The following is a 71,340-nucleotide window of genomic DNA, read 5'->3' as shown; positions in this document are numbered from 1 at the left end:
ACAATATTGAACAGGTCACATTCGTCCATAACACATCACAGCAAATCAGTACATGTGTTCAAAAAGGCTACATCTTGTATTGTTAACCGTAAACAAACGTTATGACAACATACGACTTGGTTTTAGGAATTTAATGTCCACATGGGTTTTTTGACTCGGAAATTATGCTCCCTAAGTCACACTCCCTTAGTGGATCAGTGTAGAGTGGAAACCTAGGGCAAAAAACATGTGTAATTCGGATTTGGGGTCCTAAACCAACAATTTAGTCGATTAACCTGTACTGGTTTAATCGACTAGGTTAGTCGACTAAACCAGTACAGGTTAATCGACTAAATTGTTGGTTTAGGACCCACAATCTGAATTACACATGTTTTTTGCCCTAGGTTTCCACTCTACACTGATCCACTAAGGGAGTGTGACTTAGGGAGCATAATTTCCGAGTCAAAAAACTAAGATGAGTCAAATACAAATATCATGAGATCAAATACAAACATAGCACCGTCATTACATTCAAATACAAACATCAAGACATCGAATACAAGCATATAAAACCATAAATGCCTATAATGTTAAACCATCAAAACATTAAGCCCTTCCCCTGCTTCCTCCGCAATTCATCTTGTATTGGGAATCCTCATAGGACATGTACGTTTGTTGTGACCAATTTGCTTACACAGGCTACATCTACTCTGACTGCTTGTCGGTTGAGACTCAACCCAATCCATCTCATTCTGTATCCTTGACGATTTGGGTCTTCCTTGTGCACGTACCAAAGATGCATTTGGGATAATGGTTGGGCCATCAATTTGTGGAATCAACAACTCATTGCCCATTGGATACCAATGAGCAACATATACCTTATCAATTTGTGCAATTGAGAACACAGGATCAACATAATCATAGTGGTTCAACTTTTCTACCTTGCACACCGCTAAGACATGACTGCAAGGGAATCTTCTAGATGTGAACCGTCCACATTGACATTTGCGATTGAGCAAGTCCACCCTCATTATGTCACCTGCATCATGAGTTGATTGATTGTAGGCATCCTCAACTTCAAATAGCTGCAGGTCCCTATCAAAAACCCGCACACGGAGGCTCACTGTTAATTGATCATTTTTTTGGATGATATCCTCAACTTTTTTTGCAATTCTCCAACCCTTTGCCTTTGCCTTTTGGATCTTTTCACGTCTCTTGACGAAATACTCAACAAGTCTACTTTGAGTCATCTTCACCAATGCTGTTATAGGCAAATTACGTGCACCCCTCAGGACCTTATTCACACACTCAGATAAGTTAGTCGTCATGTGACCAAACCTCCGACCGTCCTCATCGTAAGACCTGCACCATTTTTCTTTGGGAATCTGATCTATCCATGAAGCTACTTGAGGGTTACTGTCGATAAAATCCTGGAATCTGATATCAAAATGAATCTTTGAACTCAAGTACCCTGAAATACAAAATGATGCGTTAGATACAAAAGGATGAATTATATACAATTTGTACATATTAAAAAGAAGATTGTACCTAGCTTCATCAGGGTTTTCTTTAATTCCACATCTCTGAACTTAGTGTTAAAGTTGCTTCTGATGTGGCGTAGACAAAACACATGATACGCAAATGGTGGCTGCCAACCGGCATGATCTCTTACAGCCCTGATGATGCTGGGATGACGATCGGATATTAGACAAATGCAATGCTTATGCGTGACGTGAAAACGAATGAGGCTAAGAAACCACGACCAATCATCCAATCTCTCACCAGGAGGAACAATAGCAAATGCAATAGGGAGAATGTAACCATCTCCATCTTGTGAAGTTGCAATCAAAAGAGTTCCTTTGTATTTACCGTACAAATGCGTGCCATCAATTTGGATTATGGGTTTACAATATTTGAAGGCCTCAATGCACTGATGAAAGGTCCAAAATACTCGGTGAAAGACAGCCTTATCCGTATACACTCGACGTTCATCAACACATTGGTCTGTATCAATCTTGAACACAGAACCCACATTAACCTGCGTCATGTATGTCAGCCAACCAGGCAAGAATGCATACGATTTATCCCAGTCGCCAAATAACTTGACAATGGCTTTCATTTTAGCCTTCCAAGCTTTCCTGTAAGATATGTTGTATCCATACAAACGTTGTACCCTCTCTTGAATAAGAACTGGCTTCAATGATGGATCTTCTTTTAACATACCTATATAAAAAAAAACACCGGCCAACAGTCAGAATACAAACTGATTAACGTTAACATACCTTAGGAAGTTAGATATATCGAATAATACATACTGATAATGGTTGCACATATCACATCAGAATCCAACTGTCTATGATCCCGGGTAAGACCTTGGTTTAGGCAGGTGTGTTCTTTAACCCATTTACTAACCACCCAAGTATTTCCATTCTTCGGCAACAATGCCCTCACATACCAGGGACATCCATCATTATGGTGTCGACACTTCATCACAAATCTATGGTCATCACTTTTTGCCACAACGGCAGTACGGTGAGCCTTCATACAATATAATTTGACTGCATGTTGCATTTCAGATTTGCTACGAAACTCCTGATACAAATATAAAGGATCCCCTAATTGCCAGCCACCGTGATCATCATCGTCACCATACAATATCTCTGTCTCATCATTAGGGTGGGCCCAATTAATGAAGGTATAATGTGAGCTTTCATTCCAAAATGGCTCGACCTCAGAACCTACGGATGCATTATAATGCCACCGTCAATACCATTCATAACAAAAAAAATAATTGCTAAATTAAATCTTTAAAAAACAAATCTTACCACTGCTAACAGGGTCAACACGAAGTGGTCTCGTAACCTGCGAACCCGGGGATGGTGAGCTTGTGTCAGCGTCGAAATCACCCTCTACGTCAGTATCTGACGTGTCACCTAGTGGAATAACACTCTCAGGTTCACCGTCCTCATCGCTGTCCATATCGGCATCCTGTTCATCCTCATCTATTTCCCGCAGTGTTATCTGACTTATGACATGTGCAGGTGCAAATAAATCGACTACTCTTTCTTCATGACCAAAATACGGTTCACTTCTTGTATGCATGGGTGCAGATGAAGATTGACCACAATCTAATTCAACATATATCTCAATAAAATTTTGAAATTTTCGGTCAACAATTGCATCTATGACACATTCGACATCTTCATCATCACATATATCGTTACCAATGTAGTAAATAGCATCCTTACCAACTGTTGTCTCTACCCTGGCAATCATCCGTTGAACGCATTGGCTGCCTTGCAAACCCAATTTTTGCTGAATTCTCTCCTTTAACTCATTGTATGTAGTGCCCCGTTTGATTTTCAACATTTTCGTTTTTCCTTCAAATTGAACACCATTGGGGCCTTCATAATGATTTCCATCATAGTAGATCATTGTCACATACATGTTTGGACTTGTGCTCATCTTCCTCACGAAATTGGGACTTGGGTTCTGAAATTGGGGGTTTGGGTTCGGATTTTGGGGTTTGGAATTGGGCAATGACAATGATTTCACAATATTAGGTCTGTAAAGATGGTGGGATGAAATACAATCGGATTGAGAGGATTACACATGAACAAATGGAGCTATTTAGGTTTACACAACAACAACAATCGAAATGAGACCGAAAACATGGAAAATATAGGGTTTCAGTCGACATTTAGTCGACTAAATATCGATACTTAGTCGACTAAATATCCCAAAAATGTAGTCGATTAAGATGATTTTTTAGTCGACTAAATTTGCGGTAGTCCACTTTCTGAAGATTGACCATTTGCTCGACTAAAACAGCAAGGTAGTCGACTAAACGGGGGCAGGTTGGTGGATAGTTCTTGATCAGGGGCAAATTGGTTATTAATTAATTAATGAGGGGCAAAAGGGTCAAAAAGCCGTAGTAGTTGACTCCGGTCTCTTTCGATTTTTCTCCCTCATCTCTTATTCTTCTGCTTCACTTTTCTAGTTCTCAGAGAATGCCTCTAGTCAATCACAAATGAAGAACTACAGCAGACTACAGAGTTCAAGATTGCAGTTTGTGAGGGATTTCTGATGCCCCTGCCCTTTTCATTTAATGGTTAAAATCTTTAAAAAATTGCACACACATACATCTTTTGATGAAAAAAAAATACTAAAATTAGTAACTTATACCTTTTAACTAGGAAATAAAATTTGCGAGTCTAAAAAAATGTAGTGAATAAAAATTCATGCTAAAAAATTGTTATATTTAGGATTGTTTGTTTGTGCTTTTTTAAACAACAAAAATACTTTTTGAAAGAAAAACCTGTTTAAAAAATATAATAATTAGATAATTTCTCTCAAAAAGGCAAAAAAAAATTCAAAATAAACTAACGCTTTTTCTAATAAAAATAAAATAAAATTCCCACTTCCTTAAAATATAAATTGTAAAAATTATTAGTTTTTGAAAGTTCAAATTGTTGGATTTAGTTTGGATGATAATAAATAAATGAGGTCATGTTATTTAATAGTGTATTTAAGTTTTGAAAGTGTGTTATAAAATTCAGTAAGTAATGTTTTGTAAAGTGGTAAATACAAAAAGAAATAAATTATTGAAGTTAAAAGTATCAATATTCTCATGTAGTTGTGGAAAACTAAAAACCAATACATCTAGTTTGGTGGAGATGATACAGTAGAAATGGATAGGATATGAGGCCTCGATAAAAGTAGAAATAAATTATATTCTATTATGTGTTTGACATGTACAAGATAAACAGTCTGATACGATAATACTATTATATCCGTTATTTGAGGCAAATCATATAGTGTATGATATGATATAAATAGACAAAAATATCTCTTTAATAGAATTTGATATGATTTTTTAAAATTTGTTTTTTAAATACTTTTTTTACTTATTTACACATTATTTCTTATTTTAAATTATTAAAACAATCAAAAGTCATATTTTAAATAAACTATATTAAAATAGATAAACAACTTTCAATTTTTTAAAAAATATTAAAAATTATATCCTCACCAATTAAATTTTTAAAAATTATGTTTTAAATTGATTGTTAATATTGGTGACCAGCTAGTGATAATGGTGGGTGGCAGCGATGACAACTGGTGCATGGGTGACGGATTGAATTGGCGGTGGTATTAGTTGTGGGGCAAGTGGCAATGGGTGGTGGTGATAGTGATGGTAATAACCAGTGACAATTATGGTGATTAATTTATGGCGGTGACGGTTAGTGCCTGGTGGTTAGGGGTACCAGTGGCGAATGACAATAACAGCAATGAAGGTAGTTGTTGGTGCGATTGTGGCATATACGAGTTGTTGGTGGTGGCGACATTTACACTGCCAAGTGTCATTTGTGGTGGCTAATTGATGGCAGTGGACGGAGTGGGGACAATTATGGGGGTTGATCGGTGGTGGTTAGTGGTAGCGGGTGGTTAGTGCTTTCTGGTTGGGGGTGGTTGTAGCCTATGACAATAGTGGTGGCTAGTAGCTCATTGTGATGGCCTATGGCGATGGTGGTTGCAGTAATGGGTGGTAATCAGCCGACAATGTTAGTGGTGGCGGCTGGTCGGTGGCAAGAGATGACTCTCACATGCCCAGTAATGTTCGTAGTGGAAGAGTATAGGGCTATATTTGGAATGAGGGGATATTGCTATCATATCATATCCATTCCTAACCCGAGTACTTCCTTAGGATAGTTTTTCCTATTGCGGACATAATAAAATGAGTCAGGATAAGTGTTGGTTCGCCAAATAATAGATAAGGGTAAGATATGATAACATCCTATCATATCCTCCTTATCATGTTTGTCGAACAGGCTCATAGATATATTTCTGGAAAAAAAAATAGATAAATCTTATATTTCATATTCAGGGTTGACCGGATAAAATTTGTTATATTATAATTATTATGAATTTCTTTGAAACTAACAAAATGGAGATAAGAGATAATAAAAATTATAATGGGGATAAGAGATAAAGAGAACATTGAGACAAAACAAAATTACAAAATTACAAAATTAAATTGAAAAGAGATATAAGATAAAGATAAAAAAAGAGAATCGAGATAAGGAAAAAACGATTAAAGAGGAGATAAAAAATAAGAAAGAAGAAGATTTGAAGGGGAAAAAAGGTGATTATATTTACCACCAATTTAGGATTATAACTCTTACAACATGTTTAGTTATCGTTGGATTAATATGAAATCAACGATAATTATTTTTAATCATTAATTTTAAATTAATCCAACAATAATCAATAGATTGTAAAAGTGATAAACCTGAATTGGTGGTAAATATAACCTTAAAAAAGAAAGAGTAAGAGATTAGTAAGTTTAAAAAATGAAGAGAAGATAAATTAAAGAGATCAAATAATTAAAAAAGGTATAAAAGATAAGGATAAATAACAGATTAGAAAAAATAAGAGAGAGAGATATATAAAATAGAGATAAAGATTAAATTGAATAAAAAATAATAATAATAATATCTATTATAAATTCAATTTCAAGAGAAAAAAGAGGGTCTATGCTCTTTTACGTGAGATGCGAGATTAAATGAAATAAACAAAAAAATTAATATTAATAACAATTATAAATTCAATTTCAAGAAAGAAAAGGTTTTTTTTATCTTTCTACTTGAGTTTCAAGAGATTCGGCATTCTGATCAGGGTTTGACAAGGTTTTTTTTCCTAACTTTCCTCCCATGTTTTCCCTGTATTCAGTGGTAGAGGCTAAGAGGGGGCATCTTCCCATTAAATTTATGTAAACATTTGTCTTCGATCCATGCAAAAGGTAATGTGATATAAATTTGCTTCCTTTTTAGTTTTTGAGTTTTCTTCTTTATTATTTCTTATGTGCTATGAAAACTTATATAGCTTTTTAAATCTAATTATATATTATCCGGGTATTGTATTACCCTGTTTAAATTAGTCTGAATTTTATTTCTTTCATCCCTTCTCACAAAATTGTATAGCTCCATCATTGCCTGTACTAATTTACTTGGTATTAGAAGCTTGTGAGGTAATTTTTTTTATAGGGTTCAGTGTGTTTTATTTAAAAGGATATACGTTTGTGTCTTTTTAGTGACTTACAAAGAGTATGATCAGTCATATTCTGTGTAATTTTGAAAAGTTATTTTTTTTTCACTTTACACGTCAGCGATATGACTCAGGAGAGAAAAAAAAAACTTTTAGATTTACACAAAGTATGACTGATCATACTTTCTGTAAATCATCTAAAAGTACACAACTTATATATTTTAAATAATACTTCTTTTTCTCTTTTTTTTATAATGTTTTTTGATTTTCGAGGTTTAGAATTATGTTGGGTTTCGAAGTAAACCATTCATCCTACCACGTTCTTGATTGGTTTTGACACTTGCTTTCCTTTGAAGTATGCAAGGGGCGTTTGGTAGAAGAATTTTTTTTTTTTATCCGGAAATCATAATTTTTAGAAATATGATGAGAAGATAAGTTTTCTAGGAATATTACCAAAAAATTATTTGGTAGGTCAAAATATTCCCAGAAATATTGAGTTAATTTTCTTGATACTATGTTTAGTTATATTAAATTTTTTCTTGTCATAGAAAATCCCAAAAAAATCAGATTATCGGAAAAATTTTAAAAATCTTTTACCAAACGTGGATAAATACAATTATCACTTTCAATTTTCCTAAAATCTAAAAAAAAATCTTGTAACATTCTACCGCGCCATTGTTTTAACTTTTGCTATTATTTTGTTTAGTTTCTTACCCTTTTTTTTCTTCCTTTGTAGCTAAAATTTAAAATATATCGCAAATGTTTAATTATGATAATATATATAGAGAAGTTACATGTTTTCCTTTTTCTGGCATGTGTTCCTTGAGTCTGTAAAGCTCTGACAAATGGCACCTCTTGCTTTTAATATTTATCGATTTTTATATATTAAATTGGAATTTATTTTTGTATAGTTATACTTTCTCAGTTTAATCTTCTTTAAAAAATTAACATGTGATATGTCTAAATTTTCTTATTTACAATTTTTATTTAAATTAATATATATTTTCAAAAATTAATATACTTTTTAATTTTATAAATTTTAATTTTACTTGAGTTATTTATATACATTTACTTAGAATTTTTAATATTTTGTTTCTCTTATTTTATATTTTTATCCCAATTTATGAATACTCACACATAAAATACTTACTAATAATTTAATAAAATCATGACAATGGACATATATGCACGAGACATGTAACATGTTCAATTAATTGTCAAAATAAATTTAAAAAGTTTTTTTTTGGATACAATAAATTTAAAAGTTGAGCTTTCATTGTTATATACTTGATGGAAAACTATTTATTACTCTAATACTCTTCGGTCCAAATTTAATTTTGGATATATTAATAGAAGGGATAGAGTGTTCTATTTACTTTTTATTTTTACCTTATCTACTTATATTTAATATTATTATTGGATCAGAATCTGAAAAGGAGAGAAAAAGAATGATATTCTGATCTATTGACATTAAAAATGAATAGATAAGGAACACAAAAAGAAGAAGAAGATAGAATATCATATCTCTTAATAAAATAAAATTTGAGGAAGATGAGGTAAAACATAATGTAAATTAGCAATTTTTGAAGTGTTCCCTTTTTCTGCGGTTACTGCAGATAAGTTATCTGCAGTAAGTTCAATACGACGTCGTTTTGTGACGGAAATCATGATATTTTTATAATTTTAATTTATTTCAGGGTTATAATAGTCTTTATATTTATAATTTTTTAAGATTTCAATACCAAAACGACGTCGTTTTAGAAATAAATGCAGATAATTTATCTGCACTAACTGCAGAAACATTTTTCCCATTTTTTGAAACGTTGGTATCATTATTACTGTACTGGATATATATTCTGATTCATACTCTCTTCCTTATAGTTAATGTGATAGTAGTTCCCAATCCCATCTTCTACTTTTATAGTCTACGTTCTTCCACCTTCTTTGGTATATTAACATTATTCTAAATACTCTGATCATTCATTTTCTAGTTATCAATGGTCATCTTCTAATATACCCATATCAAAGCCAACATTGATGTTATGGTGTATTGGTCGCCATTGGTATTACTATTTTTAACGCAAGAATTGTTGATCCAGTAACGTTTTAGATAGATCTCATGATTTAACCTATTCAAAAGGATAATTTATATTCACAAAGATACTGGATTCTGGAGTCATAGAGTTATGTCATTTCACCTTGCTCAGTTATTTGATCACAATCTTCAGGAAATCTCCTCTTGTAGGGATATAGACCCTGGATAGTTATTTTTTGTTTATGGTTGTTAGTTTATTTTTGTTTGGGGCTTCGCCCCTTAATGTTATCAAAAAATAAAATAAAATAATAAATTTAGTTCTTCGGAGTTGCAATTTCTGAAGAAAACAAAAAAACTCAAACTCAAAATTGAATTATTGAGACCCATTAAAATTTCGAATAATTGTTGGTAATAAAAAAACAATATCTTTCTATCTTTGATATTTTAAAAAAAAGGAGGGAGGGAGTGGATGTCGTGTGGATCGATATCTTTCCCATAAGTGGTCACATGTATGATAGTTAAAATTTAAAATTTTAATTTATCACTATGATTTTATATTTTTATAATTTTTTTTATCAAAATGATTTTATTAATATTTCAAAATGTTTTTATACTTTTTTTTACATTATAATTTTATATTTTATAATTTATTATTATTCTTCCAATTTTACGTAAAATCTGAATTTTAACTAAGTGACATGACAATAGCTTCTTTTTTATTTGTTTGGCCGAGCTATAATTTCACTTGTTGTCTTGAATCTCTTGATGTTTTTGTATGCCTGGCATATCCAAGTGCACAAAATCACTCTATTTAAGTAATTTGCATTTTTATATTTTTTGATAAATAATTTATATATATATATATATATTCTGCAACTTTTACGTTACATTGAACGAATATTCAGAAAATCATAAATTCGCATAATTTAATTTTTCTTGATGTTATTATTATGAGTTTAATTAGCAACATTTAAAAAAGAGAAACTTCATTGAAACATTAAACAACATACCATAAAAGAAGGTGGCAAGCTTCGTAGTTTTACACATTTTGCAGCCTTTTTTCTCATACGTGATTTCGCAGTATTGTTCAGCTTTGAAACAGTAGCAGAGAGGAGGGTACACTATTATTGCATAATAGCTAATCTCACTGTTCATCGAAACCAAGCTTCCCTATTTTCCTTACAATCAATATAACCTCATTTTTCCCACTTCCCACCGACGCCATTGTGTTTCGTTGATCTCAATGTCTGTGTCGGACTCAGAAAAAAAATGCTACAAGCTTTAACAAAGGTGAGGACAAAGATTATGCTCAAGCTCATTGTATCCCTCTCTTATAGCTAAATGCCTTACTGGGTTTTTGTTATTTCCCAACTCTGCATGTGATTATTGCTCTTCTCTGAAACTTCAAACTTTTTTTTTTGTGCTAAAGATCCCTGCTTTGCATAACTGTGCTTTCTTGGAGACCTGGGCTTCATCCATTTTGTACCTTGTTTTGTAAATGCCTACAGAAAATATCAAAAATCAAAAATACTTGCCATTTGCATAATGTGGCTTTGTTTTGTACACAAGATCTTCAAGAGCTTCCTGATCAATGTTTTGTTTTGCTGTGATCATACTTGGAATCATATTGCTAGGATCCTGGATGCTAAGCTTTTTTAATCTGTTTTGGGCATGTTTATGATTTTACTCTCTAGCTGATGTTATACTTGCCTGAGATTGAAGGAGCTCGTGATGTGTGTTTTTTTTTTTTTTTTAATTGATTTACATATGGACTTTCAAGATGCCTGGTGGTAAGGATAATCAGAAAAATATAAGAAAGATGCCTTCTGGTCATATATTTGGATATATGTTTTTAACTTTGTTGGCTGTGAAATTCGTTCTTTAGGATATAATGTTATTCTCATGTTCCTATTCAATCAATGATGTTCTTATTATGATAGCAAAGTTGTTTGATTCTCACTACAGCAAATCCCTTTTGCATCATAAGGAAACTATTCCTTTGCTACTCTTAACACATGCTGGATACTCTGATTTCCTGTCCCAGTGTCAAACAATAGAATAATTTTAACCTAACAGAAAGAGAAGGATTACTCTGGCATCCTTTCCCTTCATTGCAATAGCCTTCCCTCATACATAATATCATGGAAAGGGTTGATTTTTCTTAACAACCACAATTTATTTACTCTTTGCCCTTTTGGAGTTATTCATGGGGGTGTAGCCTTTATAAGCAAAAATACCTTTTAATTTGTTATGTGCTAATAAATTCGACAAATATTTGTCTCTCCTTCTCCTATTAGATATGCTCAAGCTTTCTTTAACAAAAACTTTCTTTTGTTCTCCACTTTTATGTTTCATGATACTTCATTTCATTTTGTTTTTCCTGACTTTCTTCAGGGTAAAGATATGGTATCCTCAACTTTCTCCTAGGTGCATTCATTTTGTGGCCAAAATTGTCAAAAATCATTCTCTTATTGGGTCATCTAAAAGGATAAAGCAGCTGGCAGAGTCCCCCAATTTTTGGTTTGCGTCAGTTCAAGAAACCTGAAGTTTCCAAAGCTATTTTTCTTTAAACATATCCTGTTTTGCCAATCCAGGCTTGTCAATATCTTATTTGTCAATTCATTGAGGCGGTAAATCTTGTACAGGCAGTGCAGGTATTTTACTTTTGTAGTCTGTGATTGTTTTTGATAGCATATGGCGGTTCTTACATCTGTCAGTTCAAATTTGGAATCAAAGTATCATGCTCTAGCTCCATTAAGAGTTTTAAGGGGTCTGGTCTGTCTACTGGTGCTGCTTTCAACAGCATTTATAATGTTAGTGTGCTTCGGCTTTATTAGTGCTGTTATAGTGCGACTTTTTAGCATCAGTTACAGCAGGAAAGCAACATCCTTTTTCTTTGGTGCTTGGCTAGCTTTGTGGCCTTTTCTATTTGAAAAGATCAACAAGACTAAAGTTGTGTTTTCTGGAGCTATTGTTCCTTCAAGAGAACGGATCTTACTGATCGCAAATCACAGAACTGAGGTCGACTGGATGTATTTATGGGACCTTGCCTTGCGGAAGGGAAGCCTTGGATACATAAAATATATACTTAAGAGCAGCTTGATGAGACTTCCAATTTTTGGTTGGGCATTTCACATACTGGAGTTCATCCCAGTGGAAAGGAAGTGGGAGGCTGATGAGTCATCCATGCGCCATATGCTTTCTACATTCAAGGATCCCCAAGATCCTCTATGGCTTGCTCTTTTCCCAGAAGGCACTGATTTTACGTAAGCCACGTGTTAATGGTTTTTCTTTTTATTTCAGTTATGGTAATCAGCTAAAACTTTGATACATTGTTAAGTATCTTTTGCCTATGTTCATCATGATGCTGGAGAAAAAGTCAGGTTTCTTGTATTTGAGAATTATAGGCTTTTTGACCCTTATAATGCAAATTTTGAAACTACATACCGATTTAAGTTTTTTGGCAAACTATTTATCAATATAATGCGAAGAGACGCACCTTGGTGGTGCGCATTAAGAAGCACATGGATAAGAGCCATGTCCTACGTGACGACAGCTAGAGACGCACATGTCACTGCACCGCGTCTAAAACTCGCATAGAAGGGAGGCACATCTCTAGCAAAGATGCACACCAATGTCTGTTGCGTCTAGACACTTATGAATTTTTGAATTTTCAATCTAAAACACAAACACGCAGAAATAACTACCGCGCCACAACCTCATCAAGTAAGTTAGAGAAGTGTGATAGGAAAAAAGAAAGAAAGATTGATAGGGACATGCACTGAGTGGTGTTACACTGTGGGCACTCGCACTCACCCACACCCGCGCAACGAGGGCAATGCAGGGCCTGGAACCAGAATGGTTTGATGTGCTCCCCCACAAATGTAGGAACCTATGTAGGGTTACTGTAGTGACGTGATAGTATTACCTCACTATAATGAAGAGCTATGGTATTGTCCATTTTATTACCTCACTTCAATCGACAGAAGAGTAAGAGTTTTACAAGAAATTCCTAGCCCATAAAGCTGGTGTTTATTCTCTTTCCTTCTCCCCAAACACTCTAGACGCGATGGTTTTTGTGCGCGTCTTTGCTAGAGACGCGGCCCCCTTCTGTGCGTGTTTTAGACGCAGTCATGCGCGTCTCTGTTTGTCGCCACGTAGGACGTGGTTCTCACCCATGCGCGTCTTAACGTGCACTATAAGGGTGCTCGTCTTTTCACATTATATTGGTAAGTAGTTTCCCAAAAAATTTAAACCGGTATGTAATTTCAAAATTTGCATTATATAGGTCAAAATGCCCAGAATTATATGATTCTCTCTTTAAACATCATTAAGAAGAAAATTAGCAAAAATGTGCTGTCACAACTTTCTTCATCCTCAGTTTGAGTTGATGTAGTATCTGTAACTTTTGTTTGTATGTGTATTCTGTTAAAAATTTCTCTAACCTATCCTTTTCTTCTTGCAGTGAGCAGAAGTGCATTCGGAGTCAAAAATATGCTGCTGAACATGGGTTACCGATTCTGAATCATGTCTTACTTCCAAGGACAAAGGGCTTCTGCACCTGCTTGCAAGAGTTGAGGGGCTCTCTCACTGCAGGTTCTCCTGTCTGTCTTTATTTTATTTGTTTATATAATTATTCGTAAAGTATGTGACATCATTTTTATTTCTAGTTAGTCCTTGTACTCATCCAACAATTGTGCATCATCCAGTTTCTCTTTTTCTTTGATATGATTGATGGGGAAGTCTGCATCATGGTCATCTGTCTAATCCTTTTAGTATGTGCCAAGGAAATATACTTGTGATGTTACTTTGACTCCATAAACAGCCACCTTAGGACTGCATATCTTGATTTAACTTGTATGGAGTCTATTTTTAGATAAAATAACGTATACACTATACAATTTGTTGATTGCAATGAAATCAAGTTAATGGAAGGCTGAAAGTGTAACAATCATTAAATTCACATTATCATGCAACTAAGATTCTTTTAACTTTTCATTGTCAGTTTATGATTTGACCATTGGCTACAAATACCGCTGCCCATCCTTCTTGGACAATGTCTTTGGAGTTGATCCTTCTGAAGTTCATATTCATATCTGCCGCTTTCCCCTTGATTGTATCCCAAAATCTGAAGATGAAATTTCCATGTGGTTGATAGATAGATTCCGGTTTAAGGACCAGTTACTTTCCAATTTTCAATTTCAAGGTCAGTTTCCTGATCAAGCAACAGAAAGGGACCTCTGTGCTGTGAAGAGCATTTTAAATTGTGCGACAGTTATTATGTTGACAGGCACATGCATGTACTACATTTTTTCCTCTGTTTGGTTTAAACTTTATGTGTCTCTAGTCTGTGCTTATTTGGTTCCGGCCACATATTTCAATATTCGGCCCCAGCCTATTCTTGGCATTTTGAAGATGAGATCTAATTGCCACCTCTAAAATACTTGAATAGGAAGAAGGTTTTGTAAGTTTGGGATCCATGTTTGATTGTTGTTGTACTATTAGTAATGGACTTGCAATTTACATGAATCTCTCTCTTGGTTAAAAAAATTGGCCTGATTAATTTGATAGAATGATGGACAATCAAGTTTTGGCTTATAGTGATTGTGTTTCTCATTGCTTTTCTTTAGGGGCATGTTAAACAAAATTATTTTGCCACTTTGGCTCTGCCTCAGACACGATTTTTCCTTCTCTTGTAGGTTTGACATTGACATTTGTGTATATATGTTGATGGAAATCTCAGTTACCACGGTTGGTTGATTATTTTGCCCCTATTTTAATTTTTTTTTACCACTTTGCTCATCTTCCCAAATTATATACCAATCTATCTTGTTTGATTAAAGTTTGACCGACACTTGACTTGAGTAAATAAACAATTTACTCGAGTAAATGACTTACCAAGGACAAGGATTTGGTCAAACTTTGGTCAAATAAGGACAGTTTGAATGTTTGATATATAATTTAAAAAGAGGGATATATTGGTATGCAGAATGAGAATCGGAAGCAAAGTGATAAAAAAAAAAAATTAAAGCAAGGTCAAAATGATCAATCAGCCCAGTTACCAATGGTTTCATAATATGTTTTTAAACTGTTCTTGCAATTCCGTTGCAATTTCATTTCCATATAGATCCACTTTTTGGCCTGATTATGTCAAAAAGCCCTTTGATTATAAAAGCTGCAAACATAGCTAGTTGCGTGGTTGACGTATGCATTGCAAAGTATAAATGAATATAGCTAGTAACTAGTTAAAAACGGTATATCATGTAACTAGAAAGTTAGGACTATCAACTTTTGATTAAACTGATTTGAACACAATTAGTCTAAAGTCTAAACACACAAGGCCTTTTGGTGGAGTTGCATGTCTCTCCCTTCCACGTCCAAGTTTCTTGAGCAACATCTTCAAACAAACATGCTAAATTTTGGTAAATGGTACCATCGAGTTTCTGTTCCTTCTGTGTGTACCAATGGTGCATGTGCTCCTTGCGAAGGAACGGAAAAGAAAATGGCAAGAGTGAAAGGCCCATGCTCAGAGGGGTCATAACTACATATTTGTGAGATTCAGAGCCTACTTGTAATTCTACTTGAAAACTGCTTCCCTGAGCCCTGGTGTTGGAGGTTCGTTCCTCAAATGTTGTGAATTGTGAATCATACCAAACCTTCTTGAGTTTGATGTTAGACCACAAATGCTTCTTTTCTTCTTCTTCTTTTTTTCTCTTGCAAAGTAAAAGAAGTCTGCACTGAAAAAGGTTGTTATCATATTCTAAATGCAATTAAGCAGCACTCCCTCTACTCTGCTACAATACTCTCAATCTACCGAACGTGAATTAAAATAAAAAGAAAAAACTCCGTTTGTTTGAAAACGTAATAGATCAATCTGTAACACCCCGTTCTAGAACCGGTTTGTTAACATCGCATTATGATATTAAGCGCAGTTACAATCACATTGGCTCAATTAAAAATCCGGATAAATTTTTCTTTTTAAAACAACGCCGAATTTAAAATATCCAATTGTGTGATCATAACCATATTACTTTGCGGAATCAGATAAACCAAGCTTAACATCATGTTCTTATTCCATTTTTAAACCATTAATTTACTTCTTATTTATTTCCCAACTTCTACTATGTTGTAGATCTCTTCGTTAGCTACTCGTGGTTTCAAACCGCTCCTCATTTGGAGCCCTGTAGCTCAAGTTATGACAATTTTACTAACTTAGGTGTATGCTGAAAAACTACGCGGGCAGGGCGCTTAAGCGCGCTCCAGGGAGCTTAAGCGCCCACAGACAGAGGGAATTTACATTTTTAGCCACCAAGGGCGCTTAAGCTCGCTCCAGGGCGCTTAAGCGCGCTACCTGGGCGCTTAAGCCCCCATTTTGGGCGCTAAAGCCCCAGGCGGCAGAAAGCTTTTGGTCTTCACAGGTGCATCAGGGCGCTTAAGCCCCCTCCTGGGCGCTTAAGCCCCCTGAGCAGGCTTAAGCCTCCATTTGCAGGCTTAAGCCCCCTCTTCTGGGCAATTTCCTATACTCATATTTTTCATGTATCTTTCTTGGGGAATCAATCCTACACATTTTACAACCTATTTAACAAGCTTGTGATATCCCTATATCATTGCTTAACTCTCATCCTCTCATCATTGATTTAACGGAAATTGGGCAGCATAACCTTTGTTTTCTCAACGTTTCCCAACTTAGCACAAGGTACCTAATTGACTTTCCAGCTCAACATATCCAATACATAAAAATACATTCATGCATTTAACTTACAGTAAGCATCATACACCAATATCTTCATTACTTACAATATTACATCATGTCTTAATTACAAATCTCATATACATGCCAAAGGACTTAGCTACAACATGAACATGATCAAAGCAAGTAACCCTGTATCAGATACCCATTACTACTACAATGATCATGCACTAAGTCCTCCAAAATACATCATGTGGCATCAAAATATACATATAGCAATGCTAAATGGCATGCAACTCAACATGTCCAGCTATCAGGTACAGTCTACTCACGCTTCTTGCCTCGATCAACCTCACCTCTATCAGTACCTGAAATGATGCCCCACAACACGGGGTGAGGTATACGAATATATCACAGTAAACCAGAGGTCCTTGGAGATCACTCCACCCTAAGGTTCACTTTGATGTACACATAATCATAATAGCTTAACACATTCTTATCAGCAAGCATCACATGGACTTCCAAGAGAGATCCACTAAGGGCTGTTTCTCTTAGGCTCTTACCACATGGAGATCCACATGGGGCTGTTTCCAAGGGAAGTCCTTTCCTCAATCTATTCAAAGAGAGATCCTCAAAGGGCTGTTTCTCTTAGGCTCTTACCACATGGAGATCCACCTAGGGCTGTTTCCAAGGGAAGTCCTTTCCTCAATCTAGGAACCTCCAAGAGGGATCCACATAGGGCTGTTCCTCTTAGGCTCTAACCACATGGAGATCCACATAGGGCTGTTTCCAAGGGAAGTTCCTACCAATCATCCTCATCATAATACTATCACTCATAACCTCAATCACAATCCTCAACCATTACCTCATTCATTATTGCTACTTCTATAATCATTCCTCAATTACTCTTAAACAATCAAACATCAACCAATAATCATCAATCAATCATAACATGTATCAATGCATGAATCAATGCATGAGCATACAATCACTATCATAATTACATATCACATCTCATAAACCATTTCTCCTCAACGGAGTATGGTGGAACACTCAATGGGATCAACCACAAGGTCCAAAGGTTTACCTTGCTCTTTGAGCTTTCCTCAATTGCACACAACCCCAAGGGTTGGTCACTCCACTTGGTCCTCTTGCCTCAATCCTATCAACACAAGGAATACAATCAAACAATGCTAACAATGCAAGGAAATCCATAGTTCCAAGCCTAGATTTCTCCAAACATCAAAGCATACTAAAATAACACTATAAACTCATTTCTACCGATTAAATGTCATTCCTAGCATTTTTCACAACATACTCTAAGCCTCATTCTTCCTTGAACATAGCCAATCTACTCAACATTTCATAAAAACCCTAAAACACTATTCATTAACCCTAAACTCATGCAAATCTCCAAGAATCATGTGAAAGAGAGTGGAAACTTACCACCAATGATCACACAATAGAGGAATGAGTGTTCCTCAAGCTTCCATGGAGGTAGAAACTCCCAAAACCCCACACTTCTCAAAAGGGGCGAATCTTTGGGGACCAATATCTCTCTCCACAAGGACTCCCACTCAAAACCAAGCTAGGATTATGAAAGAGGGGAAGATTTAGAGTAGTTTAGGCTTTTGAATCACCCAAAACGGTTGGGATTTGCTCCCACTAGGTTTTCCCTCCTTCTTCCTCTCTTCTCCCTCTCTTCTCTTCTCCTCCTTTCTGTTTGCTGTCGACGGGCCATGGGGGGAAAATGGGTTCTTCTTTGTTCTTTAGTCACTTAACATAGGTTAAGTGACTTTAAGCGGGTATTGGTTCGTCTATCTATTCAACTCCATTAATTACCAAACTTTACCCAAAAGTCTGGAATATTATTCTAGGAATATTACTATTTTTATTTTTATATTTTGGGTACTTTCGCCAGTACCCATTTATACCCCTTAATTTTCACTGAGTACACTTTTTAACTCTAAGTGACTCAGATTCATTTAATTAAGTCTTTTACTTAATTTTACTCACTAAAACATGCTTAATTATTTAATTAAAATTAATCAATTAAATGCTTAAGTTTGGGATATTATACAATCAGAGCTGCTTCTTTTTTAAATGCATTTGTCTGAAGGTAATGTACACTATATGTATTCTAGGTTCTTGGTTGTTTTAGGCTTTTAACTATGGGAGATAAGTTATTAATATTATGTTAAAGGAGATAAGTTATCTTATGTAATAGAGACAAACCTGTGAACCTCACTATTTGTGAAAAATAAAATTAAAAAATTTATGGGACTCAACTTTTTTTTTCTTTCTTGGTCAAATTTATTTTCCGTGGACGAATATGCGTTTATAGAAGGGAATTTTCGCGATAGTGAATAGAAGATTATCATTATTGAAGGATCATGTTATTCATCTTTGTTTTTTTTTGGAGACATGATCATGTCATTCATTGAACGCGACATTTCTCCTCTCGTGATTAATGATACCCGCCTAATTTGCCATCCATTTTCAATCCTGATGATCAACCACCAACTTCCATGTTACTTCCCTTTCTTTTCCCACTTGCTAAGTTTTTTACACATGGGAAGAAAGTCTTAACTCATAAGAAACTGGCCTAGACTCTCTATATATGCTGCTCTTTCAACTTTCAAGAGTTCCTTACAGGCAAAGTTTATCCACATTTGACAATAATTAATGCATTTATGAAGATAACATGTACAATTTTATATTCTTTTGTATATACCTCTATGTATTTTTATATAAATTTAATTCTATATGCATATATACTAATACAACATATAAATAATGAAATACTATCGTCTGTGAAATTACTCCAACAACGAGCTCTTTAAAAGAAAAATGTTTGAAATTATAAAAAATATGTACATAGTTAATCTAGGTAAAATTAAAAAAAAAAATACATATTAAAAAAAATTAAAATTATGAAAAAATATTCTCCAACAATTAAACAGTTACAGGGTGGCAAAGAAATAAGACTGTCTTTCAATTGTGGGGATGCTTTATGATTCTCTGCAGAACAACAGTCCTTGCCCTCCTAATGTCACGGCTACACATATCAGCTTGAACTCCTAAATCTTCAACATTCTTCATAAACAATCCCAGCTTCTTTTTGATTTCCTCTATGGCAACCTTCACAGCTTCTTCTTCAATGGCAAAATCCACAGTATGCAATAGGGATTCAATCTCAATTTCCAAACGATCAATGAGAACACGGATATTGTCCAAGTCCTTTATAGCAACATATGTACCAGCCTGCATTGAGCTTATTACTTCCTTCTGTCCTTTCAATGCATTTTCATAGTTCCTCCAAAGGGAATCAATCCACTTTCCCATTGAACCAATTGGGATTGAGGTAGCAGCAGCTATAGCAGCAGCAACAGGTGGAGCTGCAATAGCTGCTGCTACAACTGAGCATATCAAAACAGCAGCAAATGTAGCTACAAATATCATACTTGATACCTTCCTCCAAGAATGGATGTATTTCAGTTTCTTATCAAGCTTGTTCTTCCTAAGTTGCAACTTCTCAAGCATGAGCATCTGCTGCTTATAAACAGATTGAAAGATTTGGAAGAATTCTTCAGTGAAAGGGTCACCAGCTGACTTGAAATTCTTCAATTCTTGTAATGTCCTCACATATCGATTGTCTCCCAACTCTGATTCTTCCTCAAACTGTTGAATAGCCACAAGGATAAGCAACTGGCTATCCCGAGTTCTCTTTAAGCACTTCTCCAATGCAGTGCAGAAATCTAGAGTTTGCAAACTGTTCTCAAAGTATTCCTCAACAAGTTCAAACAGTTCTTGGCTCTTCCATATATCTTTCTTGCAATCCAAGATTACCTTGACAACTTCCTGATTCATCTCTAGAAGACATTCGGTGACTTGTTTTAGAGAATCAAATGAAAGGGCTCGAACTTCAACACCAACAGCAAGGGTATTGATAACCTGATTTGTTCGAGCTTGAAGTGTGGTGTCAAAGGACTGCAAATCAGTATCAACCTTACATGCAGCTTCATACGAACTCAGCTCATTCTTGTAGTGCAATTCGGTACTGAGGTTAATAGCAGACGAAGTTTCAGGGGTCTTCTTGCTCATATGGCCTCCCATTGCTTCAATTGAAATGATCTAATAATAATAATAAAAAAGGCAGAACCAATTTCAAAATTCAGAACCCTTAATTGATTCCTTGCCCTAGCAATAAAGTGAATGAAAACCCAACTTATGATATTCGATGCAATTTCCAGAGAACAATGAGAGAAAATTGATAAAAATTAAATCTCAACCCAGTTAAAATATTACAAACTACTTATACAAACCAAATGAATGCTATCTCAAAGAATTGCAAACAATAGAAACATTATCATCCAAGTCACCACAAACAAGCAAAAGATCTTGAGATTATGAAACAGACCCAGATAGAGATTTATGAAAAGTTCAAACCTTTGAAAGCGATTGAAGAAGATAACGAATCCCGGACAACGACAATGAAAATCGATCGCGCTAATTTGGATGGGTATTTTTTTGTTCTGTTTGTTGTTGTGTAAAATATGAGAGAAAAAGTGAGATAAAGGAAAGAACTTGAGGTGGAAGGGGAATGCAGAATCTTAAAGAGAAATATAGCTGTCAATAGCCAAGAAATGTGGGTGGGTTTGAGATTTGAGAATGGCTTGCACGCATGAGAAAAATGAGGTATTGAAGATGGAAAACGCGGGAAGCAATGACCCTTCTCTCTCTCTCTTAAAAACCCCCCATTCTTTGTGTCCCCAAACCTCTTATCTCATCCCCGTTTACACTGCACAGTGCACAATTTTAACGCGCAAAGCAACAACGATTACCAAACAGAACAAGTTACTACAAAACAACCTCAGGTCAACAACTAGAAGCACAACCTTCAGCTTTTAACGACTCCTTAACCACACTTCACATTACACATTCACTGAAAGTTGAAATTTTGGGTTCTTTCTGTGACTTCTTTAACAAGTTTCCAATGGGATAAAGCCACCTCAAAACACGGACTTCTGCCGCAACTTTTCTCTCCATTTTTCATTTATGTCCAAATAATAAGAAAAAAATTAGGGTATGTTTGGAAGAAATTTTATTTTGGGTTTGATGGGAAGTGTGGATGGATATTAAAAATATCACGTTTGGTTCAAGTTTTTTTAAAAAATACTAGACAAATAGAATTGTTGGAAAATGACTTTAGTGTTGATTTTTGGATAAAATTCACTGTTACAAAATATCACTTGAGATATGATATTTTGAGATAACTGGAGAATTGGAAAACCAGGTGTGAAGTTCTCTTCTATCAAATGTACCATTAGAGTAAAGTAAATTTTGGTTTATAACAAAAAAACACGAATTTAATCTCTTAGAAAGACAAAAAAAAATTGGTATGTATTTATTTTGAAATTCAAAATAGATTCATATTAGTCATTTTGAGATAATAATGTGGGTCTTCTTTGAACTTCAGAAAAATATAATTTTGACTAACTGAGTCTATTTTAAATTTTAAAAGTATCACAAGTCAATTTTTTTTCTTCTAAAAAATTAAAATAAATCCCTTAATTTTTATTAAAGAACTACTTCACACACACACACACACAAATTATAAGAAGAACATAGCTTTAAACTTATGCACCCGTTTTGTTGCTACCGAAACGATATAAACTTGAGGTCAATATCTAACTTGAAAGGATAACGTTAAATATGTTAGCAACACTTTAACACGTGTTTTTATAATTAACTTCCCCATAGTTATTTTCTATCCAAAATGAGAAAAATACCATGTTCAACCTTTTAATCCCACGTTAGTAGTAGTAACAATGTACGATTGACGTTATATCATTAAATTATATCCAACAAAAGTGTACAATTTTATTAATTAAGGTAAATTGATCAGGACATACTTTTGGACTGCATAGTTTTAGGTAGAAAAACTTGTTCAAAGCATATTGAAATTCCGTTATTAGAGACTAGAATAATAGGTAATAATTGGACTGAAAATTCATTAGCAAAGTTTAATCATTAATAATTAATGATTAAAGACATGGAAGCACGCACTCAATTTTTAAAATATTTATTCAGAAGAAGAAAGCAAGAGATGGCAAGGTAGAGAGGTTACCCTCCTTATGTTATGTGTATAGCTTGTGGAAATAAGAAATCAGAGTTTAATCAAAATCGTCAAGTCATGTTTGTGTATAAACAGGTCATGTACGCGTGCTCCGACCCACTTTTTTAAAAATAAAAATATAAGTATGGGGCCTTCTCGTACTGACACGTAACCTTGAGTAACACGTGTTGTCAACTTAATGGTTGCCACCACAATGACAATCAAAAACAGATTCCACGCTACGTCAAACTCTTCTTAAGCTCACGTGATTTCTCGTTCGAGCCACAACACAAAGACAATAATTGGAAACTAATGATGAATATATATTGATGTTCACACTTCAATCTTTAATCTTTATCTTAATTCATGTTGGGAAGGGTTTTTGTGGCGGCCTTGGGTATTTAATGGGTTGGCTTATTTTAAAAATATGTCAAAGATGCTTTGAATCTAAGCTTGGAAGATAGGAAAAAAAAATGTATAAAGAAAAAACGATCTCAATAAAAGTTTTCGAGCACGTAAATTCTTCCCCCGTTCACAACTTGTCTTTATTTTCTTTCTTCCATGTCAAACTCTCATCTTATACAACTTTGACTTTCCTAACCTTATTTTTGATCAAATCCGATGATGAATGAGGAAACTTAATTACTATAACCATGTACAAGGAATGGATGAAAACGGTCATTGATAAATTGACCAAATTTATCTAACCAAATACCCGTGTTTTTTAGTTTCTTTATAGTTTGTTACGTAGCAAGATTATATTATGTTAATTGGCAAGAGGATGGACCAAACTTTGGAATCTCCTTTTCGTCTTAACTTATTTTTGTCTTCATTCTTTGCCACGTAATTAACCTGATCTCTTCAGTGAATTCTACATGTGACTATCATATATGAAGAGAACCTAGTTTTTGGACACCCGTTGGAGAAGCCTTTCGTTTTGCCCCTTGACTCATATTACTTTGACCTTTTGGGTTGCACTTGTACATAGAACTAGTTTTAGTTAATGAAGATAAAATAAGAAATGAGAGGCTTGAATATGTATTTTCCATAAGATTTGGAGATAAATTTAATATATCTTGATTTTTCTAAAAATATGTTCCAAGATTTGAAATCGTTGCTATTAATCTCATTAACTCATAGTCTCGATCTTGTCTACTATGGATGTTGATTGTTATGTGGTCCTGTAACCTTATAAGCTCACAAGTTTCACTTTTGTAGTGTAATGAAACATGAGTGGTCCATTAATTCATTATAGAAAAGCATTTATATCCGTCACTAAAACTACTAAAAAACATTAATTAAGCTTACCCACACAAATAATGAGTTAAATGGTTGGCTTCTTTAACTTGAAAGTCATTTTTTTTTTGTTTAATCCAATTTTGATAAGTATTATTTGTTTGCTTGATATTGTTGATTTTTTTTTTATATTTTATAATTAACAATGAGGAAATTCCATTCACTAGGTTATGGTTAGTCATATCTTTATTTATTGTACAAGTTGAGTGTGTGCTTTATTATTGACCATTTTGATGAATGATTTGATATTGAATTTTAAAGTGTTAAAAATGTATGGGTGAAAGAAATTGCTAGTTTGATGGACTGGCAAGATTAGACCCACTAGTTGATGCAAGGCAAGTCAAGCTGCTTATTTTGACATGTTTAGAGCTCGTTTGTATTGAATTGTTAAAAAAAAAATTTTTATGACTTCTTTATTTTAAAAGTATTTATTATAAAAATTACAGTTATTTAGATTTTTTAAAAATATTTGATTTTTGAAAAAAAATATTTGACTTGATTTCTGCTTTTTTAAAAAGTTGAAATTTTTAACTTCTGAAAAAAAAGTAAGTTTTTGACTTTTTTTACGATTTCTACTTTTTAAAAAAGCAGACATCTAAATAAACTTGTTTTTAAAGTATTTTTTTCTCTTAAAAAAAGTCCATTGAAACGGACCCTGAATGTTATTCATTTTGCATCGGTTGATTTAACGTTATAACTATCAAGTGTCCTGTCAGGCTTAAATGTGAACGTTTCACCAACTTGACACCCCCATCTCTCACTATTGTGGCTGTAGAGATTTTCTCAATATATTTTGTATCATTTATTATACTTCTGTTTCTTTTTCTATATAGGATCATTCTTTCTTTTAACGTTATTTTTCAACAAACGCACTTAACAACACAATAATAAAACCCAAAAATGTTTGCACCAGAAAGTTTAAAAAAAAAAATATATTATTATCATATCATATTATGCAGAGTGATATTTACATTTCTTATTCACAATTCGTGTCGTTTCCTATGTACTACGAATTACCCCATATGGGAATCTAATGCTATTCACACTTCACATGCCACTATTGCACATAATCAGACACTATACACCTAATTTATTATCCTTATATATACATTAAACAACTAAAAACCTCTCATATTACCGCTAGAATCCAATTCCTTTAAAGCACCAAACGCTTGCCCGTGATACAATGGCCCCTTGTATATTGCCAATCAGCCAGCAACACATAGTCACGAGAGCTCTATATGAACAATATAATATCAATATCATAATTAACTCTCTCAATAAGTTCACTATCTATATATATGACTATATATAGTTCTCTCCTCATGACAATGCAGTGGAACTAAGAGTGAAGTTTGAGGAGATCATATATAGATATCAATATCATATATATAGAGAGGATCATGGAGGCCTACAAGAAGCTTATGATTGTTGGGATGTTATTGGTCATTGCCATGATTGGGTCAAAGCCCATATTGGCCAATGGCCAATCCTTTTGCCATATGTCCAAAGAAGGGTTTAAGGCATGCATGCCCTCTGTGAGTGGTGAGAATCCTGTTGATCCTCCAACCTCTGCTTGTTGCTCAGCAATTGCAAAGGCTGATCTTAAATGCTTGTGTCGTTACAAGGATTCAGGATTGCTTACTTTCTATGGTGTTGATCCCAATGAAGCCATGCAACTCCCTGTTAAGTGCAAGCTTGTGGACTCCTTCAGCTGCTAGACTAGCTTAGCTAGCTAGTCGTGCATGTGTCACAGGAGGCACTAATTAATTATGTAATCTCTGATTTGTTTGCTCTTGGTTATGTTTTTTATTTTCCAATGTGTTTGTTGCCAATGTTGTCGATCATGACATGCTTGTTTATTGTTGGTAATATGTTTGTTTCGCTATTTTCTTTAGTTTGGTTGATTCATGTACATGTTCATTCTGGTTTGCAGTGACGTTCTTGTCAATTTCTTTCCTATTAAAAAGTTGTTCATTTTATTGGAAAATAACTCAAAAGAGATTTTTTTTTTTTTTTTTTTGTACAAGTAGAAGTTTAAGTAAGATTAGACACCGATATCTCACTAGGAGTCAGGGAAGACCCCCAACCTCAAAAGAGATCTTTATATTAGTGTATTAAGTATACGGACCGTATTCTATTAAAAAAAAAATCTCAAAATACAAAACAGTATCCTAAAAAACAGATAATTTCTTTGCAGCAACAAGAGACTAACAGATGATCGAATCATAAGTTGGCGTAAGAATGTTATGAAAACGACGTCACAAAAAACAAAAATAAACCCTGCTAGACATATCGTGGGCCTGTTCGACCAACTACACGAAATTTCCCAAAAATGAAAAATGAAAATGAAAAATAAAATAAAAATGAAAACGATATCACTTGAAATAATACACAAGATTGTATATGATTGTCTATATCATGGATTGTCCCTAGTGACAAAGAACTCACCTCGTTACAAAAGCAAGAATTAAATTAGGATTGACATAAAAAAAGTAAATGTCTTTTTAAAAGTAATGAGTCCCACATTACTTTTACATATTCTTTTTCATAATTTTATATAAAAAATTATTTTTTAATTTTAAATGTACCTTTTTTTTTGTTAAAATTATTTTTCAATACATCCAAAAATAAAATAGTTTTAATTTTTTAAAAATAGTGCATAAAACAAATTTTGTCTTACTGATAAATCAAACTTTTTTTTTTAAATCAAGTTTACTGCATTCCCTATTTATTCAGCTTACCTTAAACTTTAAAATTTTCTTCAGCCTAAATTAATGTCGAATCATGAATTAATTTAATAGTTTATGTTTGAATTTATAACTAATAAAAAATATTTTTTTGACTTATATTTAGTTAGTTATAAAATATTTGAATCAGACAAAGTAAAATCAAGTATTAACATAGATTAATATTAAGAATAACTATATATATATATGTTGTATTGAATCGGTTCATAAGTTAATGAGTAGAATAAATAAGAATGCAAATGAACTTATTTGTTAAATAAGTTAACTTTTTAATTCATTGAATTGCTAAAGGGTTGATTTGGCTGGTTACCAAAAAAAAAAAAAAAAAGGATGATTTGGCTCACTACAAACTCTTGTTTATACGACACGCTATTTAAAAAAAAAAATTATTGGTAAATTACTTGTAATATTTATTTGAAAAACGTTCTAACTTTTAATATCGGGATGAATTAGTATATATTATTACATAGCTTTAATTCTTATATCTATATAAAAGTTGAAATTTGCTTTTATAAAAGAGGTAAAAGTTACATACTTTCAATACTATATGTTACCAAATGTTTTTGTTATTTTAAAGAATAGTCAATTTAGTTTAAAATATTATTTTTTATTCAATATTTAAATTAAAAAAAATTCAATTTTCTTCTATCATGATTTATGTTTCTCTCAATATAAAACATAATTCTGTGTTTTTTAAAAGAACAAACAGTAATCCCTTTATATTTGAAATATAAAATTGGCATTTTGAATTTTAAAACACATATAAATAAAAGTTTCGATCATCTTAATTATTTATCTGTTTACATTTTTTACTAATTACATTTAATTCAACTATAATAAAAATTATTTTAGTGGACAAATATAGGGATGGCAACCGACCCACCAAAAAGTGACCCAACCCATTTCATCAGGTCGAATCTATTTTATACTAAAAAAATAAAAATATCTCAACCAACCGGGTTGGCGGGCAGGGCTGGTTGAATAATTTGGTCCACTGAGGTAAATGCCGCCTCTGAACAAATAATAAAAATGAAATAGAATAAGTTGTTTTTTTTTTTTTTTTTTGGGGGGGGGGGGGGGGGGGGGGGGGGGGGGTGGGGGATAAAGTCTAAGGACAAAAGAGTAAAATACAAAAATAAGTATTAGCCATTAGGGTTTTTCTCTGTGAGTGCGTCGCTTCTTGAACCCAACATTTGTGTATATATATTTACATACAAAGAAGGTAAACCCTAACCATGGAGTTTCCTTCTTCTTAGCTATTCGCACTTGGCGGAAGCAGCAGCTGCAGAGGTTTTGTTTCTCAATTTTTATATTGTTTTTCAATTCAAATAATTATTATTGATTTATTCATTATTGTTGGGTTTTGTATGGGCCTTCATAATCCCAGATAAGCTTGAGGATTATTAATGATCTCAATCAAGTGCTTATGCTGATTCATGGGAGGCCAAAAGTAAAATGTTGCAAGTTTCGCTGATAAATGCCTTTCTCTGATTTTTACTATATCAAAGGCCTTTACTAGTAACTTTGCAATACACCCTTCACTTTTTATAGTTACTCTTTCATATACTAATTTTTCATTTCACTTTGTGTCACTTAATTTTATATTTCGTCATCTCTATCCAAATCCAAAATGCTTGCTGATTAAAATTAAATTATAAAAAAAAAAAAGTTAGCAAATATTTTCTAGATTCTAGAATGTCATTTAAATTGAAAACTCAAACCCTGGTTATTGAGATAGAATTAAGATTTAGTGTTGTTAATGGCAGGTTTGTGTGTTGTGCTCCAAGATGGAGTTTTGCCCAACTTGCGGTAACATGCTGCAATATGAATTGCCCAACATGGGTCGCCCTTCAAGATTTTTTTGTCCTACTTGTCCATATGTTTACTACATCAAGACCAAAGTAGGGATTTCAATCCATTCTATGTTTCCTTTTTAATATGTTTTTTATGTGCTTGTCTTGTGCTTGGTTTTTTATATTTTCATTTTTGCAGATTAAGAAAAAGAAAAAACAGCAGTCGGTCAAAAAAGATATAGAGCCTGTTATCTCTCATGATGACATGAAGAATGCACCCACTGCCGAGGGTATATTTGTTTGTTTGTTTATTTATTTATTTATTCTTCAGTTAGAAATTATCTTTGGGAGAATTACAATTTAGGATGTCCCGGTAAACATATTCAGAATTCAGGATACATTAAGCAGTGGAGTGGTAGATCAAGTCAACCTATTATCTATCTTTGAATGTTGCTAAGCACTCTCTTGTTCAATCATCCTAATTATAAATATGTTCATCGGGACATTTTGAATTGTAATCGTCCCTTTACTTTGTTGTTCCTCTCTTTGTGGGCTTATTTACTAGGATAATCAATAGCAATTTTGGTTATTTCTGAAAAAATATCATCTGTGTGAACTAAATCGTTGGAGATTATATGATGTGTTAGTATTAGTAATTCCAATATAATTGAGCTATGAAAATAAATTTGGGAATAACACTCTTATTAACTAAGGACCTTCTCTTGTGTTGAATGTGGTCCAAAGCAAAGAGATGAGTAAGCAGAGAGAAATAAGAGTCAGAAAACACTTGCATAAGGGTCTTTAGTTTTCTTGGCACCTAGTATAGTTTGGAGGTTTAATTCTCAAAATGTGAAGCAAAATCTAAGCCAGCAATAAAATCCTCTATAGCACTTTTTTGTGCTGATATGACAGGTCTGAGGATGATGCGTCTCAATGCAATAAACATAAACATAACCCATTAGCGAGTGTAGGGATGAGGGCAATTTCTGTAAACAACCGTACCCTTTTATATTTGCAAATAGGCTGTTTTTCGGATTCGAACCCGTCACCTTTCGGTTACGATGAAGCAGCTTTCCTGATACTTATATATGATATATCTTAAATTATTTGAGTTTCAAGAAGTAGGGAAGTTGAAGCTGTGGTCTGGTTTTTCAAATTTGAACATGGACGAACCAATCTCATGTAATTCACCAGATTGCTGAATCTTACTTATCACATTATGTTCGGTTATGTCAATTTGCATATTTCAGTTTGGCTTCAACACCTAGATAGGAACTTTTTAATTTTGTTTTCCTTACATTAAGTTTGAATTGAAGTTCATCATGGACATTATGATTTACTTCTCCATTTATTGGGTTTTAGTTGGTTCGAAAGTTTGAGAACATTTTCATTCTTTGGATTTTGAATTAATGGGTCTTCTTTGACCTCATTGGCAAATATAATTGTTTGCTTTATTGGGAAATAATCATATGAATTAGAGACTAGTACCTCACACAGTAATAATGATTAGCAAACTCCCCCTTTTGAAAAAGGATTATGTCATGCTTCTATGTTCTTTCTTTATCGTCAATTCCTTTCTTCTTTCTTCCTTTTTCTCACTCCATCCCTTTTATTGTAGTGCCATGCCCAAGATGCGATCATGATAAAGCTGCTTACACAGAATTTCAAACTCGATCAGCTGATGAGCCGGCAACTATATTTTACTTGTGCTTGAATGAAAAGTGTAGGCACCAATGGCGTGATTGACTTCATACTCTTGCAATATGTTTTTGCATCAGCTAAAGATAGAGAAGCTTTTCAAGCAGTTTCTAATGAGGATTACATGTGTTATTAATGTTAGTTTAATGGTTATGCGTATACATCTCATGCCTATTTCACTTTAACTTTTTGGGACTGTGGAATGATGGCTGTGTTGCGCAAATCTCGAACAATGAGGAATCGTAATTAGCAAAACCACCAATTGTTTCAACAAATTGTCCTTCTTTATGCAGTTACAGCAAGTGGGTTCATCAAGACACTCAAAGAAATTACACTTATCTGTTCTGAAGTTAGGGCATCCAAAGAACTTCCTTCCTGGATTCCTCATTGTCTGAGATTTGTGAAACACAGCTCGCCCTCATTCCACAGTCGCAAAGTATTTTAGTAGATAAATAGGAAAGTTTAAGTAAAAATTGTATATTAGGATGAAGAACAGATCACAGATTTATGAAGCATGAGTCTTATATTTAATTTTTGCTATGAAATGTAACATGTATCCAAAAGTATTTCAGTATATAAAATTATATCCTGTCTCGTGCCTATTTGAACTTTGTAAAGTGGCAACCGCAAACAAGGAAAAAGAAGCATAGAAAAAAGACATCTAGAGGTGGTAACGAAGGTGGCTTGCTATTAACACGCCTACAAACGAGCAAGCACGCTCTGCTTTGCTTTTGATAATGAGCTGAGAAAGCTAGCCCGTCTATTGCTTTTATATAATGAGTAATTTTTTATTAAAAGAACCCATAATGATAAAATTTGTACGAAAAGTGTATCATTTATGTAATAAACTAATTGTTGTAAAACACATTTTACATGGTGGATGACTACCTTAATTAGGGGTTATTAGGTGCCATTATATGGCTTTGTGGTTACAATTGTTAGCATTCGTAAATAATGGTGTATTAAACTACATTATGTACATTTGTAACCCTTTTTATCCTTCTTCCCTATATATAGAGATGTATTCTGATCAAGAAAATAGTAGAAAAAAGAAGAAAAGAATAATTCCTGAAGAATTATATTTTGATAATTTCTGTTGTCTTAATCTCTCTCAAAATCTCTCTTCCCTTTCACCTTCTCTTTATTTTTTTCTCTATTTTTATAACACTATTTTTTTAGTACACATTTCATATTTTTTTCATAGTACATATTTCATATGTTTTTTAATTATTGAATAATTAGTGCTTGATTAAATAAGTGATGAAGATTGAGAGCATGTATAAAATATTCATCGTAAGTGTAACTGGACCCATCGCGAAGTAACTGAACCTATTTTGCCACCTTTACATATAACAGAACATTGGCCCTGTGCATTTAGGGCAGGCAAAATCTTAGAACTGTTTATGAACTTGGCCAAGAAAGTATAGTTACTAGATCATTTGTTGAAGTACTCGGCTACTTTACCCGCATCATTAGGATAACACGTTATTTTTTGGTAATTAGGATTTTTAAAAAAAAAAACAGAATTTAGTCATCTCTGAGGTGTGGCCGTGTGGGGTAAGAAAAAAAATAAAATTCACCAGAAAATTTATATATTACATGTTACACTTATGAATACTTCAAATATAAATTTACATAATAATAAATTACAGTGTAAAAATTAATCTAACTTCTCATGTAAATTCAAAGTGTTGACAAATTATAATAATAAAGACCAGTACTGATTTAAAAAATATATTATTTAATATAAATAAATATGCAAATTCAAAAGTATTTAATTTTATAAACTAAATCAAATAAGATTTATTTTTTAAGCCTAATATTCCCCCCTCTTTAATTTTGTTACACTTAATTGTCGTGAAACATTATATATAATTAACTTTAAAGTCTGAAAATTTTATTTAAAGTGAATTTGTCTAAAAATGTACAGGAGGAAGAGGAACGCTAGCAATACTCTTTGACATACTCTTAATTATTAAATGAGTTTCGTTAAATAATCTGGCCCCACACTCTATTTAGTAAAGTTCACTGAATAAAACTTGTCCTGAGAAGAATGTCAAAAAATATATTGCTAATATTTCTAAGCGTTTAAATTTTAATAAGTCATCATGATGTACATATACCTCAAAATAAATCTCTTCCTTGCAAGTTGGGTATCGTTAAAGTGAATTAACTCCAAACTTAAATCTAAACTGCAGATTTTTTAACCCTATTAGAGCAAACAAGTAAAAATAGTTTATTCGCAAATCGCCAAGACTAGTAAGTACTCTTTTACATAAATCAATGTCTCCAAAATCCAAATTTTAACCTGCTTAGGACGTCCTTGCAAAAGAAAGTTATGCCACTTATTTTGTTAGAAGCTAATTCTTCGTTCCCACTATACCAAAGATAACAAAACTTGTAACATGTTTAATATGAAAAAAAAATATTTATCCTTGAACGGTTCTTTCAATTAAAATTATTCCACAACTTCTTTTCCTCTCATCATAAAACAACACAATGATTTTGACTAAAAACACAATTTTATATCTTTAAAAAGACAAGTATATGTCCAATATGTTATTTGTGAAGCGGAAACCCCTAACCCTTTCGCGGTAAGCAAAACTTGTAGTCGAATATTACCAGCATCAAAGATATGCCAAGCAAGGAGACTTGCCGTATGACAAAAAATAGTATGATGTTAAACTGTAAGGCCAACAGAAATAAGAAAAGTAACGCATATATAATCAATTAGAAACATAAGTTTTTATCATTGCCTAATCAAAATTTTCTATCTCAAAATAAGTCCAACCCTCATGCTACAAACTACAGTATCTTCATTCAAAGGTTTACATCTACTTGCTGTACAGATGAACAGCAGTGAAGACGAAGAAACCTGCCATCTGCATCAAAATCAAAAAGGTTATATTACCTAAAAGTCATGAAAAACTCCCAAGATCCATTCCGTGACAGAACAGAACAAAGACAGATCTAATTACAACTTCATAACTGAAAATAAGTAGGGTACAATAGCAATCTTTGCACACAATATAGCCCAATAAAACCAACTTCCATGCAAGGAAGAAGGGACTTCAACAGACAAAGGGCTATTCAGAAGTGCATCTCAACAGTTCTTAAAAGCAGACCAATGGTTAAGAAAAAAAAATGCTCTTTTTATAATATACGACCTTAAAGAAAAAAAGGATGGCCCCACCTTCTTCTCTTTTTTCTTCTTTCTTTTTTGAGTGGGACCCACATCAAATGTATTAGAGTAACATGACACTAAAAGTGTCATATAACATGACATATATAAAATCCATATATATATATATATATATATATATTGTGGGCAGGGTCCTGAGAAGCTTTAAGAAAGAAGCTAGATAGACCTTTTTTTAAGCTTTAACTCAATTGCAAAACACGAGGGGAACGAACGGGGAGGAGGGAGGGGACTGGGGATTTCAGTAAACATTATGTGCCACCAAGTCAGAATGACCAAATTCAGTTAAACACTTTAATGCAAGTTCACATTTGTAGAAGTATTAAGAGTAATGAACTTAACAAGAACTTTAATTTGCATCAATAAGAGTGATTGATGTTTGTTAAGATTGGTCAGAAATTCATTAGATGGATTAGACCAGTAAACTATCTCCAAATTTTTACACAAGCTTCAGTTTAGCCGCCTGGTGAACTAGCTAACAAGATGTGTATGCTACAGTCAAAGGTAAACCAAAACATGGCCCTCACTAACAACCTCAAACAAGTTGGCTGGGCCTATCCCTAGGAAAGATATATATGGTAACACCTTTTGTGATGCACAGTCGCACAAGCAGGTTCATCCAGAGTATCAAAGACAAAAATCACGAGATCATATTCCAATTTATAGATTATCCCTACCCAATGAGGGAGAGAGAGATCCTTACCATCGAAAATGCTGCTCCATAATATGGATAAGCTGCTGGTATAAATCTCTCGTATTCATTGTGTCTGAAGGGACGTACAGGAATCTACATGGAAAGGTCAACACTAATCATGAATACTGGTTACAATATTTTGCTTCTTAACATGTATAATTGCAATATAGTAAGAAGTTTCACAACTACAGATTGCCAAATGTTGGCATTTAACTCAATCTTGAAACAAACACTTATCCAGCAATAAAAGACGACCAGTTTAACTGCTTGCACAGTCATAGCTAATAAATAAAGCATAGCTAGGTACAACAAAAGCCAACATCTACAAAAGATAATCATTGGAAATAGAAAATTCTAAACCGATAAAGGTGCTAGTGTTTGTGTTTGTGTAAAGCTGTTAGATAATATAACGTTTGATGTGACCCTGCTCAGATACAAAGGTAAATCTAATTATGCAGAAAAGGGGTGTGAATTGTTGCAAGAAAAAAGGGGCGTTTGGGTAGAATGACTCCAAAAAATAATCGAATAAAATATTAGAGGATCAGCAATTACCTGTTTTGATAAAGATAAGCTTGTATATCCAAGTTTTTCGTACTCAACTTTGAATTGGAAAACTCCATAGACATCTGGAACCTTAAAGGATGTGAAATAACGACCCTGAAAGAGAAAAAGTAATCCCCCAAATTTCATTCAAGAGTTTATTAGAGATGAAATTAAGAGTATGGCCAAAAGGAAATTCAAAAGCACCTTGCTGTCGGTTGATAAAGTCTTCAAGACATAGGGGCTCATCATGTAAAATTGCACTTGAACATCATCAGCTACATAAGGTTCCCAAGTTGTCCCAGACCACTCAAAAATTTCAACAGAGTATTCCTGTAACAAGATTTGAGAAGTGAACCCCAGCCAAAAGTAATGCTTCAATTAAAGTAAACATTGCATACATTAGCATTGAGATAATATTTAAATTACCAAATCATCGTTGATCCTATAGATGGCTGGTTCATCAGCTTCCCCAACTTTATGGTGTTGCACATTCACCGCCTTAATGCCAAAACATGAAGCAAAAGAATATTAGTTAACAGTAATGATGCTAAATGATGATGTCAAAAATCAAATAAATGAGCAATAAAAAATGAAATTTACTGAAGCATTTTTGTTACCTTGAGGTGACCTCTTTCATGGAAAACCCATTTGCTAATTTCAGTCAAGAACTGCTCATTACCTGACTTGTCGTGTCTGTTATTCAAAAAAAAAAAAAAAAGAAAGAAAGAAAATCAATATGAACTTTGATCCGCAGCAATTACGTTTCACTAAAAATTAGATTCTACGGGGAAGAGACATACAGCCACTGTATGTTGGATGTAGTGAAAGTATTACGTGAAATAGATGATAGAAACGGTATTGTGACAGTGTGAAGAGAGAAAACAGTTATTCTAGCGGTGAACAAATTTCCGACAGAAAACAGGAAAAAGAAAAGGCTCAAGGCTTTACTCACTTAGTTGGACTCCCGGCCTTCTGCACACCAGACCTGAAAAATCTGCAGAAAAATCCATGTTTATGATAGGAAAAATTATCTCCAGAGCTCACATATTACAAAACCCTGATTAACAAGTAAGCCTTTCATACCGGTTGCTGAACATGCTCAATGAGCCAGAGATCAATATCCGAGCATTATTTCTTGCCTGCCAAAAAGAAAAGAGAGTGAAAAAGTGAGACATTGGTTCAGCATTAATCTCTACAAAAATCATGACAGCATGCAATGAACAATGAAATGCATGTAAAACATTTTATGAAAAAACAAAAAGATAAAGGTGATCATATTCTACATACTTAACAACATATATTTGGAGACAAATATACTTGTGTACTACTGCAGTAAATAATAATATTCCAAAAGGGAAGTGGATAGCTTCAAAAAGAATAAAAAAAAAATTAAGAATCAAACCTTGTATGCATATTTCAAAAACAATTGAACAAGGGCATGTTAAAAGACAATTAGAGACGTACCAAAAGAGGACAGCAAATAATACACATACTCTGGCATGAGCACACACACAATAGGACAAAATATTGAGATACCTGTATAACTGAAATTAATGAGATAGAAGATCCAGTGAGTGATGGAGGACTTGTCAACTTAGATTTTGGGTTAGCAGAAAAGGCTGACGGAGATGCCGAAAGAACTTTCAACACCTGAAATGGAACACATAAAAAAAAGGGTAAAACATGATAGGCCGATGTCAAGTAACCAAACTTAAGTTAGCTTATAAATACAATAAGGCCAGTGATGATATATGAACTAAGATAAGGAAATATTACCAGGCTATTGGAAGGATTTAATGAATGCCCAATTCCCTGGAAAAGTACTGGAGCCTGTTGCAAGTAATGAAAAAAATCAAAAAAGAATATTGTGGTGTATAAGAAGCATTTGCCAATAACATACCATGTTATTCAGAGGTTGGAGGACAAATATTCTCATAAAACATAAATGCTGTCATGGAGTACAACAATTCAAGTTCAACCCACTTCATACCCCTTTAAAACAAAAGTTAAACAAGGGAAAAGGAAATAAGCATACACAACTTCATTGACTCAAAACAGTAGCGCAAACCATAGTGCTGAAAAAGCAATGTTAATGCCTTGAACGTTTATTGTGCACAGTGCAGTTAATTAGTAAATAAACAATGAACTTGCCTCAATTTTTTTGCTTCCCAAGATCACATCAGACTTGATAAAATCATCACTAGCAATCAATGTATGATCCCCTTCGGTAGCAGAGACTGCATATCCTGAATGATCTACAACCATAGCAGCAGGATCCTAGACAAAAAATAGGACAAGACTTGAGTGTCAAAAATAACATACAAAAAATAATAGCCAAGCACATTACACCACCTATGCATAGAGTCATAGACACATAACTAGGAAATGACAACCTCACTACAAGGAAAACTAGCTATGGTAGTATAAACAAAAAGAAGGTCATATACAAAAACAAATTTGATTGTAAGCACCTCATCAAAGTCCACCCCACTCTCGGTGGCGATTTCCCGAATTAAATCAGATGCATTGTTATCAGCAGCAACAACTAAATCATGACCCGAATCAACAAAATCCAAAATTGCAGCTGCGTCAATGGATCCTCCAAAACCTGCACGTTTCGCAACAGCCATAAGCTTCCTCCAATTAAAACGAAAAAACCAACTCAAACACCCTCATTTTTAGTTAGATTAAAAATCCAAACTTTAAAACACAGATGAGCTAAAAACAACACTTCCTCGAGACCCATCAGTAAAATAGTAACAGAAATTAAGATCTCTACAAATTTTCAAAAAAAAAAAAAAAAAAAACACAGCATTTGGATGAGGGTGAAAAAGTGCAAAAACTTACGTTCGATTGTGGGGCAAAACAAAATTAAGGCATCGTAGAGGTACTGGCCGTATCTCTGAAGCGCAATCTTGGGGTCATCTGCAAGCTTGAAATCGAGATCGAAGCCACGAGATTGGAGAGACTTGAAGAAGAGAGAGTGAGAGGATTTGACGGCGAAGTCATCGAGCAAAACGAGGACTCGCCGATCTGAGGGTCTATCGAGAGAGAAGGAGCTGCAGAGTAGAGGAATGAGGGTGAGGAACACCAATATGAGCTTCGACATTTGGAAACACTAGCACACCTCTCTACTGCGACTCGCTCGCTCTGTGTGTGTATTTGTGTGTTTGTGTGTACTGTGTATGTTTCACAAAGTCTCCTCTAAAGTCTTCATCTACGACGTTATTTCATAATTTGGGTTTCTCTACCAATCAGATTTTCACCTTGTCCCACTTCATTTATGGACTTGGGCTGAATTTGGGCTACGGCCCAATATATGTAAATTATTTGGGAGTAGATCCTCTCATGTGAAAAAAATAGTCATGTGATTATGTTATTTAATCAGAACTATTCATTGGTGATGAAATAAGAGAGAGAAAAATGTATAATTTTTAAATGAGTGGTTGTGATCAAATAACATGATCGCATAACAACTTTTTCACATAAGAGGATCCATTTCCTCGCGAATGAATAATACTACATGTAAATACTCTCTTGCTATCATTTTTCCTCATTAAGTTCTACCTTGATTAAGTGAGCAATACTTTATTTTTCTGTAAATGTCTACCATCTTGACTTTGATTTGGGAGGAAATGTAGAGCTAGTTTAATTCTATTTTTTATTTTTCATTTTTTCAAAGAATTTTTTTAAAATTATTTTGCAAAATAAAAGTATAAAAAACTTATTTTGGTTTCACCTTGGAGTTTAGAGAAATAAAAGGTAAACATTTTCAAGAAAAAAAAAACATACAAACAAACAGGACCAAGTTTCTTACATCCTTGAAGTCTAGAGAATATTGCAAATCTGTTTAAAATTAAACATAAACACCAAAGGCAGATAGCTGGTTGGTAGCGGTGGGAGTTCAGCAGTGGAAACGAAATGGTTCGATTTTCATATGTCACTTCTAGGAGAGGTTTAAATATTTTTGTCCCTGATCCGCTCTCTCAAGATTAGTCTCGTAACCAGCTCGAAGAGTCAAAGTTTGTAAGGATATTAGGAAGAACCAACTTACTTCAAAGAGATAATTAAAGTCGGCTAACAAAAAGAAAATAAAAATAAATAATTAAACATAAACAAAGTCATCTGCAGAATATTTCATGTTCTCATTTAGCAGCTTCTGTTTCACTACAAGATTCCCATAGCTCTTTTGCCTGTGTACTTGGCATACATTCTCACTCATGAAACAAACCAATTACGAATCCTCTCAATCATGAGCCAGTTACTTGGCATACATTTCTTTCCACCTTGCAGGTGGTAGCCAAGTTCCAAATTTACACTAAATTTCCAATGTCAATGAACAACAATACATATGGGAAGACATTAATAATTTGTGAATCTCAATTAAATTGCCAGAGTCATAAATACATCAAAGAGCACAGAATCAACAAGTATGAACTTTGAAGTTTAAAATGTGTACATTTTTTTTTTTTTTTTAAACAAAGAAGGACAAGGTTCATGAACCTGCCCATCTTAAACCAATAATAAACAAAACATTTGAAGATGCTCATAACATTGAATGAAAATTTTGAGATGTTGGGATAGACAAAGAAAGCTGGTTTAGCAGCGCTTATTAAGGTTTTGATCACAAAAAAAAGCTAATTTTTCTGGCGTAACTTCTTCACTATTGTAGCCATGTAGCTGCCTTGATACTCTGCAAGGGCCAGCTCTGCTTCACTTGCTTGCCTTGAACCATCACCAGCAAAAACACCAGCACCATATGGAGATCCACCTCTAATGGAGTTCATTTCAAACATTCCAGCACCAAAGGTATAACCAATAGGAACATATAGCATCCCGTGGTGGGCTAACTGTGTGATTGCTGTCCAACTACAATAATTGTTATTTATAAGTCATGTTAGTTGTTGAAGGTTTATTTCCCAATCATAATACTGACTATTACAATATACATTACAATATTTGATGAAGTGACTACTATTGTTAATTAACCACTTCAATTGCCCAAACAAGTGTAAGTCAAATGGGAGTCTTTCTGTGTACCGTAACGGTAACTAATTAAATAACCACTAAACTCAATAGTAACATATGCCCTTCCAATCACTTTCTTAGAAACCAAGGGTATAAATTAACTTTATCTTTAACTCAACCTACCAAGAAATCAACACGAACAAAAAACACCAATAATAGTCACACACAAGATTTTACGTGAAAAACTCAACTGAAAAAAACTACGAGAAGAACTCTCAAAAATTCACTAAATACATTTGGAATATTACAAAAGTTTTTACTATTATTTTCTCTAACTCGCTCACATTAAAAATGCTCTAACTTGAGCTTTATCTCTAATCTCTTTCTCTAAAGCATTTGCTATTTTTTTTTTTTGGTGTGTTTAGAACTTGATCAAGCATCCTTTATACAGGCAAATTTCCATCTAGTGTGAGAGTTAATAGCTACCATAGTAACATGTTTTTCCATGTAAAAAATAAGTAGCCTACCATGACTGAAATTAATAGCCTGCTATAGTTAAAATTAAGGGTTTTATGAATGTTATGTTACATAACTTAAGTTTTGTTTCCAACACACACAATAAAAGGGATAGAGAAAGTGGAATGATGAAAGAGAAAGAAAAACACGTGGACCCCACCTCTTTAATATGTATGTAGGAAAGTAAAGTTGTGTTATGTTACCTGATAAATATAAAACCCTAAAATTAATAGTCTACCCTGTGAAATTAAGTCAACAATATCAATTTCAATCGCAACATTTATTAGTTCTGAACAGATAAAACTCTTAACTATGACTTATCAATTAACTTATAAACATAAATAAACTTTTGAAATTGCATTAAAGAAAACAAGAACAAGAGAATAAAGGCCTTCTTACGCTGTGGTTTCTTGGCCACCACCCTGAGTGCCAGTACTGACAAAGAAGCCAGCAGGCAAACCTGCCAGCTTCTGCTGCTGCCATAACTGACCTGTTGAATCAAAAAAGGCCTTCATCTGCGCAGCCATACTTCCATACCTTGTTGGAAACCCAAACAGCAACCCATCAGCCTCAACTAACTTCTCTGCAGATATCAGTGGCACTTGATCATCCTTTTCAGGTGCACTCATGAGTTGTAAAACCTCCTTAGGTAGTGTCTCCATCACACGGTACAACACCCCTTCAACTCCTTCAATGGAATCAACCCCTTTTTTCAAGGATATCGCCAATGACTCCACATGCCCATATGTTGAGTAGTAAACAATGAAAACTTTCAGCTTTTTCACTTCTTGGGGTGGTGGTGGCACCTCTTGGCTTCTACTTGTTGCATCATTTTTTGGAATTAGGCTTTCAGCACTAACAACAGGATCATTCTTTTCTGGTTCCGAAATTGGTAACTTTTTCTTGCTTGGTATGCAACCACTTCCTTTCCCCATCGAAAGTCAAAAGATATTTGCTAAGATAGCTTCTAAAAGATGAACAAATAAGACAATTGTTGTCTTACTTGGAATACAAGATACAAGGATAGAAATTAAGAGAAGAAGGAAACAGAAAGATTAATGTTATGAATCAAATATTGGTTCTGAAACTTTGAATTATATGCTTTGATCTCAGACCAAACAATAAAACAAAAGGAAAAAGGCAGAGAGATAGAAAACAGTGGAACTTGAACAAGCTTGGATTTAACGTCACATATGAGCTGTTTTAACTATTAAGATAAGATGAATTAGAAAATGTCTATTCGCTGGCATGCTATAGTTTTTGAATCATATAAAGACGACTTCATATTATTTTATTTATTTATTTTTTTGGTGAACATGGGCATTGTCCTTAATTGAGAAAATTAATGCAGCCAAAGGCGACAAAAGAAATTTGGCAAAGAATCAAATGATATCGGGTATGGACTGACTAGAGGTTAGTTGACAACTTTAACAAATAATATTAAATGAAAATATCCTTTTCATTGACAAATTCAAACTAATATTTCTTAAAGGGATAATATTTTTTTTGTGGGGGGGCAAGAAATTGAAAATCCAATTTAAATCCTTTGACAGATTCCAATTAATTTTTGTGGATAGATTATATTGTTTTCATAGCTGTTGTAAGCCCTTTTAATATTATGCAATTATTGGTAAGTTATGGCTAACTAATTTGGTGCAGGAATGATTCCCCGTACAAATACAAATGCACAAACTTGTTGCAAATTTAAATCAACGAAGACTTCACTCTTCAGACTTTGTTGTTATCAGTGACGTTTAACACTGATATTAAAAGTGTGTGAGAGATGCATGCGTGTAAGTTTGTTCAATTGGACCATTATACTTCTCGAGCAAATAAATAGAATAGTTGTACCATCATCGTTGAATATCTGAGGTGGGGTTCATTGGTTAAGCTACATTCCAGTTTTTACTATGAATATTGTCTGATTAGTTCAAAAAACTCCTTTAACATGAAATGACAATAATATTGGTTTTTCAACCACAAATTGTTCGTTACTCACTCACACAAGGGGATGCTTGTTTGTTTGAGTAGGTGGTGAATAGATACGGAAGTGAAAAATGGAATTGAATAGAAACTTTCTTATTTTCACTCATTGTTACTTACAGTCTCTTTGGCACTTTTTTTTTTAGTTAAAAATTATTTTTAAGTTAAAGCCAAAACAAAAACTTTAAAAATAAAGCTAAAAGTTGTTTGATGATTATATAAAAATTTTATTTTTAAAAGTTACTTAAAAATGTTTTTTTTTTAAAAAGCTGATATAATTTAAAAAAAAAACTCCTCCTTCGTTATAAATAAAAGCTCTTTTATTATAATAGTTTTTATAAAAATCTGTTTGACCTAACTTATACTTATAAGGATAAAAGAATATAAAAAAAAATTCCAAATCAGTACTTAGTAGAGATATTGGAAAATTATTTATAGGTTACTAAGGTAGGGGTTATATTGACAAACTTTTTTCTTACAAACTATATTAAGTATGACTGATCAAACTTCTGGTGAGACTTCAATCAAGAATGTATGATGGTCAGACTTCAATCAAGAGTGTATAACCGATAAGACATAGTGTAATTTGTAAAAATTTGTAAACAAAAAATTTGTATTTTAATGCAATAAGAGCGACCAAAACTCATTATGTGATGCGTAAATGAGTTGCACTCTGCTTTATCAGCCATCCAATTTCTTTGTTGAACAAAGCAAATGTTAAGTAGTTTATCCAAATTTTTCTATTCCATCAGATATACGTATACCGTGTCAGCCAAAACGGAAAGCGAAATAAATTATTGGTTTCAGGGAAAATGGTATCATGAAGTAGGATTACCAAATTGTGAACACTAAAAGTGGATGATACGACTGGTAATTGTTCAAGGAGCAAACTGTCAGGACGAAAAGTTATTTGGCTCGATTCTGATTCTTAGATGAAATAGTTTGGGTTAGTGACAAAAAACGTTGGCGTGTCCTTCAAATGGGTAGGAAGACCTGTAAAAAAAACAAATTGTGTAAGCATACAAGAGACAATCCTTCCTCCAACCCTAGTAGAATAAGCTTATTGAACTAATGGTCATTAGAAAATTAAATCTATTAGTAAATATTATTTATTTATTATTAAGATGAATATCCAAAGTATTAAACTAAATTTTAAACATAAATCATTAATATATGAAATATATTTCATTAACTAATATATATATGAGGTAGAATCCTTTAACACCAGTGTCAAATTTAAAAGTTGACACCTCATCTGAGAGCCATTAGATCAAAAAAAATCAACGACTCTGATTTGTAAGCGTGTGTCACCGTTGATCTTTTTTGATCTAACGGCTCTCATATGAGGTGTCAAACTTCAAATTTGACACTGGTGTCAAATGATCCTACCTCTCTTTCTCTCTCTCTCTCTCTCTCTATATATATATATATATATATATATATATATATATATGGGTTTGATGTTACTTATGTTGAGAAATTTTTTTTATCTCCTACATATACATAAAAGTATGTGGGGTCCATGTAGGGATATGTAAAAAGAAGATAGAGAAAAAGAAAATATAGACCTCAAATATATATATATATATATATATATATATATATATATATATATATATATGGGACAAGATCCTATCCATGGGGCAGGATCCTATCCATATATATAAAGAAAATGAATGATATTTATTACTTACTGTTTGTATTCTACTCACGAACAATTTTCTCATGATTTTAAGAATTGAATGTATGACCAAATTTGGAATTTAGCAAGGTTTACTGATGGTGACGACGGTGGTGATAATGGTGATGGTAGCGGTAACATCATCGTAGTGGTGGTCACGAGACGATGACAGTGATGGTACGACAATGGCGGCGACGATGGTAGCGGTGGTCGTGTCGGGATGGTAATAATGATGGTAGTGGTGGAGAGTAATTGAAAGACAAGTGTTTTTTATTTTGTGTCCAGGAACAAAAAAGCCAAAAAAAAATGATTCTTTGTCTATTCCCCAACACAGAAATTGAACCGGTTCATTCTCGGGAAAAAAAAAATTGATTTTGTCAAATATTGTTTCTATCCATTTCTATTACTGAAAAAAAAATTAATTCTGAGAAGGTTGTCATGCACATCCCAAACGACTATAATTAATTGGATTATTTTCATTAACTAATTATTAATTTCCCAAAAAATTTATATATATATATATATATATATATATATATATGTATATATATGGGAAATACTACTCTCATTTTAGATGAGATAGTTATCTCATGTTCTCTCACTTCAAAGATTGCACCTCCTCTTCTTTTTCTTTTTTGCTTTTTATTAGTGGGTCCCACTTGAATTCTCTCTATAGCATGAGAGAACTACTCTAATGTAACATGAGAGTAATATATATATATAGGGGTTTACATTTCTGCAGTTGCTGTACGTGCAACAATCAAATACTTGCTATATATATTGAAAGCATTAAATGCGGGGAATCATAATCATACAAAGGATGAAAACATTAAATGTGGAAAATCATAACCATACACTTGTCGTTGTTGTACGTAAAGCAGATGTAGAAATGATTTTATCATATATATATATATATATATATATAAATAATATAGGGCATATATATATAATATGGGGCAAGATCTTCTTATATCAGTCTAAGAATAATACATCTTATACTCAATATTAACCATTAGATAAATAATGGTTAAAAATAAAGTTATCTTACACTCAACCTTAACTATTATATATATGGGTTCCAAACTTCTGTCGTCGTTGCACTACTTTTTCTGGTGTAGCAGACACAGAAATAGTGGGCCCCTTGTTTTTTTTTTGTATAAAAAAATAAGAAGTCAGGATTCGTATGGCTTTTTATATGTTGTTGCAAAAAATTTCTTCTGCATCAACAGTAGAAGTACATTTCCCTCTATATATATGTATATATATAGGGAATGGTCCGTTTACAAACTTCTTTCACAAATTTTTGTAAATTATACTATGTACTCCTAGAAGTATATAGTGTAACCTAGTGTACTTTCGCGAAAATATAGTGTAATTTGTAAACAAAAAGTTTGTAAGTATAGCCCTTATATATATATATATGGAACAAAGTATCTAATGTTACTTTAGACATCTTTATCTAATGTTCATCGAAACGACGTTGTTTTGGGTTGAAAAATTAAAAAATTGTTATAAAAAAAAAAAATTTAAAATTAAAAAATTAAAATGATAAAGACTATTATAACCCTGAATTAAATTAAAATTACAAAAACACCATGATTTCTGTCCCAAAACGACGTCGTTTCAATGAACATTAGATAAAGTTATCTAAAGTAACTTTAGAAAAAACAAACCCATATATATCGGGGGCAAGATCTACTTCTGTCACAAAAGATAAAGTTAACCAAATGGTGGTAGCTCAGTTGGCGCATGGGAGCTAAGCAAGTAGAGGTGAGAGCATGTGTTCGAATCTCCCCAGTACCACCTTTGGGAGGGGTTTAAAGCCTTAATCCTGGACCCGCCCCAAATCGGATTAGTTGCGAAGCAATGAACCGATTGAAATATTTCTAAAAAGAAAAAAAATAAAGTTATATCCTACAGCCCCAAAACAACTGAACAGTGACCAAAGTGCCATTGTTGGCCAAAAAAATTACCAGACTACCACGCCAACAGTAAATTTTGCCAAAATGTCACGTGGCATATTTCGCTACACTGTGTAGCGAAATATGTGTGCAGATAATTTGTTACACTGTGTAGCGAAATATGTGTCAAAATTAAAGAAATTCGCTACATAGGGTAGCGAATTTCTACAATGACACGTGACATTTTTGGTTCTGACGTGGCATATTTTGCTACACTGTGTAGCGAATTATCTGCACATATATTTCGCTACACAGTGTAGCGAAATATGCCACGTGGCATTTTGGCAAAATTTACTGTTGGCGTGGCAGTCTGGTAATTTTTTTGGCCAACAGTGGCAAAATGGTCACTGTTCTCCAAAACAACGTCATTTTGGGGCTATTGATTTAAAATAAAGGGTATTTTAGTAAAATTCATGATTCAATGATGAATGTAAAATTTTCAAAATACTTTTTATTTTTAATCTATAATCTCAAACATCGTTTTGGGACTACAAGAGAAACTTTTTTTTCATATATATAACCAAAAGATATATAAAATCAACGGTTAAGAATGAGTGTAAAATTTATTACTCTTGCATGATGTAAATTAATCTTATCCCTATATATGAGGCAAAATCAATTTATCCAATGTAATACTAATAAATTTTACACTCAATCTTAACCATTGATTTTCATTCATCGAACGACTGTAATTAATTAGATTATTTTCATTATTTATTATTAATTTCTAATAAATTGCGTTAGATATATAAAATTAACGGTTAAGATTTAGTATAAGACTTATTAATATATATGGCATGATCTTCTTATATCGGTGTAAGAATAATAAGTCTTACATTCAATTTAAGCCGTTAGTTTATGTGCACCAGACGGTTGTAATTTATTGGGTTACATGTATTAATTAACTATTAGTTTTTAAAAAAGGATAAGATATTGTTACTACCAAATAATGTTACTACCAATATTACTACCATGTCTTAACTGTTTAATTCTGTCAATCAACGGTTATCATTTATTACGAATTAATAATTAATTAATGAATTTGATTTGTAAAAATAATAACCGTTGATTGATGAAAATCAACGGTTAAGACATGGTAGTGATATTGGTGGCAACATTATTTGATAGTAACAATATCCTAACCCTTTAATAAATTACCATCATCAAATGTACGAAAATCAACGACTAAGATTTGATATAATTTTTATTATTCTTACACTAATATATATATATATATATAAGTTATATTTATCTCATTTTACATGAGAGAAATAATTTTTCTACACACAAAAGAGGGATGGATCTCACCACTCCTTTTCTCTCTCTCATCTTATCTGTGGGTTCCACTTATAATTATTTTATTTATGTAACATGAGATAACTATTTTCCTACAACATAAGAAAAGTATTTCCATATATATATATATATATGGTTTTATAAGAGTTATGTTGTAGAAAAAGTGATTGTGTTATGTTATAGAGAATCGTTTTGCGTGCCAGAGTTTTTTTTTTTGTTTTGCTGCAGGTCCCACAAAATGTTGTGTGTGTAGGAAAGTTTTTTTGGTCATGTTAAATGATACATAATAAACTCATATATATATATAGATAGGATCCTTTGACACTGAAATTTGACACCTCATATGAGAGCCATTAGATCAAAAAAGATAACGGCTCTGATTTGTAAGCATGTGACACCATTGATCTAACGGCTGCCTTATATATATATATATATATATATATATATATATATATATATATATATATATCCATTAACAATAATAATAACTTCATAAGCAATTGGATTTCGCGCCACTCGCAGGTTTCACTTCTCTTCCCCCCCCTCTCTCTCTCTATCTGATTATCGATGCATATATAACATGTTTATTCAGATGGAGTTTCTAACTTTCTGCTCTTCAATATTCTTTCAATTATGTTCTCTATTGTGGATGTTATCTTTTGAGTCTCGTAGCAGAATATGTAAAAACTCTTTTTTTTTTTAGGAATTCTGTGACAGTGTAAGATTTAGATTTGTTTGCCTCTAATCTAGTATTTTCCTCTTGATTAACTGGTTTTGGAATCGAAGTTCTATTACTGAAAAGAGGGTTTGTGGGATTTACCAGATTGGCTGGTTTTGTCAGGAGCTAGGCTTGGTTAACCTTTAGTTTTATTTGAGGGTACAAAGAGAAGAAGGTTTGCATCAAGTTAAATACATGACATGTTAGTTACTTTTAGTTTTTGGTTACATAATCTCATTGTTTTTTACCTCAACTAGTTTGTGATAAAGTTGATGTTGATATTGAATCTCACTGCTTCAGACTTTGGATCTATCAAAATTAATATACGATTCACAAGCAATCTCAATGTGGGTGGGTTTGTTCTTGTGATTGATGAACCCCAAATACATTTTTTATGCTAGTCTCCAAAAGTTTTTCCCATGAGAAAAATGCATGGAAAGCCAATCATGTGATGCTGAAATAATATCTGTATTTATCTGTAGCAAAACTAAGCCATAGTTTCAAATAAATCCGATCCCATTTGTTACTTGGTTCGCCTTTTTTTTTTTTTTTTTTCTCTTGGCTTTCTTTTCTTTTTTGCTATTTATCTCTCATTCTCTGGGTATTTGATTTAAAAGCAATAGTTCATTCAGGCAGGTACTGAGTTCATATGCTTCTTGAACTTGATGGAGTCAGAGGAATACAATATATTTGCTAAACCTTACAAAAATTCGGTGCCTCAAGATGTAAGTAAACATGCTATGTACCATCTCAACTGAATTTCTCTATCTGCAATCTACTTAGATATGTTATTTTCGAGTTTTCTTCAATTTTTCTTTTCTAACAGGAAACAATAAACCTATCTATGCGGCCACCTTTGTCTACTTCTACACAGGTTTAAAAGATTTTATTTTTTTGAGTCAAAGTATACTTATGTTTCTCGAGTCAATATATATTATGCTTCTCATTCATGGGACACAACTAACGCTCTACATCACTTTTAACTAGGCATATCATAATTTTGGGTCAACTCCAGCTACCAGTTTAAATCCCACGGGTTCTTACTCTTACCCCTCCTGGTGGGCATACCAGGTAGTGATATAGATGCATCTTATGGCAGATTGCATGCTTTGACTATGATGAAGAAACTATTCATGTGCTTCATTTTCATATTATATCTTGTTTGGTCCAGACATGGAGCAAGCCACATCAATATGATTCTCTTCATGATCCTAGGAGGCTTTCCAATTATCCTATGGCAGCTGAGGTAACTCTAATTCCTAAATCATTTAATAAATGTATTCAGTTTACTTTTGAACTTTATTTTTTCTTCTAGTATGGAATTTAGGACGAGAGATTTTGGGTTGAGATATGTTGCTGAACCCACTAATGTGACTGGTCTAACTTAGCCCATTAATGATGATCTATGCCACGGGCTACCCCTGGCCTGAGCAATTATTAATAGATTCAGCCCTGATTTCTTCCTCTTAGGGAAACTTCCATGACGAATAAATATATATGTTCGTATATTCATTAATGCATATGATACAACTGCTTTTGCTGGTTGGTCAGGGTGCTGCGTTGGCATTTTCAGAAAAAGTACAAAGAATTTTTGGCGAAAAGAACCTGGATTCAACGAAAAAATGTGATGAAAATTTACAATCTTTAAGTCTTGAAACGAAGGAATCAAGAGAAAATGGGAAAAGATCTTCAATCCCAAAAACCAACTGGGAAGGAGTAACATGGAGGTACATTTGTTCTTCTGGTGAACATTTGGATCACATTTTTCCAAACTTAATTTGCAAATTATATGTGCACAGTGCGGCTAGTGAAAACATGGGATCACCAGTTGTAGGCCGTAACTTAAACACTGTAAGTGGGTCTACAAAATTTTTATTCAAGGTGCATGTACAGCCGGGCAATGTAATATATATTGTCACTCCTTATATTTAGAACTCATAAACACTGGTCATTCATTAAGGCACTAAAACTTGCTAATTTATTCAGCTGCATAGTTCAGAATATTTAGAATCGTTGGTCCTTTGCAGGATTTTCCTTCAACTAAGAAGCAGCAATCTAATATGATGCTTGGAAATGGTATGTTTGAAGTTAATGAATTGTACTTTGTTATATAAAAGATGAAAATTCATGTGTTTGACCTATGAAATTTGAGCAGGGGAAGATGCACAGAAGGTGTCTAATATTGAATATTGTAATGGTGTTGAAGAGAATAGAAGTATTGCATCGCATCATTTTGCAGAAAATCCAACTGAGCTGAATCAAAATTTGGGTACAGACCTCAATGCATCTCACAATAATCCGCAACTTGAAAAGCTGGTACTATAAATTTTTCTGGGTTTATTTCATGTTTGATTAGATTTTCGGTTACCTTTTTTGGACTAGGAAAGGTTTCTTATGTTCTGAAGGATTACCTAAAACACAGGAAAAAATCAATTTAATAGATCAGCAAACTGAACATTAAAATTCCTATTGAATTAATATGCTGAATGTAAAGAACCAATTCTTTGAGCTAGCTTCTGGGGTGGTGACCTCAAGGTTCTTAACATGGTATCAGAGCGTTCGAAATCTCACCGTCTCCCACTTTCTTTGTAGTGGAATTTCCACATGTAGGTGGGCTTGTATGTTGTCCACCCTTCAAGCCCACTGGGCTCTTGTGTGAGGGGGCGTGTTGAGAAATATAGTCCCACATTGGTTGTATGGGCAACTAATGTGAAGTTTACAAGGCCTTGGGTACTCCCATCCTTTGAGTTAGCTTTTGGGGTGGTGTATCCCAAGGTTCTTTACAGTGAACATGTATGTATATCTTAGGCTGATGTGGTTGTGCTTAGGGACCTTTATATCTAAGAGTTCGAAGTTACAATTGTTGAATATCATAGATACAAGAGGAAATGATAATAATCCTTGTTGTATTAAACTACACAACATTGGTGCTATTATATAGCAAACCAATTGAAGAATACAAAGAGACATACTCAATGTGGGACTTCTACACTATTAACACTAACACTCTTAATACTCCCCCTCAAGCTGTAGCATATAGATCATATGCTACAAGCTTGATACATAAATAATACTCCCATTAGGAACCAAAAACAACAATGCTACATCAACGAAATGAAATGACTAAGTACAACAAATCAACTGGAATGACCATCATTCTGAAGAGCTGATAAAGAGACAGTGCTGGAATGGACATCAGAGCATGGATGGTGCCAGAATTATCATCGGCAAAGACAACTGAGCTGACCAGGACATTAGCATCAAGATCCCTGTCAGACATTTCATTTAACAGTTGGTGAGCAGCCGTGGTTTCCCCTTGACTATGCTACAAGCTTATTACAAGAAAGACCAAGTAACATAACATCAAAATAAATCTCCTAAATGAGAAACGAAAAATCAACAATGTGCTAAAAATGGCGTCGAAATGAACATCAATATGGAAGATGCCGGAATGATCATCGGCAAAGACAATTGTACTGGAATGACCATCAGCAACATGGACGGTGCTCCCCCTCAAGAGGAACTTCTAAACAGTGCCGGAATTATCATCGGCAAAGACAATTGTGCTGGAATGGCCATCAGCAACATGGACATGTTGGGTTTGCTCTTTTACTAAAGCCCAAATGGGTTATTAATATGAGAAGAGCCCAAGGAACCTAGAGCCCAATGAGCTAGGGTTTCTTGGAACCCATATAAATAGTACCTCTTAAGTCATCAGCCTCCAAGGTCTTTTTTGTGAGAAAGAGGCAAGATCAGAATCTAATCAGTGCCCACACACTTCCCCTTCCTCCTCGAGAGATAGTTTGGAAGATCTGCCACAGTCCAGCTTCAAGGAGGTTGTTCGTGCTGCGGCGCTGAGGTGAGCTGTTCGTGAAGAGGAATCCTACAAGGGAAGATTCTACACGAGACCTGCGCACCGAGAGGTAATTGTGAAACAAGGATGATTCGGTAAGCATACCAATGTACTAGGTCCTAAACCGCTTCCGCATAAATCTAAGATTTCCTACAATTGGTATCAGAGCCTTGGCTGTACATTGGTATGTGAATCTAGTTTCACTATTCATGTAATTAGTTTTGCTTCTTGAAATGTGGCACCTAGGGTTCTAGGATTATGGTATGAATCTAGCATGTGTATTTTATAATTCATTTTCATAAAAGTTTAAATTTTAATCGGTAAAAATGCTTTAATCCATGGTTAGGGTCTCTCGTGTATTTCTCGATTTGTAACAAGGAGGCTAATCCCATATGATTAGGTTTCCTCCTTGCTGTTTTTGTTTATTTTTGGAATTTCTGTGTATTTTTTCAATATTTTGTAAAAATTCAAGATCGAGAAACCGCGAGGAAGATGCGCAGTCAGCACTGTCGAAGACTTTTCGAGGACTTTCCGATCTCAGAACGGGGCGATCTATATATGGTTGGAAAGAGGACGGAAATACGAACGCAACAGTGGGTGGATCGCCGCCATCGGAGACTCCACGCTCCTCCACGCGCCTCCACAAGAGGCTAAGTGTGGCCGCCACTCTCTGGCAAAGAATGGGAGAGTGAGGGAGCGTCCGGCCACCTTTTTGGGTGGTTCCGGCGGCGGTGCACTCGTCTCTACGTGAAGGTCCTTCCCCTGGAGTTTTAGCCTGATTTGACTTCGGGTGACGGCGCGGCAGACTTGACGGCTAGGGTTCCTCTTTCGCGTCCTAGGGTTTCTCGCCAAAGGATTGAGTCTTTGGGCTTTTGGGCCCATGAAACCCTAAAGGGGCTTGAGACAGATACTATGTGCTAGGCGAAAGTCGAATTCCAAAGTTGTATTATTATATTTTATTTTATTTTATTTTCTTTAAAATAGGAAGGCCATGGATTAAAGTAATTATGATTTATTATTTAATGCTTTTATTGATTGGTATAAATTATATGATTGATAACATGCTTTATTGCGATAACATGCCATATAGAATAGGTGGCGCCATATTGTTGCATAACTTGTATGATTGCATGAGCATAATAGCTATTATGTCTTCAGCGACTAGTATGATAGTTATTATGAGATTATTTTGATTTTAAATCATCCTAAGAAATTAATTAATAATTATTATGATTTTTATTAAAAATCTAGATTAATAATTGAATTAATTAATTTTGGATAATTAACATCAAGACAAATAATCATTATAGAAATTATTTTGATTTCAAATTATCCTCATAAATGATAATTATTATGATTGTTGCAATCTAGATTAATAATTAAGTCAGCTATTTGGATGATTTAAATCTAGAAAAATAATTAGAGAAAATTTCCTAAGAGAATTCTTTTATTTTGCGAGTAATTTGTGGGTTTTCTGAAATGGTCATGGAATAACACACGCTGCATACAACATTCATGTATCATGATTGTTTGGAGCACACGCTGACGTAAAGTGACCGGATTTCAGGACCTTAATGCTTTCAAAATTATGTTAAGCTTAGTGCACGGTTATCGGCGCTCTTACTTATATAGTTTTTGAAATCAAACAAAGGATACTCTCAATTAAATAATTCTTGGAAATTAGAAAATGTTGCTTATGTTGAATGGAAGGAGATTTAAATTAAGAGATTAATTTAACCTTCAAGCGCATTATAAGACCATTAATAAAATAATCATGTGAAGTCCCATCGAATAAGCATGATTGGATTTTATTAGATTGGACTTAAATATCTATGGGAGGAGACTTAAATTAAGAAATTAATTTAACCTCCGGGCGCATTGTAGGCCTATCAATAAAATAATCATGTGAGGCCCCAACGGATAAGAATGATTGGATTTTATTGAGCCTTAATAATTTTAAAATTTTAATAAAGTATTGTACGACCCATCGTCGATAATACTAAGTTATTAAAGATAATTTTGAAATTAAACAATGAATTCGACTGGGCTTATGAAAATTCTCAAACAAAAATGTTGAATGGGTGAAGGTTTTAAACATTAATTAATTTTAAAACCTGCGGGCTCCATTTGTGGGTTTATTAGTGAAATGGTTATCGCTGAAGCCCCATCGGATAAGGATAATCAGATTTCACTAGATTAAATCTTAATAATTTCAAAATTTTAGTAAAGTATTGTACGGCCCATCGTCGGCAATGCTTAGACACTAAGGATAATTTTGAAATTAAACAATGGTTAATTACATTCAACTTTGGTAAAATTGTTAACCCTCCCATCGAGGCTCTGGCAATGGCACTGAAGGCCCAAATAACAATTTTGGTTTTTACAAGTGACTTGCCCATCGTAAGCCTTGTAAAGATAAACTAAAGGATTGTTAACAATAAACAAGAGTAGTTATGAGAATCTACTTGCACTTCGTTTGTTTATTGCATTATTTGTTTGTAATTGTGTGCTTTATATGTTTTTCAGAAAATATCTTAGAAATGATTTTGAGTCGAAAACCTCTAGATGGTACCAATTATGAATAAGTGAAAAGCAAATTTTCGATATTGTTCTAAAACATGGAAGCTAAAATTTGTCCTGACAATGCGAGGGCCATAGCAACCTGCAGAGGATGCGTCTAAGGAAACTAAGATGCATTTCTCAGATTGGGAAATGGCAGATATGGTAGTTCGCTGCTATATTATTGTCAGTCTTTCCAAATACTTGCAGAAGCAAGTGTACATGATTAAGAGTGGAGTAGAAATGCTTCAGACTCTTAATGACATGTTTGCTGCGTCTAGCAGCTCTGCTAGACAGAATGCAGTCGGTGCAGTTTTTGCTAAGAGTCTTGTTAAATCCAAAGGGAAACCCAAGGGTGGTAACAAAAACAAAATGACTTGGTTATCAGTTGTCAAACCAGTTGCTATGAAGAAGCCGCAAGGCAATTTCTTCAAGTGCAGACTGAAGGGATACTGAAAGAAAAATTGCCCAGAGGTGATGAAAAGAACCTGACATGGGCATATCAAGGCCTGATCAGTGAATGAATTATTGATTCAAGAATCACTGATTATGTTTGTTACTCTTTGTAGTAGTTCAAACATGGCATACTTGTCAGCAATGGACATAGATATTTTAAGCTTGAAAATGAGAACTTGCGTCTGCATTTGCAGTAGGACAAGTTATTTAATGACTATGGTTTTGGGTGACTGTTTATTTGTTCCGGATTTCAAGAGGAATTCAATTTTTGTTAGTTGTTTTGGTTAAACATGGTTTGACAATGCAATTGATTCCTCAGTTACATTTCGAAGTTCATCTTCGTCTTGTTTTGTTTTGGTACATTGTTTAAATAGTCTTTATTACCTATGTCTTATACCCTTTTTTTTTTTAAATTTGTTATGTTGAATGGAAAGGATGATGAACAAGAACTTTCACCAAAGAAATAAAAGTTTCAAATGAAACATAACTTTGGCCTTTGTGATTGAGTCACATTATCTCAAGTAGAAAATATGTTTTAGTTAAAAGAGGGACTGAAAGTTCAATAATCTTTTAACTAACAGCTACATGTTAGTCCTATTTGGAAGGTAAAGTGGCCAAGCAATCCTACAAGGGCCAAGAAGGTTTGCGCAACTATTCAACTGGAACTGGTACATACTAAAGTATGTGGACCACTTAGCGTTCAGACCAGAAGAGGTGATGAGTACTTCATTATATGAATGTTTACTCTGGATTTGGACAGATGAACCAAGTGCGCCATAAGTCTAAAGCTTTTGGAAATTCCAAGAGGTTTAGTCTGAGGCAGAAAAGCATGTAGGTGTTCAAATCAAAAACACTTTGGTCTGACTAAAGTGTTGGCTACCTGTCTGGTAAGTTCAGGTCTTACCTGATTTAAGAGGGGATAGTTTTTGTAACTGTCAACTCTAAGAATGCGTTAGTTGAATGAAGTTGCAGTATGTGAAAATCAAACATTTCTAGACTTGGTGAAGATCATGTTCAGTTATTCATCTTTGTCAATGTTGTTCAAGGGAGATGCCTAAGAGAAGGAAATGTACCTTCTTAACTTGATTCCGTCAAAGCTTGTTGTAAAGACACCTAAAGAATTATGGAAAGGGTGCAAGCCCAGATCAAACCATATTCGGATTTAGGGTGCTACGGCACACGTCCTACAACAGCAGTCAAATGAGATGGAATCTTGTATGGAAGAGTGCATATCTTTTGGCTACCCTAAGAGAACTAGGGATGATTTCTTATTTAGTCTTAAGGACAAGATAATCTAAGTGTGCACTCACATGATTTTCTTAAAGGAGGACTAGATAAGAAATTATAAGCTCTTAAGTTAGGTTATTCTTGATGAGATTTATCTCAGATCAAGAATTTCCAGAATCTCTAGAAGCTTCATCCACTGTTCCCTTGATTGTTCAAGAGAGGATAGATATATCTCTAAGTGAACAAACAAGAGAACCATGATTGGAAATTCAACATGATAATATATAAGTGAAACTAGTAGAAATATTAGTATCACATGTAAAGGAACAATATCAAGGATAAGCGGATCCTCAAGAAATTGAAGATCCATCATTTGACCCACTCTTTGTTTTACCTATAAATACACAAGGTCTAGTGCAGTACATTTGTAGTGGGAGAGAACCTTGTTAACTCTCAAGTTATTTCTTGTTGAGTGACATTGATCCTACTAGTTACGATAATGCACTAGAAGATGTTGTTGATCAAGTGTTGCTCAGGCTATGAACAATGAGATGAAATACTTGTATTTCAACTCCGTTCGGTCCTAGTAAAGACACCAAGAGGGGTAAAACCCACAAGGTGCATGTGGACATAAAAGGCAAAGAGAGGATGGACAGAAAGGTGAAAACCTTCAAAGCTAGCTTGGAGGCATTTTTTGCCAGACGCCATGCTTGAGTCTATCCAGATTCTCTTAGTTGCTATAAGTCTCAATTATGAGATTTCATATTGGGAGTTGGATGTCAGGATATCTACATACAACAACCAAAATGGTTTATAGCAAATGAGTAGGAACACACGGTATGCAAGTTGTGAAAGTCTATTTCATAGACTTAAGCAAGCATCCAGGTCTTGAAACATCAGTTTTGATCAGGTTATCAAAATTTTGATTTTGAGAGAACCTTGATGAATGATGTGTATTTGTATGTAAAGGATACAACGGAAGACAGTAGCTTTTCTGGTACTTTATGTAGATGATATGCTCCTTATTAGAAACAATGTGGAGGTAATATCAAGCATAAAGAGTTGGCTAAGTTAGTGTTTTGGTATGGAAGTACTGGGGAAGCCAATTATACTCTTGGTATAAAACTCTTATGAGACCGAAAGAATAAGTTGTTGGCATCACCTCAGGCTACTTACATTGACAAAACCCAAAATTCAACATGAGAATTCTAAGAGAAGAATTATAATTCTCAGATGTGGAATTCATCTTCCTAAGGAGTGACCAAAGACTTCTAAGAAGGAAGAATGCATGAGCAAGATATCTTATGCTTTGGCAAAGGTAGACTCATGCATATCATGTTGGGCGTTAAACCAGACATCTGTCACGTAGTGGGAGTAGTGAGATAGTACCATTTTGAACTTAGAGGAATACTATATTATTCTTAAGCATGTACTCAAGTATCTTTGGAGAACGAGAGATTATATGCTGGTATATTCTAGTGGGAGTCTTGAAAAGCTGAGTTTTCAAATATTCAGTTATTTCAAGTCGATATTGACTCAAGAAAATCAACCTCAAGCTATGAGTTTTTCACTAAACTCAGATAGCATTAGAGGTGGATCTTGCAGACCCAGTTACTAAGAGTTTGCCTGAACTTGTGTTCGAGAGGCATGTTACTTCTTTGGGTCTTAGGAGGATCCCAGACTTGCATTAAGCAAGTGGGAGTTATTGGTTTCATTGTGCTCTTGGAGTAAGACGATGAAACAATAAAATAATTTTCTGAATTTCATAAATAAGGTTTTATTTATTTATTTTGCGCCCTATTTACAAACATAAAGGTCCGGATCAAATTGTGAAGTATATGATCATATGGATACGTTCATGGAGGACATGATCATAGGTTCTCACAATTGATGAATGGAGTCACAGCCGTTAAATAAAGTTGGGCACTTTATTCAGGCTGCAATATTTTATGAAATGATTTTGTTCGAATCATTGTAAAATATTGGTGTGAATTAACATTCACATTGAAAGGATCAAGGAGAGATTTGATTAAGGTTGTTTTTCTGTCATAAGGTATCAAATCTCTAGTTAACTATAGTTATGTGATTGCTCTTAATCCTGAGTTTATTATAAATAGGTAATCAAATAGTTTTCATTCTTTGATTTACCAACGGGTGAGGTTCGATCTATTGACGGCCAATAACTCGGTATTTTGGGAGTGAGATTATTTGATTATCGGTATTTATGAGATAAACAACATGGAATTTGTAGGATATGTCCCCTTGATATGTTTCGGTACTTGGATATTAAAGACACTGGCCAGTGCATGTAATCCATTAAAGAAACTATCATAGTCAAGGGAATAAATAATTGATTGAGTTACAGAAAACTTGTCAATCAATTATAGACATTCTACAAAGGGGCGATGCATATTCATGTTATAAAGATCATTAATCTTGGAGTTCAAGTTCGGGCTTTTAGTGGAGTAACACCGAATTAGATAATCATTCGTTGATTATCAGGAGCCCTGATTAATAACAGATGGTAGATCCCCAAGCTAGCTTGAGACAAGGGATGGGGTATTTTTCGGATAGATGATGACTTATGGGTTACATGATCTTGGGTTTTACGACTCAAGTTTGTATCCAAAAGAGCAAGTGGGAGATTGTTGGGTTTGCTCTTTTACTAAAGCCCAAATGGGTTATTAGTATGAGAAGAGCCCAAGGAACCTAGAGCCCAATGAGCTAGGGTTTCTTGGAACCCATATAAATAGTACCTCTTAAGTCATCAGCCTCCAAGGTCTTTTTTGTGAGAAAGAGGCAAGATCAGAATCTAATCAGTGCCCACACACTTCCCCTTCCTCCTCGAGAGATAGTTTGGAAGATCTGCCACAGTCCAGCTTCAAGGAGGTTGTTCGTGCTGCGGCGCTGAGGTGAGCTGTTCGTGAAGAGGAATCCTACAAGGGAAGATTCTACACGAGACCTGCGCACCGAGAGGTAATTGTGAAACAAGGATGATTCGGTAAGCATACCAATGTACTAGGTCCTAAACCGCTTCCGCATAAATCTAAGATTTCCTACAGGACAGTGCTCCCCCTTAAGAGGAACTTCTAAACAGTGCCGAAAATATCATCGATAAAGACAATTGTGCTGGAATGACCATCAGCAACATGGACAGTGCTCCTCCTCAAGAGGAACTTCGGTGTCGGAATTAACATCAGCGGAGACAACATCAGCAACTTGGACAGTGCTCCCCCTCAAGATGGATGATGAATAGTATAAATACTCCATCTTGGGAAGAAAGAAGATTAAAGAAAAACAAAGCTTCGCGGAATCGGAAAAGTCGCCGGAGACGACGGTGGATCGCCGGAAAAGTCGTCGGAGACGGTGGTGGATCGTCGAAAAAGTCGCCGGAAAGTCATCGGAAAAGTCACCGGAGACGGCTGTCAACGGTGGTCAACCCAACAACTTCCCAAGGATCATTCTTTTCTGATGTGACAGACCAGTCTAAGCTGCAATCACAGAGCATACTAAGAAAAACTCGAAAAAGAAATAGCAACGGGAATCCCTCAAGGAGGGTGATATCTCTCTATAACCATATTGAAATTATGGAAAATAGAACTAAGTTAGACGGATTAAGATTCCTCGTTAGGCTCTAGATACCATGTTGAATATCACAGATACAAGAGGAAATGATAGTAATCCTTGTTGTATTAAACTACACAACATTGGTGCTATTATATAGCAAGCCAATTGATACAAAGAGACACACTCAATGTGGGACTTCTACACTATTAACACTAACACTCTTAACAACAATGATTAATGATCAATGATCAATGTTGAAATTCATTAAAAAAGCAACCAAAAGGAAGAAAGTATGACATTGACTACCTCCCCTTTCCTGTTAATGATATATCGTATAGATTCCCTAAAGCTAAAAAACTCTTTTACATTCACCAAAAATAAAAAATAAAAAATTCTTCACAATAGACCATTTATAATTACCTTGGAAGGAAGTCTGGACTTACAAATTTTACAGGACTGAGTCAAAAAGGGGAATCTAATTTTGATATTAAAATATTTCTGGTTTAGAATTTCATGCATATGATGCCCCATGGACACATTACTAAGATTAACTTCACTGATTTCCATCTTTGATTTTGCTAAATACTCCTTTTAGTTACACCATCTTTATGGTCTGGTTTATTTAAGTATCATTAAATCTACGTGATCCATTCCACCATGGGTGGCTTGTTGGAGGGGCATCTGCAGTGTTACTGCTCCTTTTATGTTTTCCTGCTTGTATTGCAAGTGATCTTGTAATAAGTTATATCTTTGGCTTCTCTAAATTTATGTTTAATTTTGCATTTTCTTTGTTCTTTCCAACTTCATTCCCTTCACTTACGGCCATTTTCCAAAAAATGCTACCACCATTTTATAATTAATCTTCCATATACAGCCTACAGAGATGTGTACTACAGAAAGTATATCCTTATTAAGGTCGCTCCATTAAATTCTTAGTGATGCATACTATCTCCTGCTGAGCTGCATTTACTTTGACAGGAAGGTAGTGAAACAAGAAAACAAAAAAAGAGGCAATCAAATAGGGAATCAGCTAGGAGATCCAGGATGCAAAAACAGGTAAACATATAATATTTGTTGAAACTTCTGTTATTTTCTTAAAGTTGGTCTTTCATATAATGTTTTTCATTATTTCTACGTCTTACTTTGGCAGAAAGAATGTGAAGAGCAACGTAAAACCGCGGAGAATCTTAGTGTCAAAAATTCTAAGCTCAAGAATAAGCTTCTTCGCCTTTCTGAGGAGTGTGTGGTGCTCACAAACGAAAATGATTCCATACTGGTCTGACATTTGAATCCTTATATTTTCAATTTTTTAAGTTGACCGACTGAAGTACTTAGAATCACATCAAAAACTTGAATGGTCTCAATGTTATGTTCTTTCTTTGAAGCAGTTTGAATATATATAATTACATACAGAAAACTAAAATATAAACAAATTTTTTCTCAACTTGGATACATGGCATACCTTACTCCTGGTGTTGGGAGGAGCGAAGAATCTCTCCACTTTCTTCCCTTTCTCTGTTGTGCTTTATTTAGCAAGATAACTAATAATTCTAGCATCTGATTTGGTGTGTTGTGGGGACAGGAAGAACTCATTGAGAAGTATGGGCTAGAATCAGTAAAGAATCTTATGAACAAGAAGCCTACCTCTGGTGGCGGTGGAGGCTGAAACAACAGTTGAAGAAGCAATTTACAACTTATCAGAATCTATCATTTGACATTACAAGCCAGACTCTACTCAAAATATAAGTAAATGAAAAGGGCCATAGCAGTGTTATTCTGCAGTTGCTTTCAGATATTTACCACATATACTAATTTTTGTTTGTATATGTAGCCTGCAAGTCCCTATTCCCCTCTCTTCCCTTTTTTTTTTTTTTTTCAATTTTATTTTTAATAAATTGAGATAAGTTTCATAGTATGATTATGTGCAAAGAATGATGAAAACTTAAATTTCACTGTATCCAATATATTCATTTTAAATTGGTTTCCTTACAGTTAATTGTGTTAATTGTTAATACACTAAAATTATTTGTTTCACCCCTAAAAATGATTTAAAAGTGAAAATAAATGATACCAAATGAACAAATATAATTATTTGAAAAGAAAACTAAGTTACTTCTCTCTCTCTCTCTCTTTCAATTGCATTTTTTAATAAACATTTATGGAAAGGAAGATGGGATGATGTTGTAGAAAATAGGTATTTTTTTCGAAATAATAAGAAATATTTAAAAAAAATTACTTTTCAAAATGGGTTATTCCACGCGACGCTAAAATAGGATGATAAATAGTCGTTTTTTTTTTTCTAAAATTATTTTAAAAAATCACTTTTCAAAATGAGGTGGTTCTGAAATAGTATCACTCAAAAAAAAAATAAAAAAAAATTGCATGCAATGCTACACGAGACATTTTGGTATTATTGGAATACCCATATCACACCTAAAAGGAATAAAATATTAAGACTGAAAGAGAAATACGAATAAAAGAATGGATTAAAGTCGAACGACATTTTTCCTATTTAGCAAAAAAGAATACCAAGTTTAGTAAATCCTCTTTCTAAACCCTCTATCCTTTCTTTTCACTCACACTGTCACATCTCTAATTTTCTCTCACTCTGGTATTTTTCACACACTATACAACTCTAATTATATTCAGATTAGTAATTTTGGATTTAATTAATACTTTTTAATAATAACTTTTGTAGTGTATATTATTTTATTTTTATGTTATATTTATTATTAGTTATTTATATAAATTTAAATTATTATTATTTGTTACTTAATACTAAATTTATTAATTATGTCAATGCATATTATGATTTAATAAATTTATTGTTTCATTTCATTCAATGTTAAAGGACCTGCTGGTGGAGTCGAAGTTCGTGAACTCCAGATTTGAGCATCAGCAAATGACAGTTCCACAAATTATTACAATTCCATCACCCCCACTGTGTTGTACCTCACATGATGTTGATTTATGTGTTTTCCAATGCGTAAACGGGTTTGAGACAAACAACAACAACAACAACAACAAAAAAAACTTTAAATTAACAAACAACAAATGTTACAGAAGAAATCTTATGTAAGCCCCACCTAGAGCAAGCGAAAGAAACCAAAAAAAAAAGGAAGAAAAGAAAACTAAACCATCTCAGAATGGGGCCAAAAGCATAACTCAATGTGCTCATAAAATGATATCTTTTTTGACCTACAAGTGTATGCTTTATCACCAATAAAATCTACTATAAAACTGTTTTGCACAATTAAGACGCCAAGAGAATGAATATCCAGCTGCATGCAGAAGCAAGTTTACCATTCTGAGCCTTCAGGGAAAGGTTTTAGAGCATCTTGCTTCCCATTAACATAGTATTCAACAATTGCTTTCATACGTGGAAGCTTATCAGGGTGATAATTCACATGAATAATTACTGGTTTCAATTTGCTGAGTCTATCATCATTCCTCACTGTCTTGAACAGAACCTTGCTGTTCATGAAGAGAAGGAAATCCATAGTTCTTCTAGCAGCATGAAGCCCATCATAACCAGGATGTGAAGGGTAAAAGAGTTCCTCATTGAAAACAGCTTGGTCCCATGCCTTCTCCTTTGAAAGTCTTGTTGCCACACGGTCCAAAAGCTCAATTGAAGGGATTGTTGGTCTTATATAGAAGAAACCAGAGTTGTAAACCCATATCCTCATAGTGTGAGCATATCTAGCCCAACCCATTGCAAGTTCATCAAAGACATCATTATAGCCATAAGCTGTCATGTTATCATGACCATCACTCATTGACTCCACATCTGAATCCCGAAACAGATAATTAAAAGGGTTCTGCAAATATACAATGTCAACATCTGATAGAAGAACACTATATCCCAATTGCAAGAATTCTCTTAGAATCCGAAATTTAAGGCCAGAGACTTCATGGTTCCCTCCAATTTTTCCAATGGAATCAATACTATTATCCTGGTCTCTCTTATACACTGGGACTTGATTTGATTCACAAAACTTTGTAATCTCATCATCTAAAGCAACAACTAGATAATTTTTTATACCAACTCTCTTGATATTGGTGAACCAGACCTCCAGCATCTCCTTCACATTGGTGTTCGCAAGTGCAACTATAAACTCTCGGTTAACAGCAACTTTCTCTAATATCTTTGCCAATCTTGGGTTCACAGATTCATCAGGAACAACAGTAGGGTTGGTTCTTAATCCCTTGACAGTACCAAAAGGTCCAGCTTTATGCTGTTTACCCAATGCAAGAAACTGCTTTTGAGCCTGGTCTTTCCCATGCTCTGCAAGTCGAAGCCTTTCAGTCAATTTCCTCACCTGTTTTTTCAGCTCAGCATTTTTCTCTGATACTGTCACAAACTCTGATTTCAACATGTTAACCCGATCTGAGGATTCACATCCAGCTGAATTTTCCTGCCAAAAAACAAAATGAAAATTATGCTTGTGATGCCACAAGGCCCTTCTTTCATACAGAAAGATACTTCATGCTATAAGCCCAGAAAAACCATGTGGAAACCAATTAAACAAAGACAAAAGACAGTAGCCTATGCATTATGCAAGGAAACCACTGATAACCTCTTAACTTTTAAGCATGTGTGAGAAACTTAACAATATCATCCACATCCAACAACTCCAATCATCTGACAAACAGAATTCCAGTTTGACATGGAATCCAGGAGAGTGCTTTATCCCTAGGCAAAGAAATGGACCATCTCTGAGCAGTTTTTTTTCTTCAAAATCAACCAATCTAGGCAAAATGCTATATCGAACTACACATTGAATACTAGCATTACTAAACATATGACAAGGTAACCAACTAACTTAAAAAATCTCAAAAGATAAAAAAAGAAGCTTGTTTTGTTTCTCCAGTGCTACAATGAGGGTAGATGGATCCAGAATTACTAGAATCAGCAAGATCAAACACAATTCCACAATGATGCAAGACAAAAGAGTTAATAACAACAGAAAGGTTCCCAGTCAACGAAAATCACTGAAGAGACTAAGATTGAGATGAGACCCCAAAATTTGAAAGACAAAGAAAAAGCTAAAGCTAAAGTCTTTTCATGAATATGGAACCTGGGTCTTGGATCCCGCAAGAGGAAGATGGCTATTAGGGGTTGCAGAGTCAGAAACGAAGAACCCATTAGGGAACAAGAAGGCGAAGATGCATCCAATAAGGACCCCAATTGCTATGGCGGTTATGACCCTTGATTTGCGTAGAGAATGGCTATTGTTCCTCATCAAGGGTCCTTCTCTCTCTCTGCGACCAATCATGGTATCCACCTCAAACCCTGAGATGGAGATGGTGTTTTTTTTTTTTTTGGTTCTTTGGGTTTTTTTTTTTTTAATATTTGAGGTTAAGGGGTCAACAATGGAATAATCAAGGTTGTCTTTGTGATGAGCAATTAGTGTGTCATTGTGACTTGGCTACGAGCTTCTCAGATTCTTCTTACACATTTACCTACCATTTTTCTTATAATAATATCACTCTTGTCTTGTAAAACAAAGAAAATATATATATTTATACACATACGTACATACACACCACGATGATTGAAGAAGACCAAATCAACGGGAAAAGCACCATTTTGAAATTTTTGGACAAAAGAATTGCCCGGTTAAAGCTGATTGGATAAGTTTTTCCAAAGTAATGCAGTCAAACATGTCACCTATGCTGACGGGACTAGTCCCGTAACTGATACTGACGGGACTCGTGCCACGTCAGCGCCACGTAGGCAATCCAATTACCGTAAATCTTCGGAAGACCATAACTTGTGACTCGGGTATTCGAATCAGATGATTTTTTTTTTGATTTCACATAATTTTTCGAGATCTACGCAATGATACCTCGTTTGACATATTTTATCTCCCACAAACATAGTTTGAATTTGTAACAATTGTATCACAATCACAAGAGTGTTTATCCATAAGACTATGTTTGTGGGAGATAAAATATATCAAATGAGGTGTCATTGCGTAGATCTTGAAAAGTTATGTGAAATAAAAAAAAAATCATCTGATTTGGATACCCGAATCACAAGTTATGGTCTTCCGAAAATTTACGGTAATTGGACTGCTTACGTGGCACGAGTCCCGTCAGTATCAGTGACGGGACTAGTCCCGTCAGCATAGGTGACATGTTTGACTGCATTACTTCGAAAAAACTTATGCAATCAGCTTTAACCGGGCAATTCTTTTGTCCAAAAACTTTAAAATGGTGCTTTAGCCCCAAATCAATAGTTGAAATCTTTAAATGCACTGATTATTAGTATTTTCCAATTAAAAATATTATCGTGTTAACAACCTAAGTACAATCAAGCATACGAAGGGTCATAAGGTGTTAATTTTCCCAGGTAAAACATTTATTTTCCTGTCTTTTAATAGTATATTATACGTTATGATATTTTTAATTGTTTGGTGTGATCATTGTATAGTATAAGCTTATACAACATAATGTCTTAATACATCAAAACGATGTATATCTTAATCCAGCCTAAGAGTGAGGGATAAGGCCTGATAAGATATTGATGTATTAACATCGTTGACCAATGTAATTTTCAAAATTAATATATTATTTTAATATTTTTATTAAAATAAAAATTAATTTTTCAATATATTAATTTTTAAAATATTGAATATTTTTATTTTTATAAAATTAATTTATATTTTGGACACTCTAATCAATAAATTTTTATAAAAATTAATATCATATGATATTTTTTGAAGAATTATATAAATACTTTATTAAAAGATATTTTTAGTAAAAATATTTATTTTTATCATATATAGTATTATACAGTACATTATCAAATACTAGATGATATTATTTTATACAATATTGTGCCAAACGCGGGATAGTATTAAAATTCAATCAGGCTTTATCATATACTATGCATCAAACAGCTAGTTAAAGCTACGGGTGTCAATATAGGTTATGACACGTGGGTCGACTCGCGACACGACACGAAAATTCGTGTTCGGGTTGACCCGCAAAAAAATCATGTCGTGTTAAGAAAAATGACACGTAAAAAATTCGTGTCGTGTTCGTGTTGACCCGTATTTTTTTTAATTATTTTATTTTATATTTTTTTATTATTATTTTTTAAATTTATTTTAATTTCAATCCATTTTTTTAATTTTTTTTTCAATTACCGTTTTGACCTCTATTTTGTGTGTTATTCGTGTCGTGTCGTGTCAACCCGCAAAAATTCGTGTCGTGTCAGTATTGAAGATTTTGACACGAATAAAAATTCATGTCGTGTGTTGGGCTTCCTCCTTCAATGCTAAGCCCAAGCCTATTGAAGGGTTTCCTAAAAACCCTAACCCTAGATCTCACCTCCTCTATATATTCATTAGTTGTGGGTAGATGCTAGGTTAAGTGAATGAGAGAGAAAATTTGAGAGATAATTATTTGATTGTTTGAGCAAAGCTTTATGCTTTGCATTTGAGAGATCTCTAGAGAGAGTTTGAGTGAAACATCTCTAGGGTAGTTTGATTATCACCATTGTTGGAGAGGTTGAGTTAACCACCACATTGGTGTATTTGATTCTTTGTAACCATTATTTTCATAGTGGATTTTTGATCTGGACTAGGTCCCGTGGGTTTTTACTTCTTCATTGAAGAAGGTTTTCCGACGTTAAATCTGGTTGTGTTCTTCTTCTTCTTCTTCTCTCTCTCTCTCTCTCTCTCTCTCTCCTGTTTTGTGATTTTTCGTTTTGATATTTCCGTTGCGCTGGCCGACCTGGTGAAGTTCAGGCCGAGGTATTGCCGAGATCCGAGATCAGGATCTTGTTGATTGACTTCCGCACAAAGGCTGCTTAGCCGAGCTTGAGGGAACCGATTTTTCCCAACAGTGGTATCAGAGCCCGAGTTCGACGGGTTCTGAGGGAGACGAGATGGAGACCAGTGGCATAACCAATGATGGTGACATGTTCAAGTTGACCGCTGATAATTTCACCTATTGGAGACCGATGATGGAAGATCATCTCTACTGTAAAGATTTACATGAGCCCATTATCCTTGATGAGAGACCGGCAGGCAAAACTGATAAGGAGTGGGAGATCCTGAGTCGGAAGGCGGTAGCCACGATCAGGAAATATATTGATAAAATTCTCTTTGAGCACGTGTCCGAGTTCACGAACGCGTATGAGTTGTGGACGAAGCTGGAGTCCATGATTCAGAAGAAGACTCCCAGGAATAAAGCATACCTGGTTCGCCGACTTGTGAAGCTTGAATACAAGGACGACATGAGCATGATTGAACACCTCAACACCTATAAAGGTATTGTGAATCAGCTATCAAAAGCTGAGATGAAAATTGATGATGAGATGCAGGCTTTGCTGCTGTTGAGCTCGCTGCCAGAAAGCTGGGATACTCTGGTGGTGACTTTGAGTGATTTAGCTCCAGAAGAAAAGTTGAAGATGGATGTCGTGACAGACAGCCTCCTGAGTGAAGAAGTCAGGAGAAGAGAACGAGGTGTTTCAAGCACGTCTGAGGCCAACATTGCTGAGAACAAAGGGAAATCCGACTCCCGGAGTAGAAGCAAAAGCAGGGGTAGAGGTCGTGACAGACGAGAAAAGTCCAGAGGTCGGTCAAAGCCGAAATATGAGTTGAAGTGCTTTTACTGTGGAAAGACAGGTCATAAGAAGCCAGACTGTTGGACCCTGCAGAATGATGAGAAGAACGACTCTATGAAGCTGGATCAGATTATTCCCAAGAAGAGGGAAGACAAGAGCACCACTGCGGAGGATGCCAACCCGGATGCCGAGATATTCCTCCTTGGTGAGGATAATTATTTGAATGTTACATATGATGACTGCATCTGGATTGTTGACTCTGGTGCCTCCTTCCACGTTACTCCACACAGAGGTTTTTTCTCCTCTTATCGAGGTGGTGATTTTGGAGTTGTGAAGATGAGAAATCAAGTGACCAGCAAGATTGTTGGTGTCGGTGATGTAACTCTGACCACAGATGTCGGATGCCGACTTGTATTAAAAGATGTAAGGCATGTTCCTGACATGCGTTTGAACCTAATCTCGGTAGGCAAACTAGATGATGCCGGGTTAGTGAACTACTTCGGTAGTGTGAGATGAAAGCTAGCTAAGGGAAACTTGGTCGTGGCTCGAGGTAAGAAGGAAGGCTCCTTGTATGTGATGCAAGGAAAGATCAATGGAGGAGAAGCCAATTCTGTTCGAGATGAACCTAGCTTGGAGTTATGGCACAAGCGCCTCAGCCACATGAGCGAGAAAGGGCTCCAAATTCTGAACAAGAAAGGATTACTGACCGGGTTGAAAGGCCAAGTGTTGGAGAGTTGCACGCATTTCCTAGCTGGAAAGCAGCACAAAGTTTCTTTAATGAGACCAGATCAACCAAGATGATGCAGGTATATTCTTGACCTCGTCCATACTGATGTTTGCTCCATGTCAGAAAGATCCATTGGAGGAGCTCAGTACTTTGTTTCATTTATTGATGACCACTCTCGTAAAATGTAGGTATATTTGTTGAAGTCTAAAGACCAGGTACTCCAATCCTTTAAAGAACTCCATGCAATGGTTGAAAGGGAGACTGGCAAGAAATTGAAGGTGGTCCGATCTGACAATAGTGGTGAGTATTGCGGCCCATTTGATGCATACTGCAGAGCGGCCAGGATTCGATTTGAGAAGACGTCCCCCAAGACTCGACAGTTGAATGGACTTACTTAGAGGATGAATAGAACTATTGAAGAGAAGGTCTGAAGTATGTTGTCCAATGTCGGATTGCCGAAATCATTCTGGGAGGAAGCCGTCAAAACAGCTGTTGACTTGATCAAGCTCTCACTATCACAGCCACTTGAAGGAGAAATTCCAGAAGAAGTCTGGACATGTCGGAAAACGGCCTATAATCAATTGAAAGTGTTTGGATGCCGAGCTTTTGTGCATATCCCTAAAGATGAAAGGGCTAAACTCGATGCGAAGACAAAAGAATGCATCTATCTTGGTTCGCCGAGATGTGAGTTCGGGTTTCGACTTTGGGATCCAATCAATAAGAAGACAGTGAGAAGCCGATATGTGATCTTTCATGAAGATGAGAACATTCATGACATCTCAAAGCCCAAAGTTCGAGTCACTGTCAGACGCGAAGAACCCAATCCTCGTGTCCGAGCTGAAGCAGGGGGAGAAAATCAAAAAAATGATGAAAATGATGATCAACAACAAGCTGAAGATGACCAAGACATTGAGGTCCGAGTTGAGGATGAGATCCGGGATGAGAATGGTGAACCGAATTCTCAAGCTGAAGAACAGTCGAGATATCCAACTCGAGAAAGAAGACCCTCTACAAGATACCCATCTGATGAATACACCGTTGTTGCTGAAGACGGTGAGTCTCAGAGTTATGATGAGGCTGTAACGAGCTCAGAGAAAGAAGAATGGGAAAAGGCAATGCAAGACGAGATGAAGTCTCTGCACGAGAATCAGACTTATGAGCTGATCGAGTTTCCAGAAGGAATACGAGCTCTGAAAAATAAGTGGGTTTACAAGATTAAGAATGAAGAGAACAGGCAAAAGTCGAGATACAAAGCCCGGATTGTAGTGAAAGACTGCAATCAGAAGAAAGGAGTAGACTTTGAGGAGATTTTTTCTCCTGTGGTGAAAATGACCTCGGTCCGAACCGTGTTAGCCATGGCGGCTTCGATGGACCTCGAGGTAGAACAAATGGACGTGAAGACAGCATTTCTTCACGGTGAGTTAGAATAAGAGATATATATGGAGCAACCAGAAGGGTTCCAAGCTCTAGACCAAGAAGACTTGGTATGTTGGTTGAAAAAGAGCCTCTATGGCTTGAAGCAAGCACCTCGGCAGTGGCACAAGAAATTTGAATCATTCATGACTGATCACAAGTTTGAGAAGAGGAAGGGCTGTTTCAAAAAAATGTACTTCTAAGTAATTGCTCTATAGATCCTATATCTATTTATATGAAGAACAGAAGTCGACCACTGCGTATTTGTGAAGAGGTATGAGGCCAAAGATTTTTTGATCTTGTTGTTATATGTTGACGACATGCTTATTGTAGGGAAAGACAAATCGAGGACAGTTTCCCTGAAAAAGGCGTTGAGCTCGTCCTTCGCAATGAAGGACCTCGGCCCTGCAAAGCAGATTCTCAGAATCAAGATCATCCGGGATAGACAGAAGAAGCTACTGTGGCTGAATCAAGAGAAATATATTGAGAAGATTCTGAAGAGATTCAGCAAGGACAAAGCAAAAACAGTGAGCACCCCCCTTGCCGGACACATAAAGCTGAACCAGAAGCAATGTCCAAGATCTGATGAAGACAAAGATGAGATGATGAAGGTCCCTTACCAATCCGCTGTCGGAAGCTTGATGTATGCAATGGTTTGCACTAGACCCGACTTGGCGTATGCTGTTGGAATGGTAAGCCGGTATTTGTCAAACCCCGGCAAAGAGCACTGGGAAGCAGTGAAGTGGATCTTCAAGTACCTCCGAGGTACGACCGACTTATGTCTCCGATTTAGAGAAGGCAAAGCCGAGTTGCAAGGCTACTCGGATCCTGATTTAGGGGGAGATTCCGACTCGAGGAAATTGACGACGGGATACATGATGAGATTTGCCGGAGGAGCTATCTCTTGGCAATCAAGACTTCAGAAATGTGTTGCACTATCGACAACTGAGGCTGAGTACATTGCCGCTACTGAGGCAAGCAAAGAGATGTTGTGG

At 34.6% G+C, this 71,340-nt stretch overlaps 7 protein-coding genes, 1 long non-coding RNA gene and 1 other non-coding gene across 11 annotated transcripts; 4 read left to right on the top strand and 5 right to left on the bottom strand.

The window, feature by feature from the left end:
- Positions 1–11,755: 11,755 nt before the first annotated feature.
- On the top strand, positions 11,756–14,500 carry LOC133299453 (probable 1-acyl-sn-glycerol-3-phosphate acyltransferase 5). Its single transcript, XM_061498913.1, has 3 exons — positions 11,756–12,327; positions 13,527–13,657; positions 14,067–14,500. Exons 1-3 carry the CDS (start codon positions 11,756–11,758, stop codon positions 14,498–14,500), a joined length of 1,137 nt encoding a protein of 378 aa, XP_061354897.1.
- A 2,318-nt stretch (positions 14,501–16,818) lies between these two features.
- Positions 16,819–18,481, bottom strand: LOC133299483 (uncharacterized). The gene is made up of 3 exons (XR_009749933.1): positions 18,198–18,481; positions 17,839–17,913; positions 16,819–17,119 (listed from the first exon to the last, which is right to left on the bottom strand). It is a non-coding gene; the product is annotated as an uncharacterized LOC133299483 (long non-coding RNA).
- Positions 18,482–19,630: 1,149 nt separating this feature from the next.
- LOC133299476 (UPF0496 protein At4g34320-like) lies at positions 19,631–21,531 on the bottom strand. The gene is made up of 2 exons (XM_061498942.1): positions 21,201–21,531; positions 19,631–20,885 (listed from the first exon to the last, which is right to left on the bottom strand). The coding sequence occupies exon 2, from the start codon at positions 20,865–20,867 to the stop codon at positions 19,746–19,748; it is 1,122 nt and encodes a 373-aa protein (XP_061354926.1). The 5' UTR covers positions 20,868–20,885; positions 21,201–21,531; the 3' UTR covers positions 19,631–19,745.
- A 3,927-nt stretch (positions 21,532–25,458) lies between these two features.
- Positions 25,459–26,072, top strand: LOC133299490 (putative lipid-transfer protein DIR1). Its single transcript, XM_061498956.1, has one exon. It carries the CDS (start codon positions 25,569–25,571, stop codon positions 25,884–25,886), a length of 318 nt encoding a protein of 105 aa, XP_061354940.1. The 5' UTR covers positions 25,459–25,568; the 3' UTR covers positions 25,887–26,072.
- Positions 26,073–28,055: 1,983 nt separating this feature from the next.
- Positions 28,056–31,001, top strand: LOC133299467 (uncharacterized). The gene is made up of 4 exons (XM_061498934.1): positions 28,056–28,205; positions 28,682–28,816; positions 28,908–28,998; positions 30,327–31,001. Exons 2-4 carry the CDS (start codon positions 28,703–28,705, stop codon positions 30,452–30,454), a joined length of 333 nt encoding a protein of 110 aa, XP_061354918.1. The 5' UTR covers positions 28,056–28,205; positions 28,682–28,702; the 3' UTR covers positions 30,455–31,001.
- LOC133299501 (small nucleolar RNA snoR83) lies at positions 28,296–28,452 on the top strand. Its single transcript, XR_009749935.1, has one exon. It is a non-coding gene; the product is annotated as a small nucleolar RNA snoR83 (small nucleolar RNA).
- Positions 31,002–32,990: 1,989 nt separating the features above from the next.
- On the bottom strand, positions 32,991–38,039 carry LOC133299408 (dolichyl-diphosphooligosaccharide--protein glycosyltransferase 48 kDa subunit). Its single transcript, XM_061498863.1, has 13 exons — positions 37,690–38,039; positions 37,314–37,450; positions 36,994–37,119; positions 36,619–36,672; positions 36,379–36,492; positions 35,926–35,981; positions 35,795–35,836; positions 35,460–35,535; positions 35,269–35,340; positions 35,047–35,172; positions 34,852–34,956; positions 34,309–34,392; positions 32,991–33,288 (listed from the first exon to the last, which is right to left on the bottom strand). Exons 1-13 carry the CDS (start codon positions 37,949–37,951, stop codon positions 33,241–33,243), a joined length of 1,302 nt encoding a protein of 433 aa, XP_061354847.1. The 5' UTR covers positions 37,952–38,039; the 3' UTR covers positions 32,991–33,240.
- Positions 38,040–39,479: 1,440 nt separating this feature from the next.
- On the bottom strand, positions 39,480–41,261 carry LOC133299461 (probable NAD(P)H dehydrogenase (quinone) FQR1-like 2). The gene is made up of 2 exons (XM_061498925.1): positions 40,726–41,261; positions 39,480–39,711 (listed from the first exon to the last, which is right to left on the bottom strand). Exons 1-2 carry the CDS (start codon positions 41,259–41,261, stop codon positions 39,480–39,482), a joined length of 768 nt encoding a protein of 255 aa, XP_061354909.1.
- Positions 41,262–62,712: 21,451 nt separating this feature from the next.
- LOC133299427 (arabinosyltransferase RRA3-like) lies at positions 62,713–65,048 on the bottom strand. Of its 3 annotated transcripts, XM_061498892.1 has the most exons (3): positions 64,706–65,048; positions 64,101–64,109; positions 62,713–64,042 (listed from the first exon to the last, which is right to left on the bottom strand). In XM_061498892.1, the coding sequence occupies exons 1-3, from the start codon at positions 64,901–64,903 to the stop codon at positions 62,927–62,929; spliced, it is 1,323 nt and encodes a 440-aa protein (XP_061354876.1). In that variant the 5' UTR covers positions 64,904–65,048; the 3' UTR covers positions 62,713–62,926. The 3 variants fall into 3 exon arrangements, with proteins under 3 accessions (XP_061354876.1, XP_061354870.1, XP_061354882.1); XM_061498886.1 differs by lacking the exon at positions 64,101–64,109; XM_061498898.1 differs by lacking the exon at positions 64,101–64,109 and having other exon boundaries at positions 62,713–64,069; positions 64,751–65,048.
- Positions 65,049–71,340: the final 6,292 nt, after the last annotated feature.

Source organism: Gastrolobium bilobum, unplaced genomic scaffold (assembly GCF_033153095.1).
Source record: "Gastrolobium bilobum isolate Gb01-03AN ecotype WA unplaced genomic scaffold, APGP_CSIRO_Gbil_v1 utg79114, whole genome shotgun sequence".
NCBI classification, from domain to species: domain Eukaryota; kingdom Viridiplantae; phylum Streptophyta; class Magnoliopsida; order Fabales; family Fabaceae; genus Gastrolobium; species Gastrolobium bilobum.
Note: the sequence above shows the minus strand (reverse complement) of the source record. Positions and strands in the feature narration are given on the sequence as shown.

What these genes read in the sequence shown, in the direction of transcription:
- LOC133299427 (XM_061498892.1), bottom strand. Translation starts at nt 64,903, where the DNA reads ATGATTGGTCGCAGAGAGAGAGAAGGACCCTTGATGAGGAACAATAGC.
- LOC133299453 (XM_061498913.1), top strand. Translation starts at nt 11,756, where the DNA reads ATGGCGGTTCTTACATCTGTCAGTTCAAATTTGGAATCAAAGTATCAT. An exon ending in CCAGAAGGCACTGATTTTAC is followed by an intron (nt 12,328 to 13,526) that starts GTAAGCCACGTG and finishes TTCTTCTTGCAG; the next exon opens with TGAGCAGAAGTGCATTCGGA. An exon ending in GAGGGGCTCTCTCACTGCAG is followed by an intron (nt 13,658 to 14,066) that starts GTTCTCCTGTCT and finishes TTTCATTGTCAG; the next exon opens with TTTATGATTTGACCATTGGC.
- LOC133299408 (XM_061498863.1), bottom strand. Translation starts at nt 37,951, where the DNA reads ATGTCGAAGCTCATATTGGTGTTCCTCACCCTCATTCCTCTACTCTGC. An exon ending in ATAGGATCAACGATGATTTG is followed by an intron (nt 35,173 to 35,268) that starts GTAATTTAAATA and finishes ATCTTGTTACAG; the next exon opens with GAATACTCTGTTGAAATTTT. An exon ending in CTTTATCAACCGACAGCAAG is followed by an intron (nt 34,957 to 35,046) that starts GTGCTTTTGAAT and finishes TTTCTCTTTCAG; the next exon opens with GGTCGTTATTTCACATCCTT.
- LOC133299461 (XM_061498925.1), bottom strand. Translation starts at nt 41,261, where the DNA reads ATGGGGAAAGGAAGTGGTTGCATACCAAGCAAGAAAAAGTTACCAATT. An exon ending in GGTGGCCAAGAAACCACAGC is followed by an intron (nt 39,712 to 40,725) that starts GTAAGAAGGCCT and finishes CAATTATTGTAG; the next exon opens with TTGGACAGCAATCACACAGT.
- LOC133299467 (XM_061498934.1), top strand. Translation starts at nt 28,703, where the DNA reads ATGGAGTTTTGCCCAACTTGCGGTAACATGCTGCAATATGAATTGCCC. An exon ending in TTTACTACATCAAGACCAAA is followed by an intron (nt 28,817 to 28,907) that starts GTAGGGATTTCA and finishes TCATTTTTGCAG; the next exon opens with ATTAAGAAAAAGAAAAAACA. An exon ending in GAATGCACCCACTGCCGAGG is followed by an intron (nt 28,999 to 30,326) that starts GTATATTTGTTT and finishes CTTTTATTGTAG; the next exon opens with TGCCATGCCCAAGATGCGAT.
- LOC133299490 (XM_061498956.1), top strand. Translation starts at nt 25,569, where the DNA reads ATGGAGGCCTACAAGAAGCTTATGATTGTTGGGATGTTATTGGTCATT.
- LOC133299476 (XM_061498942.1), bottom strand. Translation starts at nt 20,867, where the DNA reads ATGGGAGGCCATATGAGCAAGAAGACCCCTGAAACTTCGTCTGCTATT.